We start from the raw sequence: 60,948 nt of genomic DNA, 5'->3' as shown, positions 1-60,948 counted from the left end.
AAAACAATAAAGCAATAAATGCATAATTCACACCATAGAAGGACATGACTCAAAAACCGAGAAAACATGCAAGAGTGGAATACGTGAATTATGTTAAACGTGGACTTAGGATCCAGTACTTATAGCCACACACTCCATAGGGAGGGCCCAGTTACCTGAATGGTGCACTTACCAATATATGGACGATGAAAGGAAGTACACCAAGCAACAAAGGTCAGTCCTCGTAGACAGGGTCCTGTAAAAGGACTTCTTCCACATCAGAGGACATTAACTCGTGGAAATGTTTTAACCGTTAGCCATTGACTTGAAAGGAACTGTTGTCCTTGGGATTTACCAAGGTAATTGCCCCGAAAGGGGTGACTTCAGTAACCAGAAAAGGACCAGACCAACGGGTTTTTAATTTCCCTGGAAAAATATGTAGACAGGAGTTGTAAAGCAAGACCTTTTGACCTACCACAAACTCTTTGTGCAAGATTTGCTTATCATGAACACGTTTCATATTAGCTTTATAGTCCTTCGTGAGATAATAAGAATCGCTACGAATTTCTTCAAGCTCATTCAATTGCAACTTGCGCTTGACACTCGCCTAATCAAAATTGAAGTTAAGGCTTTTTATAGCCCACATAGTATGGTGCTCCAATTCAACGGGCAAATGACAAGGTTTCCCAAATACAAGTCTAAAGGGAGACATACCTATAGGAGTTTTGAAAGTTGTCCTATACGCTCATAAGGCATCAGATAGACACTTCGACCATTCCTTCCTATCAGGATTTACAGTTGTTTCTAAGATCTTTTTGATTTCCCTATTAGAAACTTCTACTTGTCTGCTAGTTTGTGGATGATAAGGAGTTGCTACCTTATGTGTAACTCTATACTTTTTTACGAGAGACGCAACAACTCTGTTGCAAAAATGTATTCCACCATCACTAATGATGGATTTAGGAATGCCAAATTGACAGAAAATATACTCTTTAACAAAAAACACAACTATCTTATGGTCATTGCTACGGCATGCCATGGCCTCTATCCATTTAGAAACGTAGTCCACGACAACTAGAATATAAATGAAACCGTGGGAAACAGGAAAAGGACCCATGAAATCAATACCCCATATGTTAAAAATTTCTACCACCATGATTGGATTTAATGGCATCATATTACGCCAGTGATTAAGCCCAAGTTGTCAAGTAAACTAACACACGTCTTGCAATGCACTTGGGCATCTTTAAAAAGAGTAGGCCAATAAAACCCACATTGAAGAATTTTAGTAGCTGTTTTCATACCACTAAAATGGCCACCACACTCTTTGTTATGGCAGAATGAGAGAACGTCATTATATTTCCACTGGGGAATACAACGACGAATAATCTGATCCGCACAATACTTAAAAAGGTAGGGCTTATCCCAGTAGTATAACTTAACTCTAGCGAAGAACTTCATTTCGTTCATTTTTTGATCAATCATAAGGAATAATATCAGAAGCTAAATAATTCACAATGTCTGCATACCATGATGCAGAAAAAATAGCATACAGATGCTCATCAGGAAAAGAGTAAGGTATGGACTCAGAATCACTATCATTGTCATTTGTAAGTCTAGATAAGTGGTTGGCAACTACATTTTTGACTCCTCTTTTGTCATTTATTTCTAATGTGAACTCTTGTAGGAGAAGAATCCATCGGATTAATCTCTGCTTAGCATCCTTTTTTGCGAGAAGGTACCTAAGGGCTGCATGGTCCGTATAAACTAGAGTCTTAGAACCAACCAAATAAGGACGAAACTTATCTAAAGCATAAACGACAGCTAAGAATTCTTTTTCAGTAGTCGTATAATTCTTTTGAGCATCGTTTAAAGTTTTACTAGCATAATAAATAACAGTGGATTTATTATCTAGTTTACATCCCAAGACAAAGACCAACAAAGATAATCACTAGCATCACACATGAGTTCGAAAGGTTTAGACCAATCGGGAGGCTGTATAATGGGTGCAGATGTTAAGGTGGCTTTTAAAGTTTCAAAAGCCTACTTACAGATAAAAATAAAATCAAAGATGGCATCCTTTAAAAGCAGATTAGTTAAAGGCCTAGCTATTTTTGAAAAATCTTTGATAAAGCGCCTATAAAAATGTGCATGACCTAGAAAGGCTCTAATATCATGGACAGTTCATGGTATAGGTAGAGTTGCTATCTTATCTACTTCGATGCCATCACTAGATACAATGTGACCTAGCACGATTCCCATTTTCACCATGAAATGACATTTTTCCCAATTCAAAACCAGGCTCTTCTCTTCACACGGTGTTAAAACCTTAGACAGGTTAGACAAGCAGTCAATGAACGAGTCTCCATAGATAGAAAAGTCATCCATGAAAACTTCCATGAAGCGTTCTACCATGTCACTAAATATATGAAGCATACACCGCTGGAAGGTACCAGGAGCGTTACAAAGGCTAAAAGGCATTCGTTTATAGGCGTATGTTCCAAAAGGACATGTGAAGGTAGTTTTTTCTTGATCATCAATATCAATAATAATTTGAAAATAGCTAGAGTAGCCATCTAAAAAACAATAAAAGCGTGACTAGCTTGACGTTCAAGCATCTGATCTATAAAGGGTAAAGGAAAATGATCCTTTCGTGTCATGGCATTTAAACGTCTGTAATCGGTACAGATTGTTCATTTCATAGGACCATGCATGGCAACATATTCACCCTTGGCATTACATACCATGGTAATCCCTGATTTTTAGGAACCACATGAATGGGACTTACCTATTCGCTATTAGAGATTGGGTATATGATACCTGCATCGAGTAATCGTAAGACTTCTTCCCTGACCACCTCTTTCATGGCAGGGTTCAAGTGACGCTGAGGTTCGTTAGAAGTCTTTGCGTTATCCTCCAAATGGATACGATGAGTGCACATATTAGGGTCAATTCCCTTAATGTCGGCTAGGGACCAACCAATCGCAAAACGATGTTCCCTAATCACCCTGATCAAACGTGCCTCTTCCTCCTTAGATAATAGAGAAGATATAATTACCGAATGACTACCATCCGGATCAAGTTGAATATATTTTAACTCAGAAGGAAGAGGTTTAAGCACTGGGGTGGAAGGAATGTCGATAAATGCTTCTTTAGGGTCCTCATCTTGAGTAATGAATACTTGCTTAGGCAGCAGGTTTTCAAACTCAGTAGATGGAGCAACAGAAGGGTCTACGATAGGTATAGACTCAAAAATAGTGTTGACTTCCTCTAAGTTGGAGTCATCGACAAAATCTGAAGTTCCAAAAGAAAGGAATTTATACATTTGGTTTTTGGGAAACGTGTTGTTAAAATAATCTTGAGCTAAGCTCTCGATCATGCTAACCTCCCCATCTACAGATGAATCTGGTAACTATTTCATCATTTTAAAAACATTTACCTCAACAGAAAGATGGCCAAATGACAAGGACATCGAACCATTGCGGGCAATTTATAAGCGCGTTGGCAGTTGCCAAAAAGGGATGCCCTAAGATGACCGGAATAGAGTTGTTAATGACTTCCGTATCGAGGATAACAAAATCAGCAGGATAGTAGAAATCCTGAACCTTAACATGCACGTTTTCAACCATAACCTTAGGATACTTAATAGATCGATCTGCTAATTGCAATGTCATTTGAGTAGGTTGCATCTCTTGTAGACCTATTTGTTTGTATAAATAATACGGGAGTAAGTTAACACTTACCCCTAGGTATAATAAAGCGGGAATCTCGTAAGGTGCATTGTACAGTATGACAACTAGGGTCCTTGTACTTAACGATTCCATTATGTTCTGATAAAGTTGGAAACTGTTCAGTTAGGAAAGCGTCTTTAGGAATATTTATCTTACACCTAGTAGTGCACAACTTTTTAAGAAACTTAGTGTGGTGAGATAACTTTTTAATCGCTTCGAGAAAGGGTAGGTTTATCGTTAGATTTTTGAAAACTTTCCTAATCTCGTCAAAGTTTGTATCCTTGTTTAACATAGCTAATCTCTGGGGAAATGATGGGTTCTCTCTATATTTAGCGTATAGATCAACTGGGTGTCTAACCTTGGCTTTTTGTTTCTTAGGTTGTGGTTTAACTGGTACCTCTACAGGGGTAGGCTCTTCAATTTCTATTTCGGTATCTAGTTCAATATCCGGTATAGGGACTATTGGTGGGGTAACTATAGACATAGTTATGTTGTTATCAACCACTCTGTCAGAGCGGAGAGTGGTGATGACATTTAGCTCACCTACGTTTGCATTTTCCATACTAGTATTACCGTTCACCTCAAATGCTGTGATTGTTGTTTTAGTATTAGGTATCGCTTGACCTGGAAACACACCTTTGGGTTGTACTTTCTCTTATGCTAACTGCTGTAAGAAAAGTTGGATGGCTTGTAAAATCTATTGTTGAGATTGCATAAAGGTATCAAACCGATCCAGTTATGGAGGAGTATTTGTTACAGGTTGTGTGACAGGAACCATGTCACGTTGATTATTAATGGGTGGGTTATGATAGTTATTATTTACCGGAACGATACCTCTATTAGCATTATAATTATTATAATTACCCTGACCTTGTCCTTGTCGTGGTGGAGCTTGGTTATAATTGTTTGCTGGCCTAACATTTTGATTATTAAACCCTCGAGGTGTTACTTGTCGATTATTTCTCCAACTGAAGTTGGGATGTTGTCTCCAAGGAGCGTTAGGAATAGGATAACTATTAATTAAGCAAACGTTATCTTGTTGTGATGTTTGTTGTTCATAAGCTAGAGGACAATAGGAGTCGGGATGCTCAGGACTCAAACATAAATTACATGGATTGGAGTTGACATTCATGACAGGGATATGCTTTTGCTGAACAGAAATAGCCTCTACCTTTTTAGTGAGAGATTCGATTAAAGTTTTTAGCTCAGGATCGGGTTTCATCTCAAACATACCAGCGGCCTTAACTGTTGTAGAAGAACTAGCGGAACGGGAGATATCGTCACTACCCCCCAGTTATTATTACGCTTTGTTTGATATTCTAAAAATTTATAAGCCTCTGAGGCTCCTTTACTGAGGAAACTACCCCCATTCATTATGTTAAACACCTCTTTGTGGTGGTGTAACAGTCCCTTGAAAAAGGCACGAACTAACGTGTCTTTCACGAGGTTATGGTGTGGACACTCTATAAGAAGATCGGTGAAACGATTCCAAGTCTCTGAAAATGATTCATGGGGATTCTGTCGAAAGAAATGAATCTTGGAAAGCATTTCATCTGTCTTTAGTGGTGGGTAAAAATGTTCCATAAATAGTTGAACAAGTTTGGCCCATGAGTCCACAGAATTATGCGCTTGGGCAGTTAACCAAGACACTGCCTTATCGGCTAGGGTGAAATGAAATACCCTCAATTTAATTTGTTCAGCACCAACCGTAGGATGGTGGAATGTGGTAAGGACTTGTTCAATCCTACGCATGTGCTGATAAGGTTTTTCATGGTCTAACCCATGAAAAACGGGTAACAAATTAAATATATTTGGGGGGATTTGGAAATCCCCCACTGAGTCTGCAAGAACGATGCAAGATTTTGGGCTATCGTTCAAGGCTTTGTAAAAGTCAGAGAGAGGTGACTCTCTTTCTTCAGCCATTATATCAGGTGTAGTGTGTGGTATATTAGCTAGAGGTGTAGTGAGTGGTATACTAGAAAGGTGTGTTTGTTGACGTTGCCGGTTGATTACGTTAGGCATTTTTCTTTTGCCTGACCTTAATCTCATGCAAGGCTAAGACCAATCTTAACTAAACACGACAACACTCCAAACAATCCTAATATGCTAGTATAAACCTCTAACAGGAGATGTGAGGTGGAAGAAAGAAGTACCTGAATGCCTCCTTGCATTGCTTATAAATAGCGTCTTGTTTACGCGAGCTCAGTGTATTTAACAAGTTAGAAACACTGAATAACTTGAAGAAATGGAAGTTTGGACTAACCTGTGAAAATTGGGCAGTTCAGAAGAGGGCGCGGGGTGCGCTCTGGTTCAGCCTTGGGAGGGCGCAGCGGCTTCCAGTCAAACTTCGAGTTCAGCGCTTTTTAGGCGGCCTTCGAACTTTGCCTTTGGAGGGCCCGGGGCGCGCTCAAGTTCAATTCGAGTTCCAGGCGTTTCAGCGTGTGGGGCGCTCGAACTTTGCCTTGGTAGGGTGAAGGGTGCGCTCTAAATTTGCGTACCAAGGGAGCGGGTCGCGCTCCGTGTATTCCTGCGAGGAAAAATTCAATTCTAAAACCAACAACCACAGTTAGAGTCAAACAAGGGTGGGTGGGTTTAATGGGACTTTGGGAAGACTAACAATACTAACGAAAACAATTCTAAAGGGAGCTAAGATGGCAGCGACGCCATTTGATAAAAGTAAAATGAATAGTTTTACCTACAAATAAATGATGAAACTTAAACGCAAGTAAAACTAAAACTATTTTGTGCTTATGTTATCAAAGTTTTCAACACTCTCGATGTTATTGCACTAAGTGGAGTAGAGAATTTGTCCTAGTCCTAGTTCTTTAGAATTAGCGTTAACTAAGACTATCAGTCTACCTAGGTCAATGAGAGTAACACGGAAATTATACTAACAAGATATGATAATTCGACTACGGAATACTAAATTGATACTATGATAAGGAATTAGGGGGGATTAATTCCACTTAAATCTAACTTAATAAACTGGCATAGATTGTTGTAATCAAATTCTTACATTCTTACGATAAGAATTGGTTGTTCTAATCCCTAATCATTCATGACAATCTCTACCAACTAATGACTAGCATGTGAAGAAGTTCTACCCATTCTCATGGCGAATCAACTACCTTCTAGAGTGGAATAGAATGTTACAACTATTTCTACACTACACAATCAAGTTTTCATCAATGCTTCCTCAAACCCCTCAAACCCCTCTAATGGAGGTTTAGCCTTGATTCATAAAACTATCATTTCTATATGAATTTAAGCAAGACATGATATCAAGATACTAACTTTAATATATTGATCTAATCAAGAATTCGAATCTAAATTAACAACTAAGAAATGATTAACAACTAATAACTGAATTTAGATCTAAGTAATTTAATAAACTAAAATTGAAATTATGAATAACTAACTACTTTTATTAATCTAATGAAGAGTAAAACAATATTGATTCTAAAATAATAATCTACTTGTTCTAAAATCTAATTACTTGAATGTAAAACTAGATAGATCTAAAACTATTGGCTAAATGGCTACCTAAAAAACTACATGCTTAAGAGTTAAGTCTTCTGTTCTCAAATGGAGGAGACAAGATCCACATTTTCGTGCATGGGCTGAGGAGCTATGTTTTGGGCCGGAAAATCGAGCCCAATGCCCAATTTCTTCAGTCCACAGAGGTCTTTTCAGCTATATTTGACTTCAACAGACTTTTCGTCTACTTTTGCTCCTCTGATTTGGTCAAGTCTTGGACCATTGGAAAGCTCTTTCCAAGACGGTTGTTTTGACATAAGGTAGGCCCAATTTCAAGGTCTGAGTCCAAAGATACGGTCTTCGGAATTTCTGCTGACTTTTGTGCGTTGTTTCTGCCCGCGTTGACTTTGACTTTTTAGCTTTGACCGGGCTTTAAAAAGGCTTTTTCTCCTTGAATCATGGCCTTTAATCACAGAACTTCTTAGAAACCAACCCTTTCTCCTTTATCTCACAAAAGTGACACATTGTTGCACATAATTAACTCCAATACCTAAAATACATAAAAACACGTAATCAGCATTAACTCTTATTTATTACTAGCATAATTGGTCTAAAAGTATTATTGTTAAGGGGTTAAAACTACAATTTTGGGCTCTTATTAGATGCTGTGAGCATGGTTGAATAATGGTGTGTCTCCCATATTGGCATAAACGTATATAGCCAAACTTGGAGAATAAGTTTGGTCAGGTCGAAAAATAAGGGAAAACCACCCGATGTTAGCAATGTAATCACGGAAATGAAGGCCATAAGTATCGGAATCCATCATAGCCTGGAAATATTGTTCAAGAATGATTTTAAGTGCATCCATTCTTAATGAAGAATATTTAGTAGGAGTAGAGAAAGGGAAGACAGACTTTCAATCAGTGTGAGGAAATGTCCAATAAAGTCTGACTGGATGGATGAAAGAGTATGGAAGAAGATAGAATTATCCTGTAATCAAATTTAAAATAACAGGTTAAAATTTGATTATTGGCTATTAAGAACAACTTGAATTATGACAATCCTAGTAGGCATACTCGTTAAACATTGCTTCAATAGAAGACACAAAGATAACAACAAATTTTTGATTATTAGAGCACACGATGAAAAACTTAAGTAATAATTTATTTATTATTATTATTATTATAATTTTTTTTACCATTTTTTTTTAAGTGAGATCATGGACCAGGATGACGATGATGATGGATATGGGGACGTATATCATGCACCACACTGTTTAGTTCAGTAATTTGTTTCCCGAGTTGAAGTTGAATGGTTGGCAGAGAGCGTAGTTTGATTCTCTATTAGGAGAGCGAGATTTTCCAAGGACTAAGAGTGATTTTCCAAGATTTCCTCCTGTTTAATGTCGTGCATTGCTTGACATTCTTGAAATTCAAGAAGACTTTTGATGATGATTTCCTGGCGAGCGTGTAGTTCCCGCATGCCTTGGTGAAGAAAATGAATGCCTTCCATAGGATTAAAAATGTTATTCATGACATTTTCATCAAAGAAATGTTCAGAGTATGAGCTTTGGTCTTCTTGTTCATTTGTCAGAGTATCTAGAGTCTAAAAACCAGCGGCGCAGTCTGTGTGAATTATAGTAACGCCCACTTTTTGAAGAGGTATTTCTGGATAAATTGCTGGATAACCCAACGCAACATAATTTTTGTGACTAGAGTATGCAGAGGTGCTAACCATTTTTTAGGCCTGGTGATCGCGTTCCAAAGATATTGGATTATGCAAAAGTCATCCCTTTGATTCTGCATAATCCAAAGTAGACGGAGTTGAGGTTTTGTCACTTCAGAAGTTTGTGTTGTACTTGCCACATTATGTCCTAACCAATGGAGCACAACTCGTTGATTTAGTTTCAAAGAGCGTTGAAGAACAACGTGATGTCTGTTTCCGACTTCGCCATGAAATATAGTGGCCCATAGTAGTTGTTTGACAGTATCAAAGGGTGACTTTGGAATATGGAACTCCGGGTTATTCATTGGAATTTGAAGTATGTCGGAGATAATTTCTCTAGTCGATTCAAATCGTTGTCCATGGGCATGGAAACAGAATTTACCACGTTCAGGTCCGCTAAATTGGTAGAACATCAAAACCAATTCTCTAGAATAAGCAATTTTCGAATGATATAGAAGAGGCATCCATCCTTGACGTACAATTTCTGTGTCAAAATATGGAGAAAACAGGCTGTCAATAAAAAATTCAAATAATTTTTCTCTGGCACTATCTTTCTTGGTTGATCCATTTTAAAGTATAAGTGAGGGAAGGATAGTGAAGAATGAGTGAAATGAAGATGGATGAAAAGAAGAGATTTATAGCCATTATAAGAGCCTGTACGAATCAGGATGGCAAGTGTAGTTAGATCCAGAATTAATATGTGGAACATAAGTGAAACATGTGTCGTTGTTACAAAAATTATGTAACAGAAACTTATGGGTATCCATAGTAGGTCTTTTCATGTTAGATTCCTAGAACAATTACTGAGGGGTCCACAATGTTAGAAAATACGGAGGAAGGTTTCACATGGCAGTTAGACGAACACATATTTTCTATCATAAGTTGTCAAATAGGGTATTGAAAAAACGTCCCTAAGACTGTTACTGAGGTAAGCAAAGAGATAGAACGTACGGAGGTGCAGTAGCCACAGTATAGTTAGACCTACAGGTAATTTTTGAATTGATGTAGCAAACCTCAATAATGGAAGATGGATAGAATGATATAGTTGCATGCGCAACATTTGTTATGCCTACCGTGTAGCTTGCATGACCTTCAATGAACACAATGAGTCGAGATTGATTTATTTTTGTGAGTTCTTGATTTTGTTTAGTTTTTATGTTTTTTTATAATTTTTTTTATGTTTATGATAAGGTAAAAATACAACTAATACACACAAATATTAAATAGGGGACTTCTCCATTTAATACTTAAACCATACAAATGTTTGAGAATTATTTAACACACCACACTAATATACAAAGCGACAAAGGAAAAGAGAGATGTAGGTTACATAGATCTAGATATTCTGGAGGATGTTATGCATGATTAACAGTATCACAACAATAAATACTGTTATCAGGACGACTATGAATGCTCCATCATGTTGCTCATTTTTGAATTTCTCGATCGGATCCATTATGTTGAAGAAGATGGTGAAGATTAAGTTGTGGAGAGTGAGAGAATGGGATGAGTAAAGTTTGATGAGGAGTGTCGGATTTTATAGGTGAAAATCTGACCGTTTGTGGATATTTGACCGTTGGGGTATCGGGCCGTTGGGCCTACTGAATAAATCCGATGGAGCTACAATTTGAATAAGTCCGTTGGTCCTAAAGATTAGGCTCAATGCCAAAAGGAACAAACTAATATATTTATAGTAGGAAGACAACAATCTCATAACATAAATAATTTCTCATTTAATATGTCTGGAGATACAAAATTATGAGAAATTAATTGACATACCGTTTTACATCACTAGAAAAATAAAATGCAATACTTAAGGAAAACAAATGACCAAGTCATTATCAAACTGAAAGAAGGAAGATGCTATTGTGAATCTTTAGGGTTAGTTGAAGATGAACCAGGGTTCCGACGACGATGGGCACTGCGAACTCCTGAGTGAGATAACTAGTTCCGTATATTGCCTAAAGACTGAACCACTTGTTCCTGAAATTAATGCTGGTTAGCCATCAACATGCGCTAGAAACGGCTCTAATGATTATGCATCTCTTGCTGAAAATCACTCATGGAAGTTTGCATCTGTTGCTGAAAAGCAACTATGGAAGTTTCCATGCTCTCTTGGCGAGTAAACATGTTGCGCATGCTAGTGTTCATTATTCTCAAAGCTTCCATGGGATAACTGATTCTATGCATGGTATCCTCATTAAAACAATTAGGGGTGAAAAGAGGAGGAGGAGGCACATTATCACACTCAGCATTATCTCTTGCTATAGGTTCCCAGTGATCCAGGGCACAAGTCTTGAAAATCCCAAATTTTTTGAAAGACCTTGTTTGAATTAATGAAGTAGCAGATCGGAACCCTAAATTAATCATAATCTTTGTAAAAAGAACAGCAAGAGGGGCTGACCTGTCAGATGTAGTAGTAAAGACATGGCCAAGGAAATGGACCATACAAAATGTTTCCTTCTTCTCCTGGAGGATCCATAGCAAATGCAATAACGTCTTGTTGACGTTGGACGTCTTCGATGTACCAATCATATTGTAAGCCAGCCATTAAGTGACTACTAGTTGGTTCTATCGAGAGAGTGTTGGTACATGCATCTCGAGCCATTATTATATTCTCCCTCGAGTAGCGTGTTGAACATAAATTCTATAATGTTAGGATACTCCGATATCAGCAGGGTTGGACTATCGGAGTTGATCGGAATATTCGTTATAACTGACAACAACTCCAACGTGAGTTCACGTTCCATCCCATCGGTCGTAATCCAAAACTCATTTCCCCGAAAACCACCATTGTTATAGAACTTCAACACTAAATCTTCGGAGTAGTGTTCCGGAATTAGGTGCAATAGTGATAGGGTTATATACTAAAAGAATAACTTTTGCATTAACTCTAATTCTTTATATTTTGAATGAGAATCATATGGGCAAATATTATGCATATTATATATGTTATTAGTTATATGCATGCGACTAATACTTTATGTTGTAGATGATATGGTGTGTGGTGACACACAGAAGATCATATCATCAGTACCTTATAAAGTATAAGTAAACGTTCATAACCTAGATGGATTTGGACAAACCATTGGTATAGTTGTAGTATAATCTGGTATTAGTTTATCTTGACTATAAGATTACACTAGTACACTTTGTGTGTATTGAACAGGACCAAGTGAGGTTGTTTCTCTTTATACTGACTATATAAGAGAACAAACACCTCTGTTATTATGGATGCTTGTCCTCTTAATCCGAATATAATAATGGGCACTTACGTGCATTGTACATTTCTTTAAATCATCAATGAGTGAGATTCATTTGTGAATCAACAAACTCGATGGATTGGGTAATGACATTGTATGTAAGGTGTGCTATTGATTATAGAAGGAATCCGTGACCCGCAGAAAGTCGGGTTGATGATGTCCCCTTGAGGAGCTCATAAGGATTGTCATGTAAACCCTGCAGGTGGATTTAATCCGACATGACAATGAGGTTGAGTAGTACTACTCAAGGACATAAGAAGTTGATTAATGTAGTTGTCAGTAACTTGACTTAATCAACGGGGATTCGATATCTTAAACATAGGGAGATCAACAAGCATATAATATGGAGCCCATAAACGTAACACGTAAATTTCGGATTAGGGCGGTAGTGCAACAATGGCCTTTAGTGGAATAAGCCATTTGTTTGCGAACTTGGGTTATATGTTCTGGGCGAACATGGGAAGCCCAAGCCCGTTAGGAGACCTAACCCTGATTTCTCCAAATGGTCCCTGTTGTAGCCTATAAATAGAAACCCTTCTCTCCTGGCCGAAATACTCAGGTTTTGCTCAAGAAAAGTGAGTTCCAAATTCGGTTCCAACTTTGTGAGTAGGAGAGGCAAAGAGAGAAATAAAGGGCTGGTAGATCGTTGCCCACACAACGTCCATTCTAAGGATAGGAATACAACAGAAGATCAAGAGGTTGCTGATTCGTAGAGCTTGGATTCTCAGAGTTATAACAGCTGATCAAAGGTATGATTCTAAACTAAATCGTGAGAACCCTTTATTCCACTGCACATGGGTTTTCACAGTTTGTAGTAAATCATTCGATGCAACCATAATGGTTCCTACAAATAGATACTCCCACTCCCTACTTGCAATTTCCGCATGAAAAAATGGGTGAAACATGCCGGCATCATATAAATTTTTGAAATTTCATTCTACTGTGATTCGTTGATTTTTGGCCATAATGAGATCGAATCGGTTCTCTGAGGGTGTATATGGGGTGAACGAAGTGAGGAGAAGATGCTGTAGGAAAAGATTTTGCTTCGGTGAGGTTTCGATCACGTGACGCGAGTCAATTTAGAGTATTGGTATCGCGTGCGTAATTGTTTTAGTTGGGAACAAGATCAGTTTTTTTAGGGGGACAAAATGAGAGTGGCTGATGCGTGGTATGGATCGCGTGAAGGTTTTATTGGCTGGGCACGTGACTTGGGTCGGTTTTGAATTTTTGGCCCAAGCCTAAATGAAAACCGAAAAGTCCCATTATGTCCTGAAATGTCTGAAACTTCCAATTTGAAATCTCGATTCGTTTCAACTCCAAATGGAACGAATGAGGTGCCAAAATGATCGGCATTAAAAATGCCATCCAATGGAATATGGCAAGGGCACATTCAAACTTGTTTTTGAAATGATTGAAGAAGATTATATAATATGTTAAGGGGTTGAGTCCTGTACAAACAGAACTCAACCATTTTTTTTTTGTTTTGTTTTGTTTTTTTGTTTTGTTTTTTGTTTTATTTATTTATTTTTAATTTTTAATTTTTAATTTTTAATTTTAATTTTTATGTACAAATTTATAAGGGGAGATGAACGTGTTAACAACACTGGACGTCTAGAAGAATCACCACATATAGTAAAATCAGGCAACTGTCATGTCGGCTCTAGAGCGAACCCAATCCAGCCAGACTGTGGCTTAACCTTTATGTTTTGGGGGCCTAGGGTGCAGGACAGTACCATCCCTGACCGTTGTGTAATGGTCTAATAATAATATTACCCTTAGTACATATGGTATAGCCTCAAACTGCCTCGAAATGAAATCAAATAGCAAACAACGAGGGTTGGCTTGGTGAAATCCATTGCCAGCTCGAATTAGGGAACATCCGATGGTGCACATCACGAATCTCTTTGTGCATAATGCATAGTGCAAAGGGAAAAATAAAACACACGAGTATATACATGTTGAGTCTTTTAACGTTAGATCCTCAAGACATAAGTGAGTCTTTTAACGCCAGATCCTCAAGACAAAAGTGATTCTTTTAACGTCAGATCCTCAAGACGAATGTGAGTCTTTTAATGTTAGATCTTCAGGACGAATATGAATCTTTCAACGTCAGATCCTCAAGACAAATCCCAACCTTAGGGAGCAACCGGGTGGCGATGAAGTTTATCTTTCTCAGCTGGTGTCAGACAAAAATATACCTTATATCGGCAAATATCGGATAGTAATTTAAGACCCAAAAAGAAAGGTGTTTGACAATGCATACACCACCCCATCCTTCGCGCACGTCGCTTTTGAGCAAAAGTACTACGACCATTACCTATTCGAGATGGGTGAGATTTACACCATATGATTAGCTGAAGTTCATGAGGAAGAGAATAGAAAAGGGAAGAGAAGGAAGGAGGGGAAATTTTTGGTACCCATTGTTTACCAAAAGGCACATTTGCTTGATTATCAGAAGACATTTATACTCAGTTCTGAAATATAGTTTTTGTGGACTATGGTTCTGGCGCTTGTAACCACACACTCTAGGAGATTTGAGAGAAGAAAATAGAAGAGGGCCAGGCAACCCCAATGGTGTACCTCCCCTTTTTTAAACATATGGAAGGAAGTACACCAGTGAATCTAGTAGTTTCTGTACACTGGATCTTGGAGAAGGGTCTTTTCGACATCTAGAGAATGCAACTCATGATAATGTTTAAGGCGTTGGCCATTTACTTGAAATTCACTGTTATCATTTAAATTTTTCAAAGAGATGCCTCATAATGAGTGATAGCAGTGACAGTGAAAGGACCAGACCATCGAGTTTTTAGTTTTCCTAGAAAAATGTGTAATTTTGAGTTGTACAACAAAACTTTTTGACCAATTTTGAAATCTTTTCTCAATATATGCTTGTCATGCACTCTTTTCATGTTGGCTTTATAGGACTTCGAGAGATCATAGGCATCACTCCGAATATCCTCAAGCTCATTTAATTGCAATTTTTGCTTCTCGCCTGCCACATTGGTATTATAATTTAGGCTTTTGATGGCCCATAGAGCACGATGCTCAAGTTCAACCGGCATATGACAAGGTTTTCCAAAAATGAGGCGGTAAGGAGACATGCCTATAGGTGTCTTAAAAGCCATTCCATATGCCCACAATGCATCAGATAATTAGAGAGACCAATCTTTCCTAGATGGATTAACTGTTTTTTCTAAAATGGACTTAATCTCTCTATTAGAGACTTCTACTTGGTCACTGGTCTGAGGATGATACGGAGTTGCCACCTTGTGAGTGACTCCATATTTCTTTACTAACAACTCAAAATTTTTATTACAAAAATGTTTTCCCCCAACACTAATGATAGCTTTGGGAACACCAAAATGAGAGAAAATATTTTCTTTTACGACCAAAACGACAGTCTTATGATCATTCCCACGACATGCCATTGCCTCAATCCATTTTGACATGTAGTCAACATCTACCAGTATGTAGAGAAAGCCAAGAGAATTTGGAAAGGGACCCATGAAGTCGATGTCCCACACAAAAAAAATTTCCACAATTAAAATTGGATTTAAGGGCATCATATTGCGTTAAGTAATGCGTCCTAGCTGTTGGCAGCGGGTGCATGCTTTGCAATGCTCATGTGCATCTCTAAACAGTGTTGGCCAATAAAGCCCACATTGTAGAACCTTGGCCGTAGTTTTCTTACCACTGAAATGACCACCACAAGATTGTTCATGGCAGAAGGATAACACGTCATTGTGTTCCCAATCGGGAATGCAACGGCGGATCAGTTGGTCGGAACAATATTTGAAAAGGTAAGGATTATCCCAGAAATAAAATTTCACAGTGGATAAAAACTTTTTTTGGTCAATACGAGACCAGGATGAAGGGACTTCCTCGGTAACTAGATAGTTTACTATATCAGTGTACCAAGGAGGCGAAAAGACGGAATACAAGTGTTCATCAGGAAAGGAATCATAGATGGGTTCGGTATCATTATCGACATCATTGATGAGTCTTGATAAATGGTCTGCAACCACATTCTCGCAACCTTTTTTATCTCTAATTTCTAGAGTAAACTCTTGCAAAAGGAGGATCCATCGAATCAACCTCTGTTTTGCATTTTTTTTCGCTAATAGGTAACGAAGCGCCGCATGGTCAGTGTATACTATTGTGGAAGAACCAACTAGGTAAGGACGAAACTTATCCAAGGCATATATAATTGCGAGAAACTCTTTCTCAGTGGTGGTATAGTTACGTTGAGCTTCATTAAGAGTTTTACTAGCGTAGTAAATGACAATTGGCTTGCCATCTTGATGTTGCCCTAGGACAGCTCCAATAGCGTAGTCGCTCGCGTCACACATTAATTCAAAAGGTTTAGACTAATCAGGTGGTTGAATTATATGAGTGGTAGTCAGGGTAGATTTTAAGGTCTCAAAAGCTTGTTTGCAATTGATAGTGAAGTCAAATACGACATCTTTAAGCAGAATATTTGTTAAAGGTTGAGCAACCTTAGAGAAATCTTGAATAAATCTCCTATAGAACCCTGCATGTCCTAAAAATGCACGTATGTCACGAACTATTTTTGGTATAGGAAGGGAAACAATTTTTTCAATCTTAGCTTTATCGACTTCGTTTTTGTCCATCGAAACAATATGACCTAGAACTATTCCTTTTGTAACCATAAAATGACATTTTTCCCAATTAAGAATGAGATTTTTCTCTTCACAACGTGCAAAAACCTTTTCAAAATTTGATAGACATCTATCGAAAGAATTACCATATATTGAGAAATCGTCCATGAAGACTTCCATAAAACGTTCAACCATATTACTGAAAATGTGAAGCATTCAACATTGGAATGTACCAGGGGCATTGCAAAGGCCAAAAGGAATTCATTTATACGCAAATGTACCAAATGGACAGGTGAATGTTGTTTTTTCTTGATCAGCGGGATCTGTGACTATTTGAAAATATCCTGAATAACCATCAAGAAAACAATAATATGCATGACCCGCTAATTGTTCAAGCATCTGGTCGATGAAGGGAAGTGGGAAGTGATCCTTACGAGTGACCGCATTAAGTTTGCGATAGTCAATGCATATTCGCCACTTCACTGGAATACGAGTGGAGATGCATTCATCTTTATCATTTTGTACAACTGTAATGCCAGACTTCTTGGGAAAAATGTGTACTTGACTCACTCAAACACTATCAGAGATAGGGTAAATAATACCTGCATTGAGTAACCTTAAAACATCCTCCCGTACCATATCTTTCATGGTGGGATTTAGACGACGTTGCGGTTCACGCGACGTCTTTGCATTTTCTTCAAGATGTATGTGATGGGTGCACACACTAGGGTCAATGCTCTTAATGTCATCGAGAGACCATCCAATAGCAGAATGGTGTTTTTGAATGACATTAATTAAACAGGATTCCTGATCGTCAGTCAATTGTGATGATATGATAATTGGGTGACTACCATCTGGATCAAGATGTACGTATTTTAAATCCGAAGGAATAGGCTTTAAGTCAGGGGTGGGAGGAGTGGGTATTAAAGATTCTTGAGGAAAGCCATCTTCCATAGAGAAAACAGATTGATGTTAGTCTAAGTCGCTGGACAGCACGGTAGTAGGGTCAAATAGTGGTATTGACTCTAATAACGCATTTACTTCCTGTGTATAAGCATCAACATCAAATTCAGAAGCACCAAATGAAAGAAATTGGTGTACTTCATCATCAAGAAAAGAATTTGTTAAATATTCATATACAAGGCTGTCAACCAGGTTAACCTCACTATTATTGTCAGCCTCTGGAATTTGTTTCATCAACTTGAACACATTAACCTCGACTGAAAGATTTCCGATGGACATGGTCATGGAACCATCCCTACAGCTTATGAGAGCATTAGTAGTTGCTAGGAATGGACGCCCTAAGATGATAGGAATGGAGTCACATGCAATTTCTGTATCCAGAATGACAAAATCGACGGGATAGTAAGAGTCTTGGACTTTTACAAGGACGTTTTCAACAATGCCTTTTGGATACTTAATGGAAGGATCGAGTAATTGCAGAGTCATGGTGGTAGGTTTAAGCTCATGAAGACCTAGTTGTTTGAATAAGTAATATAGAAGTAAGTTTACATTAGCTCCTAGGTCTAGTAGTGCAGTAGTCGTATATTTGTCACCTAATGTGCATGAAACTGTTGGTCTACCAAGGTCCTTGTATTTAACTATACCATTGTATTCGGTGATGGACGGAAACTGTTCGGTGAGGAACGCTTGTTGAGGAACAGTAGTTCACCTTTTTGTGGTGCACATATCTTTAGAAACTTTGCATGTTTTGGGAATTGTTTGAGGGCATCGAGAAAAGGTAAGTTGATTATCAAATTCTTAAAAGTTTCTTGAATTTAGCATCGAGTAGTTATTGCATTCACCTTACCTTAGTTTGGAGCATTTGTACTAGGTGCATTGGTGAGTTCAAAGGCAGTGTTTGCTGGCTTAGGGTTCGGAACTGCTTGTCAAGGAAACACGCCTTTCTGACTCTTTTCTTGCGCTAATTGTTGAAGTGATTGTTGGATAAACGTTAGTATTTGAGATTGTTGGTCCATATAATCTAAGAAAGTCTCGCTTGTCTGATCAGTAGTGAGTGGCACATGTTGTGCAACATGGACTAGTTCACAATTATTACTGAAAAGCTGTTGATTATAGCCAGAACTGGGATTGGCTGGAACAAGGCTGCGGTTGGTTTGGTAGTTATCATTGGAATTACTTTGAAACTAATTTTGACTTTGTTGGTACTGCTGATTATTTCCTTGGCAGTATAGAATAAAGTTGGTGGATGGTCGAACAGATGGATTGGCAAAACCTGGAGGTGCCATCTGTTGAGTATTCGGGTGCCAAGCGAAATTCGGATGTTGTCTCCAAGGTGCATTAAGAATGTTGAATGCACACGCCTCTTCTGATGGTTGGGAAGGGGAGGAATATAACAAGGGATAATAAGTATCAGGATGGTCAGAACTGAGACAAAAAATACATGGGGAAGTGTCAACGTTCATGACCTATTTTGGGAGTTGATCGTTTACTTGATCTGTAAGGGCATCTACTTTTTTAGTCAGGGATTCTATCAAAAATTTTAATTCAGGATTGGGTTTTACCTCAAAAATAGATGTAACTTTTGTAACAGTGTCCTTATATGACCTAGAAAAATCAGTGTTACCCTTATGTGTACCTCTTGTTGCTTGTTTTTCAAGAAAATTATATGCTTCAGTAGCTCCTTTGTCTATGAAGCAACCGCCGTTCATTATATCAAGAGTTTCTTTTTGATGATCGAAAAGTCTATTAAAGAATGAACGAACAATGACAATGGTGTCGAGCTGATGATGAGGACATTCTAAAAAAAGATCAGTAAATCGAGTCCATGCTTCCGTAAAGGATTCATGAGAATTTTGATGAAAGAATTGGATTTTTTGAAGCATTTTAGTAGTTTTCTTCTGAGTGTAAAACTGTAACATGAAAGCTTGAACAATTTTATTTCATGTTTTAATAGATTGTGGCTGTTGTCCTGCTAGCTAAACTGAAGCTTTATCAGCTAAAGTGAAAGGAAACAACCTAAGCAAGACTTGTTCAGTAGAGACGGATGGATGGTGAAATGTTGTGGCTACTTGCTGAATCCTACAGAGGTGATTGTACGGTTTTGCATGATCTAGACCATGATAAACAGGTAACAATCCAAAAATGTTAGGCGGGATTCGAAAATCGCCGGCTATATCCTCGAGTTTAATACAGGAAGAAGGTCCTTCCTGTAATGCAGTATAGAAGTCCGAAGGGGGCTTCTCAGGTGGTGGAGTTTCGTTAGCCATAATGAATAAAGTTAATGGCAGCAAGGGATCTTGATGATTTTTATTAACAGATGAAGAACTATGTTTAGGTGAGAACTTACGCAATTGCTTATCGTATTTTCTCCTACAATAAGTATGTTTAACTTCTTTATTATTACCAGACCTTAATCTCATGCAATCATAAAATTAGATCTGATGCACAAAAGGAACTTATTAGTACTTGAATTTTATTATGTTTTGAAGCATTAGAAGGGAACAATGTAGGCCTAAGCTGCTGCTAATGTAGCAGTGAAGCTAGGAATACGTGTGCATAAACCAACAGCCAGGTCACACAAAAAAATAGAGGGAGATTTTCGGTGCAAGCATGGTTCTAATTAAGTAACCTCAAACTTTTAAGTTTCCTAGACACCGTTGGAATATGTTTAAGATATATGTTTAAAAAAAAAATTATGCATATAAAGTACAATCATGCAATCATGCAAATACAACCTACTTATACATTACTAGATACAGTAGCATGTGAAGATACTCTACTCATATGTATAGAAATACTAATAGGCAAAGTTGTATCATCAATAAATACTTCGATACATACAGGCAAATACACATAAGTAATACGTATATGTAGGCTAAGAGGCAAAAATATATTATGTATACGTATATCTATGCTAACAGGCAAATTGTAACTACTCATACGTATCTAGATACTAAACATGCAACAACAGCCACTTATACGTATATATAGATATAACCATGCAAAATAGTACCACGGGCATGTATATATACATTAATATGTAATTCATAATCACTTAACTGCATATATATATTAATAGGCGTATTCACATGGTTCATACATATTTCTAACCTAATATGCAAATAATTGTTCATTACCTACGACATAATAGATAACACATGTGAATCATACAATATTATATTAATATTAGAACCTGTTAGCGCCCCATAAGTCCACCAAAGAAAAATAGAAAGACCGCTCGTGCAACCCGTGTTTATACGAAATTCAAAAGGAATGTGAAGTAGTTGTTGCAAGAAAATTCAAAAACGAAGAAAAAATGCAAGAAAATGAAATCAAGAAAAGGTAGGAGATTAGGGGGTTTCCCCTTGGAGCAATTCCAGCTTGGAAGGGAAGATCCATTTGTCCTTAGGACGGCAGCGGTGCCATTTGGTGCTAGCACTTTTGCGGGGTAAAGATTTGAAGTTTCTTTATCCATTTTGGTACTAACTCAAGTTCCTTACTCACGGGTCATCGTTTGTCTAGTTCGAGTAGGGATTCGTTCCAACCTAAGTTCTAGGATACATTACCAAGCTTTAGTTTGCACTTTAAGGAAACTAATTAGTAAGGCTTATGCAAAGTTTTGATTTGTTTTACTTCTTAACGGACACTTATCATGCAAGACATGAAAACGGATCAAAGTTGATATTTGACAAGATAAATAAAGAGAGAAAGGGTAGAGGCTTATGCTACTCATGCAAGGTCTCACTATATTCCTTTCTAGAATCAGATTACTACAATCTTTAATCCATTTTGGGTTCATTAACAAACCCTAAACGGATTAAGAATCGATCCCTAGTGATATGAGCTCATCTCTAAGTCCATCTTACTAGCTAGCATGAGGAGTTGAACTGATATTTCATCTCTGAAATACCATCTCAACTCCTGGACTCAGAAAACATACTCCTATAAAATCAAAGAATATGAGGTCAAATAGAACTCGCTCGCGCGACTAGTCCAAGCGTAAAAAGGGTGGTGCACATGAGTCATTCTCAACTTCCAGGCCTAAAGTTTGGCCGGACACTACCATTTTGGGGAGGGTGCTAAATGGATCCTAAGTTCTAAGCAATTAATCCTACTTCTAAAAGACATATAAGGATCCTCACATGAGCATCATTAACCCTCCACCTTAGAGGGTTGATAAGAGCCCAAAACTATAGTTTTAACCCCTTAACAATCGTACTTTTTGACCAATTATGTGAATAATAAGTAAGAGTTAATACTGATTACGTGTTTTTATGTATTTCAGGCTTCAAAGTCCATTATGTGCAGAAATGTGCCACCTTAGCGAGTTAAAGGAGCAAAGGTCATTTACTAAGGAGTTCTGTGATTAAAGGCCAATTTTCAAGAAGACAAAGCCTCTGTAAAGCCCGGTCAAAAGATGAAAAGTCAAAGTCCACGTAGGCAGAAACAGTGCACAAAGTCAGTATAACTTCTGAAGACCATATCTTTGGACTCAGACCTCGGAATTGGGCCTACCTTACGTCAAACCGACCAGCTCGGAAAGAGAATTCCAATGGTCTAAGCCCTGACCCAATCAGAGAACTAAAAGTGGACGAAACGTTTGTCAAAGGCAACTCCAGCTGAAGAGGCCTTTTTGGACTGAAAGAATTGGGTTTTGGGCCTGATTCTCTGGCTCAAAACATGGATCCAAGCCCATGCACGATTTTGGGTCTGAAGCATATAAAAACAAAAGCTTAGCTCTTTATTAATGGTAGATAGTTAAACCTAGATTAGAAATTTGATTAGTTAGCCTCCATTAATTAGTTTTAGAACTTAGTTTTAGAATTTCAATTAGTTAATTAATTATTTTTTCATATCTTGTTTTAGATCTAGTTTCATGTTTAATTAATTACTTTAGAACAAAGTAGATTATTAATTTAGTATTTGAATCATTGTTTTATTATTCATTAGATTAATAAAATAGTGTTCTTGGTAATCTAGTTTCATTTTCTATTTACTTATTTAGTTCAATTCTTAGATTCAATTATTTGTCTTTATTAGATTGAATAGATTTTTGCATGAGTAGTTTCCATTTGTGTTTAAATAAGCAAAGTTTCAATCTTTTTATCATGACTTGTTTAATTTTAATTGGAAATGATAGTGTTATGATTCTCAGCTAAACTTCCATTAGCGGGGGTTGAAACACCTTGATGAAACTTGAATTCGATTAGCATAGAGTAGTCGTAATTTCCTTTCCACTCTAGAAACGATTAGTTCACTATGAGAATAGGTTTGATCGTTCACATGCTAGTTATGAATTGGTAGAAATGTCATGTGTAATTAGGGATTAGGAAGAACCAATTGTTCCGCGGAAGTAGTTCAATTCGGATTACGACGATTAGTCATTAGTAAATTAAGTCGAGTTAAGGTGGAATCAATTCCCCCTAATTCCTTATCATTGAATCAACGTAGTATTTCTGTAGTTGAATTATTGTATCTTGTTAGTATAAATTGAATCCGTAGTATAATCATAGAATAGATATTTCATATAACACATTACTCTCACCATTGTTCTTTGTGTTTGATTAATTGGGTTTGTTTAAGTCTTGAGAGTTAAGAGTGGAATGATTCCGTACTCTATATATTGCATGAATATACATATGAGAGTAGGAAATAAAACATTGATACCGTAAGAATAAGGTTAGAGTAATCTAATTGAGTTTTTATGGGTTATCAAATGGCGCCGCTGGCATTTTAATCTCGTTCAAGACAAGAATTCAATTGATTGAATCCAAGGGGTAATCCCCCATTCTTTACCCACCTACCCTTTTAAATTTTCATTCCTATTTCTTGAATTTTCGGAACTGTTCACTGTTTTAGTCGTAGGGGCTGCGGATTCACAGACGAAAACACTGCAGTAAAGGTATTTGTAAATTTTTAAAAACTCTAAAAACTTACAGGTGTAATCCTTAATGTGTTATTGATTTACTGTAATTTTGTTAGAAATTTCCTAATTGTTTTACCTTGTGAACAAATACGATCTTTACTGTGCTACATTTTCAAACCGTGTGTTCTTGGAAAAACTGTCGAGTAAGGTTACTTAGGTAGTTCTAAAAAATTTATAATTTTTACAGGTGTATCTATCCTACGTCAGGAGCTTGTAGTAAAAATTTGACGAGTTTTTGAATTGTTTTGACCTCCTAAATAGTAGAGTGTTTCCAGTGTGTTTCTGCAGTTTTGCAAACACCTAATTTATGGAACACCAGCTCATAATGAGAGTTTGTAGAACTCCAATTGCTCTAAAATTTTTACAAGAACAAGTACGATCTGTCAGGAGTCTCCAATAAAATTTTGGCAATTTTTGGCTTTGTTTTGATGGGTTAACTGTTCGGTTGTTTGTATTATGTCCGAAAACTGTTTCACAAAGTTTGAAGGGAAGTAGAGGGACTTTCATAGCTCCGATTGATCTGAAATTTTACAGACTTCTTGATAGACATCTTAGAAAACAACTGTAAAAATTTTAAATTATTTGGAGCATGTTAACCTTACTGGAATTAGAGCCAAGCCACGAGCACACCTGCGCCCAAATGCTCGAACTCGGCACTCAAGGCCAAACAAAAGCGGAGGCCCTAAACTGCTGAATTTGCCCGATTTCCTCAAGTTTGTTCCAAATTTTCATTTCTTCAAGTCATTCAGTGTTTCTAACATCATACAAACACTAAGATCGCGTATACAAGACGCTATTAGAAAGCGAAGCAAGGAGGCATTCAGTACTCCTTCTTTCCTCCTTGTTTCTTCACGAGGAGTTTTAATTCTAGTATAATCAGGCTTGTTTTCTTAAAATGAAATACCACACGCCTATCTAGAAATGTATGCTTAGAGTTGTGGTTGCATATTAATTGCCCTATAATATATTTGAAAAACCAATATGGCATATCAATATGTAGACCAACAATCATATGATAATTATGCAAACCCTTCACCATGTTCATTTTGTGGTAGTCCTGACCATTGGGCTTCTCAATACCCATCATATCAAGAGCAATCTTGTAATTATTATGGGAACCCTTCACCATGTTCATGTTGTGGTAGTCCTAATCATTGGGCTTCTCAATGCCCATTATATCAAGAGCAATCTTGTAATTATTATGGGAACCCTTCACCATGTTCATGTTGTGGTAGTCCTGATCATTGGGCTTCTCAATGCCCATCATATCAAGAGCAATCTTGTAATTATTATGGGAACCCTTCACCATGTTCATGTTGTGGTAGTCCTAACCATTGGACTTCTCAATGCCCATCATATCAAGAGTCTGAGCCTACTATAGGATATAATAATAATTATGAGCCTCAATTTTCAAATTTTTATAGTGACTCATACAATCAAGAGTTTTCTAGTCATCCAAACTATTCATGTAATTCCACCAATAACAATCAACCAGCCATTCAGCCTCAACCTAACCCATCACAGTACGACATCAACTAGAGTCACTCAAAAGCCAATAACTATGACTATCAAACACCATACCAACCAGACCCACACCACCAAGCTTCCCCTCAGCTAACAACATTCGATGAAATAATGGCCCAAAACAAAATAATACTTCAGAAAATAAACCGGAACCTAAAGATACTAGGTTCACATACGCTAGACATTTCTACCATGCCAGAGATCGACACTATACCCATAACTAACCCAGTCAACCTAGTTCACACCTACCCTACATTTCATGAACTATTACCTTCCGAAGACCCTCCCATTAACCATGATATTAACTCCACACCCTTTGGATGAGGAAATTCTTGTAGACGACTCTTTAGGACTAGTTTCGGATGACCACTCAAACTTGAGCGATGTCTCCGAGGAACTTCCCATTGATCCACCTGACGATGAATATAATGATGACACTTTAGAAGATATTTATAAAGGTGTGACGAAGGAAGAATTTGATAACTATTGGCATTCTCGTAATATGGACCCTCCTATTGAACATGTCCAGGCCTTTGAGTTTGCTAACCGCACTCGGCTGGATGATGTCTCGACACATTCGAATGAGGCCATTGAGGATACTTGTAGTGTTTTAGAGGAAGAGGGTGATGACATGGAGATTAACAATTCAAATCTAAGGCATGAACAAGTTAATGTGCAAGAAAACGAGGAAGTTACATCTTTAGAGCAATGTGAATCTCAATTCAGTTTGGTAGCTGAGGAAATAACAAGGAAAGAAATAGAGGAAAATCTTAAAGATAAAGCCACGAACCACAACCTTGTGGATTCAGCTAAGCCAGATGTAGAGTTCTTAAGAGCATGTGAGGATCTACCACCCGATGAACCACCAACCAACCACCATCCACCTGAGTTACCACCTCCTATAATCCAACCATCTACCACAACTAAGCCATCTATTCACCCACCATTTAAAAGGAACCTCGATTTTGCACTTGAGCCAATTACCTCAGAGACCATCTATAATTTTTTCAACCCTCACAGTGAAGAGTGTTTGCCTAGCACACAATCCCATGAGTACACCATTCCGGTAATTGAGAGACAAGCTCTGACCGAGTGTAGTAAGAAACCTAGTTTGTCTTATTTTTCCTCATCTGAGCTTCATGAAAGACATCAGGATTCACACTTCATTCCCTTCTCACCTAAAGTATCACTAATTCATCTTTTTGGTCATTCCAACTATTTAAAATAATTACAACATGATGGTTTGCATATGTTCTTTGATAGGATGCATAAGTTTTCATTCCTTCGCTTACATGTTTGCTTCCAATTATACAACATTATTCTGTTTGGGGGTGCATTTAGTATCATGTTTTTATGGCTAGACCCCCAACTCTTCCGACTATTTGTTTATAGTTAACCACGCATCATCCACTTTATGCCACCCCAGTTTCATGCTTGTTTGGGGGTGTGCACAGTCTAGGGGAATTTGACGTAAAATGACCCCACATTAAGTCTCGGGAATCTGACTTTACAAGACCCACGTTTTAAAATAAATTTTTACAAACCTGTTTTCAAAAATTTGTTTGGGGGTGGGGTGTTTGGTTTTTCCATTCTTGATCACTCAAATTCCTATTCTTACCCCCACCTCGCTCCCTTGAAGAGTAGCTAGATTTCTTCTTGTTTGTTGTTATAGGATGTTACGTTGTTAAATTCCGTAGTTAACTTTGAATTTGGTAGTTAAATGTTGTTTGAATTTCTATTTTAATATAATGTGATTCTTTTCAAATTATGCACTGTTTTTATCTTTAATCCCACATTCCCAAATTGTTTGGCGGTGGTATTATTTATTCTAGCATGATTTGTTGTAGGATCCTCCATTTTAGAGTTTGTTTTGGAGTAAAGGTTGAGAATATTGCCGATATGGGCATATCTATAATTAGATGTGGCGGTAGGATGAAATCTAAGATGAGTTAGGCAGTTTCTATCCTAAATTCACCCTAAAAGATATTAGGATTGTTTTAGAATCAAGAATATGAGTTGTTTCCGTTTTCGGGTTCGGAAATTTTATTGTTTCCGAAAATTGCCTTAAAGCTTTTTGGCTACTTCCCAATTCGTTTTAACAATTCAAAACCTATAAAAACTTCATTCATTCTACACTCACAACCCACACTACATCTCACATTCATCACTCACCTTTCACTCCCACGTTTCCCATTTTTCTTCACCATTTTTAGCACCAAAGAACTCTTTCGGCGCCAAACTGCCTTCGTAGCGCACTGCGCTCTAAGCCTTCGTCGAGAATTCTAGTCGAGCGACTCAGGCTTAAAGTAAAAGCACCTGTGCTTAGAGTAATCAGAACTTCGAAAATCATCGAGGCGCACTGTGCCCAAGTGAAGCGTACCTGCGCCCTAACCTCCGTAGACACAAAAATTTCTAGTTTTTCTGCTGGTCGTTCCCGGATCATTTGCAGCTATTCCAGAGGGTCGTTTTGAGATGACATCTCCTACAATAATATCGGAACAGTCTTTCGAAGATTTGTTCCAAAGCACTACTTATGATGCTTGGTTTCGCGAGGTGATCACATACGTAGGCTGGGAACCGCTTATGGTTCTTACTAGCATTTGTTCTTGGACTTGCTATGCCCGCTGAAATACAAGACCCATGGTGCTATTGGGTAGATAATATGTATGTCTACACTTATGAGTTTTTGCATGAGTCGTATGGGGCAGGCATTTTCCATATCGAGGACCAAGGGGAATATAATGTTGCCTTTGGTAGCCTGTCCATGAACATAGGAACTGTTATGTTTTGGATCATGCTAAACATTTTAGGGGAATGGCGTTTTTCTTCTGTGAATGACGCCACTTGCAGCGTTTTCCTTGCTTTAGCCATGGGACGTATGTTCTATGACCTTCCCAGAACCTTGATGTCTAGTTTAGCACGAGCCCATAGCATGAGGCATAAGTACCTTCTTAGGCCTGTTCTAATTTCCCGTATTATGCTATGTTTCTTTCTTGTTTTTTGTACACGTTTCACGGATTGGATTACGGTCGACATTGTGAGACCCACCAATTCTATTATTCGATCTTTCCGTGCAATGACTTGGCAAGGGTGGAGGATACAACCTCATCAGGTTGCACCTTACACCCCATCCGACCAAGTGGCGTTTAACAGGTTAGCATCCGTAGATGATAAATGGTGGCAAGCTTGGCAAATTATAATGGCATGGCAGGATGCGAAGGAACCTCACTTCTTTATAGAAGAGGAGGATGACAGTAAACGCAGCTGGAGTGGAGGTAAGTTTTAGTTTCAGTTAGTGTAATGCTTATGTCCCAAGCAATTTAATTTCGTTAACCCCATAATGGGTGGAACTCTTATAGAGTTCGTCGCTTTTTTATTTCCTATATTAGTATGTTCTAACCTTGTTTTGAAGATGTTCCGAATTTCACGCGTTTTCCATGGTATTTTTCTACCCTTTTATTTAAATGCTTTGAGGACAAATCATGCTTCTTTTTTTTTGGGGGTGGGGGCATAGAAACACGTGTAATTAAGGCATCTGTTAGGATATAGATATGTATAATATGCATTTGTTTTAAGTTAAAAATTTCAAAAATATAAATAAATAAGTTTATGGTATACACTTAGGAATATTGGTATTGTTTCTTTTCTATACTCTTAACAATCTAGAAGTCTCAATGTAGCTTTTTGCATCGAGAATAATTGTTAGAAACTTAGGTTAATATGTAGGTAATAATCTTTGCATCTATCTATAAATATATTACATGAGTATCTATGATTGTTAGCAATGAAGTTTTTGAAATCTAGGCTAGAGTACTTATTCTATAAATCGTGTGAGAATATAGCCTAAAGCCTTATATGAGCTTAAACATTTGAGAAATGACACAAGGAGAAGTAAAATCGGATAGAGATATCACACGTCCACTTGCTTGATCACTATGACATATCCTAAGTGAGAATTTAGGCCCTCTTTGGATCGATATAGCAGAAATTCAAACCTATGAATTATTTTCCGCTAGTAAGCCCCTCGAGCCTTTCTTTAGCCTTCCATAAACCACAATTCCTTTACCCTATTACAAAAACAAAACAAAATAAAAAATTGAACTTACCCAATCTAGAATAAGTCTGAGAATAGAATGAGTGAAGAAAGAAGAAGAGAAAAACCTGTGTAAACAAAAATTAGTTAGTTGCTTCAGAAAAAGAAAAGAAGTTTCCATCCAAGGAAAAAAAAATAGAAATAAATAAAAACTCCAAAAATAGAATAAAAGGGAGTCAAAAGCCAAAGAAAAGAAAAAGAAAAATATGGCTAAGGATGGAAACAAAGTATAGAAGCAAAAGAAAATAACAAGGTTTTCTCTAAGTTACATAATATGAAGACTCTATTATCTCAGACTTGTCCTTTTGAATATCCATTTCCTTCCTTCTTAAACCATCTCCTAATCCCTGTAACACCTAATAAAGACCTCTAGCTCAATTAGGAATATGTTAATGTGATAGTAAGTGGCAGATGTGTTTGATCGACTCCGGCTTCCTTGTTTGTCATTGAGATTGTAATGTAAAGTGTGCCCACTACACACTAGAGTTGGGAAACTTGAGCGGAAAAATCAGAGTGGTTTTTGTCTTGACATTTATGTGAGGACTTACTTAAGGACGCTATTCCGAGTTTTCAGAAATGAACCTGCTAGGCATTTCATAGTATTACTCATAGTATATATATATGTATCATAGATGATTGATTATTATGCATATATTAACTTAGGTTTTTGACTTGGTTATTCTTATTCATTTGCTAGTGAGATGTATAGATAGTTGAGACATGAATGAGGAAACAATAGTTTTATTTCTTAGTCATTGTAGTATAGATGAAGTTTGTGAGTACCTTCACTGGAAAACTCTCACGAGGCTATAACTTGTCCACTAGGGAATTCTTAGTGGTTTAAGGCCTTATTGCATATGGTAAATGCAATCGCACTCAGCGAAACGAGAGTAGTTAGAACTCCATTTTTGGTCACTTATTCTAATTTCTCATATTTGTTTGAGGACAAGCAAAATACTGTTCTGGGGTGGCTTGATAAGAGCCCAAAACTATAGTTTTAACCCCTTAACAATCGTACTTTTAGACCAATTATGTGAATAATAAGTAAGAGTTAATACTGATTATGTGTTTTTATGCATTTCAGGCTTCAAAGTCCATTATGTGCGTAGGCAGAAACAATGTACAAAGTCAGCAGAACTTCCGAAGACAATATCTTTAGACTTAGACCTCAGAATTGGGCCTACCTTACGTCAAAACGACCGGCTCGGAAAGAGCTTTCCAATGGTCTAAAACAAGACCCAATCAGAGGAGTAGAAGTGGACGAAAAGTTTGTCAAAGCCAACTCCAGTTGAAGAGGCCTTTTTGGACTGAAATAATTGGGTTTTGGGCCTGATTCTCTGGCCCAAAACATGGCTCCAAGCCCATGCACGATTTTGGATCTGAAGCATATAAAAACAAAAGCTTAGCTCTTTATTAATGGTAGATAGTTAGACCTAGATTAGAAATTTGATTAGTTAGCCTCCATTAATTAGTTTTAGAACTTAATTTTAGAATTTCAATTAGTTAATTAATTAGTTTTTCATATCTTGTTTTAGATCTAGTTTCATGTTTAATTAATTACTTTAGAACAAAGTAGATTTTTAATTTAGTATTTGAATCATTATTTTATTATTCATTAGATTAATAAAATAGTGTTCTTGGTAATCTAGTTTTATTTTCCATTTACTTATTTAGTTCAATTCTTAGATTCAATTATTTGTCTTTATTAGATTGAATAGATTTTTGCATGAGTAGTTTCCATTTGAGTTTAAATAAGCAAAGTTTCAATCTTTTTATCATGACTTGCTTAATTTCAATTGGAAATGATAGTGTTATGATTCTCGGCTAAACTTCCATTAGCGGGGGTTGAAACACCTTGATGAAACTTGAATTCGATTAGCGTAGAGTAGTCGTAATTTACTTTCCACTCTAGAAACGATTAGTTCACCATGAGAATGGGTTTGATCCTTCACATGCTAGTTATGAATTGGTAGAAATGCCATGTGTAATTAGGAATTAGGAAGAACCAATTGTTCTGCGGAAGCAGTTCAATTCGGATTACGACGATTCGTCATTAGTAAATTAAGTCGAGTTAAGGTGGAATCAATTCCCCCTAATTCCTTATCATTGAATCAACGTAGTATTTCTGTAGTTGAATTATTGTATCTTGTTAGTATAAATTGAATCCGTAGTATAATTATAGAATAGATATTTCATATAACACATTACTCTCACCATTGTTCTTTGTGTTTGATTAATTGGGTTTGTTTAAGTCTTGAGAGTTAAGAGTGGAATGATTCCGTACTCTGTATATTGCATGAATATACATGTGAGAGTAGGAAATAAAATATTGATACCGTAAGAATAAGGTTAGAGTAATCTAATTGAGTTTTTACGGGTTATCAAGGGTTTTAGCTCATGATCATGAGATTAATGGAATACTACGAGTTATCTATACTGATGTAAGAGGGGAAGAAGAAGAATAATAATACACACACTGATTTACCTAAGGAAATGTTGAAATTTTATTCAAGAACTAAGAGTGTTCCACCATTAAAACTATTACACTTAAGAACTTTCATAGAAAAAAAGGAAAATTACCAAAAAAACAACATGGAATGAATGCTTTCCTTTTTCATTTACTACATATGAAAGCATTCCTTTCTCCATCCCACATGAAACCACCTCCCATATTAACTTCCATCATATCTAAAAAACCAAAGAAAATTGACACCTTGCTTTTTTTTTCACTATTAGCACCTAAATCCATCTAACTCCATTAATGTCATGCAAGGTATCCACTTTGTGCCAATTACTTGCATATTTTGTCTTGACTTGCGTGATGACTCATCAAATCTTGTAGGCCTACAAATGGGTTCATGTGTTGTGTCCAGTGGCGAGCCGTTCTTTTGGCATTTTTACAACTTCCCGCCTTTGCATAGAGTTTGTCGCACTGATCGTCTGAGCAGCTCACTTTCCAAATTCAGAGTCCTGATTCAAGAGGTATGAGATCTGGAAGGTTGATGCTTTTGTGCACGTAATCCTATTTCTAACTTGATTTTGTCCTGTTTGAGTCATTGGGCTTTAGTCCGACTTCGTTAGGCTTCACATGGGCTTAATTGGAAAGCTTTACGTATACTCACTATTCCGTGCTTAAATACTGGCTTTATCATCATTTTTACGTTGGTTGCGCAAACCTGGAAAAGCACGAAAATACGATTATTTCATGATTATTAAGCACATAATTAACAGAAATGTTACATCTCTACGGGGTTTTATAATACATTTTTCGGTGCTTATCAGTACCATCTTTGACCGTGCGAGGGGTGCAATAGCCTAATAATATAACCCTTATTACATATGGTATAGCCTCAAACTGCCCCAAAACAAAATCAAATAGCAAACCGCTAAAGGTTAGCCTGGTGGAATCCATTGCCCATGTCCCAAGTAGGCAACATCCGAGGTTGAACACGAATCTCTTTGTGCACACTGGTAGTGCAAAGGGGAAATATAAAATACACGAGTATATACATGTTGAGTCTTTTAACGTCAGATCCTCAAGACAATTGTAAGTCTTTTAACATCAGATCCTCACGATGATTGTGAGTCTTTTAACTTCAGATCCTTAAGACGATTCCCAAGCCATGGGAGCAACGGCGTGGCGACGAAGTTTATCTTTCTTAGCTGGTGTCAGACAAACGTATACCTTATACCGACAAGTATTGAATAGGAAGTGAAGACCTAGACAGAAAGGTGTTTGACATTACATATACCACCCCATCCTTCGCGCATGTCGTTTATGGGTAAAAGTACTATGACCATTACCTATTTGTGATAAGTGAGACTTACACCAAATGATTAGCTGAAGTTCGTGAGGCAGAGAGTAGAAAAGGGAAGAGAAGGAATGAGGGGAAATTTTTGGTACCCATCGTTTACCAGACGACACGTTTGATCGATTATCAGAAGACATTTATACTCTGTTATGAAATGGAGTTGTTATGGACTACAGTTCCGATGCTTGCAACCACACACTCCAGTTGATATGAAAGAAGAAAAGAAAAGAGGGCCCGGCTACCAAAATGGTGTGCTCCCTTTTTAAAACACATGAAATGAAGTACACAAAACAAATCTATCAGTCTGTGTAGATTGGATCTTGTAAAAGAGTTTTTTCGACATCTGGAGACCGTAACTTGTGGTAATGTTTGAGACGTTGACCATTTACTTTAAATTTGTTGTTATTGTTGAAATTTTTCAAAGAGACAGCCCCATACGGGATTACAGTAGAGACAATGAAAGGACCAGACTATCGTGTTTTCAATTTTCCTAGAAAAATCTGTAATCTTGAGTTGTAAAGCAAAACTTTTTGATCAATTTTGAAATTTTTCCGCAAAATGTGCTTGTCGTGCACTCTTTTCAAGTTGGCTTTATAGGATTTCAAGAGATCATATGCATCACTCCGAATTTCCTTAAGCTTATTGATTTACAATTTTTTCTTTTCACCTGCCGCATTGATATTATAATTGAGGCTTTTGATGGCCCATAGAGCATGATGATCAAGTTCAACCGGCAGATGACAAGGCTTTCCAATAACAAGGCGGTAAGGAGACATCCCTATAGGTGTTTTAAAGGTCGTTCTATATGCCCACAAGGCATCGGATAATCAGAGAGACCAGTCTTTCCTAGATGGATTAATTATTTTCTCCAGAATTGACTTTATCTCTCTATTAGATACTTCCACTTGACCACTGGTATGAGGATGATACGGAGTTGCCACATTGTGGGTAACTCCATATTTCTTAACTAATGACTCAAAAATTGTATTACAAAAATGTTTTCCCCCATCACTGATGATAGCTCTAGGGATACCAAAATGAGAGAAAATATTTTCTTTGACAAAAAATATGACAGTCTTATGGTCATTAGCACGACATGTTTTTGCCTCAATCCACTTTGACACGTAGTCAATAGCCACCAGGATGTAGAGAAAGCCATGAGAATTTGGGAAAAGACCCATGAATTCGATGCCCCAGACATAAAAAAATTTCCACAGTTAGAATTGGATTTAAGGGCATCATATTGCATTAAGTAATGCGGCCTAGCTGCTGGCAGAGAACGCATGCTTTGCAATGCTTATGTGCATCTCTAAAAAGTGTGGGCCAATAAAATCCACATTATAGAACCTTTGTCGTAGTTTTCTTACCACTGAAATGACCACCACAAGATTATTTATAGCAGAAGGATAGCACATCATTGTGTTCCTAGTCGGGAATGCAATAGCGTATGAGTTGGTCTGAATAATACTTGAAGAGGTAGGGGTCATCCCAGAAATAATATTTCACAGTGGAAATGAACTTTTTTCGGTCAGCACGAGACCAAGAGGAAGGGACTTCCTCGGTAACAAAGTAGTTTACTATATCAGCGTACCAAAGAGATGAAAAGATTGAGTACAAGTGCTCATCAGGGAAGGAATCGCAGATGGGGTCTGAATCGTTATCAACATCACTGACGAGCCTTGATAAATGATTGGCAACAACATTTTTGCAACCCTTTTTATCTCTAATTTCCAAAGTAACTGCTTGCAAGAGAAGGATGCATCGGATCAATCTCTGTTTCGCTTCCTTTTTTGCGAATAGGTAACAAAGTGCTGCATGGTCAGTGTAGACAATTGTCTATGATCCAACTAGGTATGGACGAAACTTATCCAATGCATATACCACAGCTAGGAACTCCTTCTTAGTGGTGGTATAGTTACGTTGAGCTTCATTAAGAGTTTTACTAGCATAGTAAATGACAATGGGTTTGTCATTTCGGCGTTGACCTAGGACAGCTCCAATAGCGTTGTCGCTAGCGTCACACATGAGTTCAAACGGTTTAGACCAATCTGGTGGTTAGATGATAGGAGCAATAGTCAGGGCGGTTTTCAGAGTCTCAAAAGCTTGTTTGCAATTGAAATTGAAATTGAAATTGAATATGTCATCCTTAATTAAGAGATTAGTTAAAGGTCTAGCAACCTTTGAGAAATCTTGAATGAATCTCTTGTAGAATCCAATGTGGCCTAAGAAGGCACGGATGTCATGAATTGTTCGTGGGATAGGAAGAGACGAAATCTTATCAATCTTTGCTTGACCAACCTCTATTCCATCTTTTGAAGCAATATGTCCTAGAACGATTCCTTTGGTAACCATAAAATGACATTTTTCCCAGTTAAGGACTAGATTTTTCTCTTCACAACGAGCAAAAACATGTGAAATATTTGATAGGCATCTATCGAATGAGTTACCATATATGGAGAAATCGTCCATGAAAACTTCCATAAAAGGTTCAACCATATCACTGAAAATGTAGAGTATACATCGTTGGAATGTACCAGGAGCATTACATAGCCCGAAAGGCATTCATTTATATGCAAAAGTGCTAAAGGGACAAGTGAACGTTATTTTTTCTTGATCAGCAGGATCGATGACAATTTGAAAATATCCTGAATATCCATCAAGAAAACAGTAATATGCATGACCCGCTAAACATTCAAACATCTGGTCAACGAAGGAAAGAGGAAAGTTATCTTTACGTGTCATCATATTAAGTTTGCGATAGTCAATACAAATTCTCCATTTCACTGGAATACGAGTGGAGATGCATTCATCTTTTTCATTTTGCACAACTGTAATGGTAGCCTTTTTGGGGACAATGCGAATTGGACTCACCCATACACTATCAGAGATAGGGTCAAGTAATCTTAAAACTTCCTCTCGCACCACATCCTTCATGGCAGGGTTTAGATGACATTGCGGTTCACACAACATCTTTACTCTTTCTTCAAGATGTATGGGATGGGTGTACACACTAGGGTCAATGCCTTTGATGTCATCTAAAGACCATCCAAGCGCAGAACGGTGTTCTTGAATGACATCAATTAAACGGCATTCTTGATCGTCAGTCAACTTGGATGAAATGATAATTAGGTGACTGCCATCTGGATCCAGATGTACGTACTTCAAATCCAAAGGAAGAGGCTTTAAATCAGGAGTGGGAATCAAATATTCTTGTGGAAAGTTTTCTTCAATAGAGAAGATGGATTGAGGTTCTTCAAAATCATCAGACAATGCTATAGTAGGGTCAAATAGTGGTATTGACTCTAATAACTTGGTGACATCCTTAGTGTATGAGTCAACATCAAATTCTGAAACACCAAAAGAAAGAAATTGGTGCACTTCATCGTTAGGAAAAGATTTTGTTAAATAGCCTTGTGCGAGACTATCAACCATGCTAATCTCACCATCAATGTTAGCATATGGAATTTGTTTCATTAACTTAAAAATATTTACCTCAACAGAAAGATTTTCGAAGGACATGGTCATGGAACCATCCCAATAGTTGATGAGGGCATTTGCAGTTGCAAGGAAAGGACGTCCTAAGATGATAGGAATAGAGTCACAGGCAACTTCTGTATCCAGAATAACAAAATTGACAGGATAGTAAAAGTCTTTGACTTTTACAATAATGTTTTCCACAATGCCTTCGGGATACTTGATGGAGCGATCGGCTAACTGTAATATCATGGTGGTAGGTTTTAGCTAATGTAGACCTAGTTGTTTGAACATATAATATTGAAGTAAGTTCACACTTGCGCCTAGGTCTAATAATGTAATAGCAGTATATTTGTCTCCCAATGTGCATGGAATGGTAGGTCTGCCTAGGTCTTTGTATTTTATAATGCCATTAGTTTCAGTGATGGAAGGGAACTGTTCTGTGAGGAACGCTTGTTGAGGAATATTGGTTCTCCTTTTGGTGGTGCACATATCTTTCAGAAACTTTGCATGATTTGGCAATTATTTGAGGTCCTCAAGAAATGGTAAGTTGATGGTCAAATTCTTGAACGTTTCTCGAATCTTATCAAAATTTTCATCAAGTTTATTCTTTGCGAAATGTGCAGGAAATGGTGCATTTGGTTGGAATTTTGCATACGAATCAGATTGCCCGTTTCCCGGTGTGGTGGATGATGACTTGGTTGGAAGTGGTGCTTCCCGTATAGGTTCAACATCAGAAATAGGTACATTAGGAGAGTCAGCTGTATTTGGGTGATCAGCTGGCAGATGTATTTGATTATCTACGGTTTTGCCAGAACGAAGAGTAGTGACTGCATTCACCTCACCTTGGTTTGGATTACTTGTACCTGGTGCATTGTTGAGTTCAAAGGCAGTGTTTGCTAGTTTAGGATTTTGAATTGCTTATCCAGGAAACACGCCCTTTTGACTCTTATCCTACGCTAAAAGTTAAAGAGATTGCTGGATAGACATCAAGATTTGAGACTATTGATTCATGTATGTCAAGAAAGTCTCAGTCGTCTTATTAGAAGAAGGTTGCGCCGGAAGAGCAATAGGAACTAGTTCACGGTTATTGTTGGTGGGCTGAAGATGATATCCCTAATTTTGATTCACTAGAACAAGGCTGCGGTTGTTTTGGTAGGTAGAATTTGAATTGCTCGGAACTTGATTTTGACCTTGTTGGTGCTGCTGATTATTCCCTTGATGGTATGGAATATAGTTGGTGGATGGTAGAACATGCGGATAGGTGAAACCTGGAGGAGCCATCTGCTGTGTATTTGGTCCCCAAGCGAGATTCAGATGTTGTCTCCGTGGTGCATTTGGGATGTTGAATGTACAAGCTTCTTCAGATGTTTGGGCAATGGAGTCATATAACAATGGATAATATGTATCAAGATGGTCAGGATGTAGGTAAAGAAAATATGGGGAAGTGTTAACATTCATTACCTGTTTGGGTTTTTGATTGTTTACTTGAACTGCAAGAGCATCTACCTTCTTGGTTAGGAACTGAAGCTTTAATATTGTAGTGAGTATACTTCAAAAGAGTTAAGATTAAGAGTTGAGGTTCATCCTAAATTGTTTAGAGTTTGAGTGGGGGAGATATGAAGAAGAAAGGTAGACTCCTTGTAGGATTATTAGAATGGTTCTAAGCTAATGAACTTGAAAGCTTTGATTGTTTGATTTAAATGACTTGAAAACATGAAAGGAAGATTGATTAAAACAAGGAAATGAAAGCAACAAACAAGATTGAAGATTAAAACAAAGAACAAAAAACAAGTTTGATTGAAATAAAGAAAATGTAATAACAAGTTGATTGAAATAAAATAAAACAACAAGAAATTAAAAACATGAATTTAAAAATAAGACAAGAAAATAAACAAACCAAATGGTTTGGATCCTAAAACAATGGATGAGTTCTCTCTCCCTTGCATTTTGCTGATATAACTTATGCCATTTATAGATTTGCCCTTCCCCATTACAAACTAGACACCTCAACCCTTTCACTTTTGCTTTTACTTTTGCTTTTGCATTTGCTTTTTGGTGCCTTCTTGACCAAGGTAGGCTTAGGGATAAGTCTTCATAATTTGAAATAAGGGCCTCCATCATTGGTCTTCTGATTTGAGGTCTTTAACTGTTGACTTTGATCGTTGACTTTGACTGGTTGACTTGATTTTTTAGCACTTTTCCATAGCAGCTACTGGTCTTCATAATAAGCGTGATTAATGCTCCTTTTGGTGCTAAGACGCAGTTTTTATGATAAGTGGTCTGAAATACTCATTAACCTAAAAAAGGCAGTAAAAGCTATGCACTGTCTTTTCATTAAGTGTAAAAGGGACTATAATGCAGCAATATACGGGTAATAAAACACACATTTGGGAGCTGATAATGATAAAAAAATTGAATAGTTTTACCTACGGAATAAAGCAATGAAACTCTAAACGTAAGTAAAACTAAAACTATTTTACACTGCTAGATTGCTTATCAAAGATTGTTATACTCTCAAATCTATCGAAATAGAGTGGAGTAAAAGATTCGTTCCACTACTAGTTCTTTAACATTCAAGTTTTCTATAATCGCTAGTCTATCCAAAGTCTAATGAGAGAACTGATAGGATTTATACTACGATGCAATTTCAAATAACAAGATACTAACTATAATGATTCACTACGAAATGCTACGGATTACTAAGGTTTGAATCCAGATAAAGAATTAGGGGGAATTGAATCCACCTTAACTCGACTTAATCAACTAACAAAGATTCGTCGTGATCCAAGTTTCAATGCTTCGCATATCAAAATGGTAATTCTAATCCCTAATTATACATGACATCTTTACTAATTAATAACTAGCATGTGAGGAAGTCCACCCATTCTCATGGCGAATCAACGACCTTCTAGAGTGGAATAGACTCTCACGACGATTTCTAAGTTAACAAAGATCAAGCTTTATCAAGGCTTCTTCAACCCCCTCTAATAGAGGTTTAGCCTAGAATTATTAAACTATCATTTCCCATTGAATTAAAATTAGACATCATATAAAGATTCTAACTTTATTAAATTCAACTACACAATAATTGAAATCTAAATTAACACATAAGAAATCATTAAATAACAAGAATTAAAATTAGATCTAAACAAATGTAAATAACAAAATCAAAATTATCAAGAACTACTATTTTATTTATCTAATGAATGAAGAACAATGATTCAAATAACTAATCTAAAACAAGGAATGAAACTAATTAATTAACTAATTGAAATTCAAAAACTAGATCTAGAAGCTATTCTAATGGCTACTTTTCGATCCTAAGCTATCTAACTATATTTCTTAAGAGCTAAGTCTTGTCTTTTCTAAAGGAGGAGACCAGACTCACAATTTCGTGCATGGGCTGAGGAGCCATGTTTTGGGTCGGAAAATCGAGCCCAAAGCCCAATTTCTTCAGTCCACAGAGCCTATTTCAGCTGTCTTTGACTTCAGCAAACTTTTCATCCACTTTTGCTCTTCTGATTGGGTCAAGGCTTAGACCATTGGAAAGCTCTTTACGAGTCGGTCGTTTTGACATAAGATAGGCCCAATTCTGAGGCCTGAGTCCAAAGATATGGTCTTCGGAAGTTTTGTTCACTTGTGCATTATTTCTGCCCATGTTGACTTTTTAGCTTTTGACCGGGTCTTAACAAAGGCTTTGTCTCCTTGAATCTTGGCCTTTAATCATAGAACTTCTTAGCAACCAACCCTTGCTCCTTTATCTCGCCAAAGTGGCACATTTCTGCACATAATTGACTTCAATGCCTGGAATATATAAAAACACGTAATCAGCATTAACTCTTATTTATTACTCGCATAATTGGTCTAAAAGTATGGTTGTTAAGGGGTTAAAACTACAATTTTGGGCTCTTATCAAACCACCCCCAAACAGCATTTTGCTTGTCCTCAAGCAAATATAAGAAATTAGAATAAGTGACCAAAAATGGAGTTCTAACTACTCTCATTTCGCTGAGTGCGATTGCATTGACCATATGCAACAAGGCCTTAAACCACAAGGAATTCCCTAGTGGACAAATTATAGCCTCGTGAGAGTGTTCCAGTGAAGGTACTCACAAACTTCGTCTATACTACAATGACTAAGAAATAAAACTATTGTTTCCTTATTCATGCTCCAAATTATCTATACATCTCACTAGCAATGAATACAGAATAATCAAGTCGAAACCTAAGCTAATATATGCATAATAATCAATCATCTACAATAAACATATATACAATGAGTAATACTATGAAATGCACTAGAAGGTCTGTTTCTGAAAACTCGGAATAGTGTCCTTAAGTAGGTCCTCACATAAATGTCAAGACAAAAACCACTCTGATTTTTCCACTCAAGTTTTGCTACTCTAGTGTGCAGTGGGCACACTTTACCTTACAATCTCAATGACACACAAGGAAGTTATAGTCGATCAAACACATCTGCCACTTATTATCACACTAACCTATTCCTAATTGAGCTAGAGGTCTTTATTAGGTGTTGCGGGGATTAGGAGATGGTTTAAGAAGAAAGAAAATAGATATTCAAATAGGACAAGTCTGAGATAATAGAGTCTTCATTTTATGTAACTAGAGAAAACCTTGTTCCTTACTTTTGCTTCTACACTTTGTTTCCATCCTTAGCCATATTTTTCTTTTTGTTTGGCTTTTGACTCATTTGATTCTATTTTTGGAGTTCTAACTCTTTATTTTCTTTTATTTTTTATTTTTTTTTTTTATTTTTTTTTATTTGGATGGAAACTTTCTTTTCTTATTTGAAGCGACTAACAAATTCTTGATTTCAAAGGTCTTTCTCTTTTCTATTCTTCATCTCTATTCTCAGACTTATTCAAAGAATGGGTAGGCTGATTTTTTTATTTTTATTTGTTTTGTAACAGGTTAAAGGATTTGCGGTTTATGAAAGGCTAAGGAAATGCTCAGAGGGGCGACTAGCGGAAAATAATTTCATAAGGGTTGAATTTCTGGCTATATCGATCCAAAGAGGGCCTAAATTCTCGCTTAGGATATGGTATAGTGATCAAGCAAGTGGACGTGTGATTTCTCTGTCCGGATTTTACTTCTCCTTTGTGTCATTTCACTAATATTTCACTTATATAAGGCTTTAGGCTATATTCTCACAGGATTTGTAGAATAAGTACTCTAGCCTAGGTTTCAGAAACTTACTACCAAACAATCATAGATACTCATGTAATATATTTATAGCTAGATGCAAAGATTATAACCTACATATTAACCTAAGTTTCTAAAAACTATTCTAATGCAAAAGCTACGTGAGACTTCTAGATTATTAAGAGCATAGAGAAAGAAAACAATACAAATATTTCTAAGTGTATAGCATAAACTTTTTATTTTATTTTTTGAATTTTTGAAATTTTTGAATTTTTAACTAGAAAATAAGTGCTATTATACATATCTATATCCTAACAGATGCCTTAATTATACGTGTTTCTATCCCCGCCAAACAAGAAGTATGTTTTGTCCTCAAAGTATTTTAAATAAAGAGGGTAGGAAAATACCATTTGAAACGCGTGAAATTCTGGAACATCTGCAAAACAAGGTTATAACATACTAATATAAAAAATAAAAACTGACACAACTCTATAGGAGTTCCACCCATTATGAAGTAGTAAGAAATTAAATTGCTTGGGACATAAGCAGACACTAACTGAAACTAAAAACTTACCTGTACTCCCGCTTAATCTTCCTCTTCCTCATCATCCGCTGTAAAGAGATGAGGTTCCTTCGCGTCCTGCCACGCCATGATAACTTGCCAAGCCCGTCGACGTGTGCCATCTACTTGTGCTAACCTGTCGAGTGTTTCTATGTCTGATGGGGTGTAAGGAGAAACCAAGTGAGGTTGCACCTGCCATCCCGGCCAAGTCATGACTCGAAAAGAGCGAACCACCTAATTGGTGGGTCTTATGACTTCAACCCTTTTCCAATCCGTGAATTGGGTACAGAATTTAGGTAGGCAACTAAGCATGATGCGGCAAACTAGAACAGGTATAAGAAAATACTTATGCCTCATGCTTTGGGCTCTCTTAAGACTAGCCACTAAAACTTGGGGAATGTCATATCGGTGACGTCCCTCAGCTAAAGCAAGGAGAACGTCACCAACGGTACTATTTGCAGAGGAAAACTTCCAATCCCCTAAAATATTCATCAGGATGAATAACATGGTGGTGCCTACATTTAGGGACAGGTTACCAAGGGCTATCTTTGTAATGCCCACGGGTCCATTATCTGAAATACCCTCCCCATAATACTCATGGAAATATGTATAGTCATAGAGGTATACATTATCGGTCATATATCCCCACGTGTGAATAGGATCAGGTATTGGTATTCCCGAAACTAACGCTGCGACATATTTATTGAATTCTAGTGGCGTGTCATCTATCGTGACGGAGAATTCTTGTTCTCCGTCCTGGTTACAATAGAACTTAACATTATTGTAAAAAAATTCAGTAAGCTTAGGTGAATACGAGTCGGCATCACTTACTAGTAGATGCCTCCAGCCTAACTGCAAGATGATTTCACGAAACCAATGTCCATAAGTCTCGCTTCCCAACAAGTGTTCGAAAGACTGCTCCGGTATCACTATAGGAGAAGTCATCACAAAACTACTCTCTAGAACAGCTGCAACTATCCTGGAACAACCCACAAAAAATTAGATTTTTTCGTGCCCACAGGGGTCAAGGCGCAGGGTGCACTCAAGCTATGCCTGGGATGGGCGTAGGGTGCGCTCTGGTGAATTTTGAGTTCCAGGCACTTTTAGCTTGGGATGGGCGCGGGTTGCGCTCCGGATGAAAACTGGAATTCCAATGTTTTGGGTGCAGGTAAGCCTTCGAGGTTTTGAAATTTGGAGGGCGCAGTCGCTTCGGGGTAGAATTTTTTCGTGGCGGTGTAGGGTGTAGGTGGTAGGCTCGTAAAAGCAGGCGCTCGGGGAGCTAGTACGCCGAAGTGCGAAGGAAAAATAAGGTAAATTGTGAGTGAAACGTGAGAGATGAATGTGAGATGTAGTTGGGGTTGTGAGTGTAGAATGAATGAAGTTTTTATAGGTTTTAAATTGCTAAAACAAATCGGGAAGTTGCCAAAAAGCTTTAAGGCAATTGCCGAAAATAATAAAATTTTCGAAACCGAAAACGGAAACAACTCATATTCTTGATTCCAAAACAACCCTAATATCTTTTAGGTTGAATTTAGGATAGAAACGGCCCAACTCATCGAGATTTCATCCTACCACAATATCTATTCATAACGATGCCCATATCGACAATATTCTCAACCCTCACTCCAAAACAACTTCTTAAAATAGATGATCATATAACGAATTATGCTTGGCTAAATAATACCACCCCCAAACAATTCGGGAAGGTGTGATTAATGATAAAAACAACGCACAATTTGAAAATACCCAAATTATATTAAAATTTTATTAAAACAAAATAAAACAACCAAATTCAAATTTAATTACTAAACTAATAATCTAACATCCAAACTAACTAAAATAAAGACAAGTACAATAAAACAAATCAACTCATAAGATCCCTAAACCACTCGCTGCTAGTAGTGGAATGCGCTCGAGAAGGAGATGGCTCTTGGGCTTCCGATGGGCCAGATCCATCAGTCTTGCGGCGACGACACTCGTGCCTCACAGATTGCTCCTCCGAAGAAGAACCCCCTTGGGGTGGGAAGCATGCAAGCATGTCTTATCGGAACTCGCGTTGTGCATCCATCTCTGTCTTCAGCTGTTCCCAACACTCATCCTCGCGCCGGGCACGAGTCTCGAAGTTATGATGCATGGTAGCCTGCCGAGTCCGGAGGTCTTCGCAAATGGTATTTAGAGAACGCATGCCACGATGAATCACAATCATGTGTTCTGCATCCGACCTACACCGCTCCAAGGCATCGACATCAAAACAAGCCGTGTCCGCCTCATCCTCCGAGTCAGTCTCTTCAAGTACCCTCTCTTCAGGCAACATTCAAACTCGTTGGATATACTCCGTATAAATATGAGGATTTCGGTGCTCTTTCAGGCAAATCCTATCAGACCTCGGAGTCGCTCTCAAGGTCATCATGATCTTCGTTATCCAAACAGGGAGAGGTGCAATACTCTTTCCAACTGCCCTAATCTTGTTACGCAAAAACTCCAAAATACAGAACTCATACTTCTGCTCTTGTAGTATCCATAGAACGTGAAGGTAGTTCAGACCGATGTCGCTGACTTTCTCCTTCCCTATGACATTCCTACCAATCTACTGAGCTACAGCCAGCTGGTTGGTTCTGAGAGACGACTGGTGAACACAATGCGAGCTTGCATTGTAGTTCCTTTCCGAAACAGTCGCGTTCATCAAAGGCTCTACCGTAGTAATTTAGGAATCCTGTAATATGGCATCGAGATGGCGCCTAGGTGGAATGTCTAAAATCTCAGCCAACAACCCAGTAGATACTTCTCTCCTCCTCCCAGCCACCTTAACAAAAATTCAATTCCCATCCAACTCCCTCGTCCTATTAAACTCTCGGACCAAATCTTCGTGGTAAAAATCGTCTGTCGAGTACCACAACCTACTCCAATCTCTCCTAACCATCTCGTCATCATAAAACAGTGCGAATTGGTCGGTAGTAAACGCATGCTCTGGCAATATCTGACGTCTTTGAGCCATTGAGAGTTTGGAATGTAGTGGGGGTTTAAATGGGATGTGGGGTTGGAATTTGAGTCAACCCAACGAAACAAACAATGGTGGAGGCATGGTGGTGGCGCGACAATTCACAATTTTTGAATTTTTGGTGGTTTTTGTTTGTTTAAATTGGTGGAGGTGGTGGTGGGTGTAGTTAGGAGAAGATTTGGGGTAGATTTAATTGATTGGCATGGGTGTAATAGGTTTCTTTTTTTCTTTTATATATATATATATATATATATATATATATATATATATATATATATATATATATATTTTAGGTTAGGTTTTGAAGCTTTGTTGTTTGTAAATGGCGGTTTGTAGAATAGAAACACGACTATTGGTTGAAGAAAGAGATGCACGTGCGTTGCACGCACGCGAGATTGGGCCCAAGCCCAATTTGATTTTTTGGATTTTCTTCGATTATTTGCAACTTTAAACTAAAATTGCCGATTCGTTACCGGTCCGATTTTTGCAAATGAGATATGGAAATGATCAGGAGACAATTTCCAATCTAATGATCTATAAAACACTCTATTCCAACCGTTAGTGACATATAAGAAGATGGAAAATGCCTCAAAGTGTGTGCATGATGTAAGTTATGCGAACAAATGAATCTAAATTCATAGATAATGTCAACCCAAATCAGAATACGATTAAACGACCTAAACAACACAATTGTAAAGTTGAACAATCAACTACAGAAAACGGACACCCCACCCCCAAACAAATTTTAGACAACAGAGTTTAGAAAATTTGTTTTTAAAAGTGGGTCTTTTAAAGTCAGATTCCCGAGACTTCTTAACTTACTATGTTTGTGATTTTAACAATTTTTTTATTTTTTTTATTTTTATGAATAAAATTTAATATAAGAAAAACAAGAAAGCATTAAATGCATAATTCACACGAAAGAGGAACATGACTAAAAACTGAGAAAACATGCAAGAGTGGAAAACGTGAATTATGTTAAACGTGGACTTAGGATCCGGTACTTACAGCCACACACTCTATAGGGAGGGCCCGGTTACCTTAATGGTGCACTTACTAATATATGAAAATGAAAGGAAGTACACCAATGAAAAAGGTCAGTCCTCATAGACAGGGTCCTGTAAAAGGACTTCCTCTACATCAAGAGACAATAGCTCGTGAAAATGTTTCAACCGCTGGCCATTAACTTGAAAGGTACTGTTGTCCTTGGGATTTACCAAGGTGATTGCCCCGAAAGGGGTGACTTTTGTAACCAGAAAAGGACCAGAGCAACGGGTTTTTAATTTCTCTGGAAAAATATGTAGACGGGAATTGTAAAGTAAGACCTTTTGCACAAGATTTGCTTATCATGAACATGTTTCATGTTAGATTTATAATCCTTTGCGAGATCATAAGAATCACTACGAATTTCTTCAAGCTTATTCAATTGCAGCTTGCGCTTGACACCCGCCTCATCAAAATTGAAGTTAAGGCTTTTTATAGCCCACATAGCTCGGTGTTCCAATTCAATGGGCAAATGACAAGGTTTCCCAAATACAAGTCTAAAGGGAGACATACCTATAGGAGTTTTGAAAGCAGTCCTATATGCCCATAAGGCATCAGATTGACACTTCGACCAGTCTTTCCTATCAGGATTTACAGTTGTTTCTAAGATCTTTTTGATTTCCCTATTAGAAATTTTTACTTGTCCGCTAGTTTGTGGATGATACGGAGTCGCTACCTTATGTGTAACTCCATACTTCTTCACTAGAGATGCAATAACTCTGTTGCAAAAATGTGTTCCACCATCACTAATGATGGCTTTGGGAATGCCAAATCGACAAAAAATATCCTCTTTTACAAAAAACACAACTGTCTTATGGTCATTGCTAAGGCAAGCCATGGCCTCTACCCATTTAGACACGTAGTCCACGACAACTAGAATATAAATGAAACCGTGGGAAATTGGAAAAGGACCCATGAAATCAAAGGCCCATACGTCAAAAATTTCTACCACCATGATTGGATTTAATGGCATCATATTACGCTTCGTGATTCGCTCAAGTTGTTGGCAACGAATGCACATCTTGCAATGCACTTAGGCATCTTTAAAAAGAGTAGGTCAATAAAATCCACATTGTATAATTTTAGTAGCTATTTTCATACCACTAAAATGGCCACCACACTCTTTGTCATGGCAGAATGAGAGAACCTCATTATATTCCCACTGGGGAATACAACGACGAATAATCTGATTCGCACAATACTTAAAAAGGGAGGGCTCATCCCAGTAGTATAGGTTAACTCTGGCCAAGAACTTCTTACGTTGATTTCTTGACCAATCATAAGGAATAACACCAGACGCTAAATAATTCACGATGTCAGCATACCATGGTGTAGAAAAAATAGCATACAAATACTCATCAGGAAAAGAGTCAGGTATGGACTCAGAGTCACTATCATCATCGTTTGTCAGTCTAGATAAGTGGTCGGCAACTACGTTTTCGACCCCTCTTTTGTCCTTTATTTCTAATGTGAACTCTTGCATGAGGAGAATCCATCGGATTAATCTCTGCTTAGCATCCTTCTTTGCGAGAAGGTACCTAAGGGCTGCATGGTCCGTGTAAACTAGGGTCTTAGAACCAACCAAATAAGGATGAAACTTATCTAAAGCATAAACAATAGCTAAGAATTCTTTTTTAGTAGTTGAATAATTCCTTTAAACATCGTTTAGAGTTTTACTAGAATAATAAATAACAGTGGATTTATTTTCTAGTTTCTGTCCCAAGACAGCACCAACTGCATAATCACTAGCATCACACATGAGTTCGAAAGGTTTAGACCAATCGGGAGGCTGTATAATGGGTGCAAAAGTTAAGGCGGCTTTTAAAGTTTCAAAAGCATGTTTATAGTTAAAATTAAAATCAAAGATGGCATCCTTTAAAAGTAGATTAGTTAACGGCCTAGCTATTTTCGAAAAATCTTTGATAAAGCGCCTAGAAAAACCTGCATGGCCTAGAAAGGCTCTAATATCACCGATTGTCCATGGTATAGGTAGAGTCGCTATCTTATCTAGTTTGGCCTTATCAACTTGTATGACATCACTAGATACAATGTGACCTAGTACTATACCCTTTTTTACCATGAAGTGACATTTTTTCCAATTTAAAACCAGACTCTTCTCTTCACACCGTGTCAAAACCTTAGATAGGTTAGACAGGTAGTCAGTGAAAGAGTCTTCATAGATAGAAAAATCATCCATGAATACTTCTATAAAACGCTCGACCATGTCACTAAATATATGAAGCATACACCGCTGGAAGGTACCAGGAGCATTACAAAGGCCAAAAGGCATTCGTTTATAGGTGTATGTTCCAAAAGGACATATAAAGGTAGTCTTTTCTTGGTCATCAATATCAATAATAATTTGGAAATAGCCAGAGTAGCCATCCAAAAAACAGTAAAAAGCATGACCAGTTAGACATTCTAGCATTTGATCTATAAAGGGTAAGGGAAAATGATCCTTTCGTGGCATGGCATTTAAACGTCTGTAATCAATATAGATCCTCCATTTCATAGGACCATGTGTGGCAACATATTCACCCTTGGCATTACGTACCTTGGTAATCCCTGATTTCTTTGGTACTACATGAATGGGACTGACCCATTCGCTATCAGAGATTGGGTATATGATACCCGCATCGAGTAATCGTAAGACTTCTTCCCTGATCACTTTTTTCATGGTAGGGTTCAAGCGACGCTGAGGTTCACGAGAAGTCTTTGCGTTATCCTCCAAATGGATACGGTGAGTGCACACATTAGGGTCGATTCCCTTAATTTCGGCTAGGGACAAACCAATCGTAGAATGATGTTCCCTAATCACCCTGATTAAATGTGTCTCTTCCTCCTTAGATGACAGAGAAGATATAATTACCGGATGACTACCATCCGGATCAAGTTGAATATATTTTAACTCTGGAGGAAATTTTTTACGTACCGGGGTGGTTGGTATGTCGATAAAAGCTTCTGGAGGGTCCTCATCTTGAGTAATGAATACTTGCTTAGACAGCAGGTCTTCAAACTTTATATATGGAGCAACCGAAGGGTCTACGATTTGTGTAGACTCGAAGATGGTGTTGACTTCTTCTACGTAGGAGTCATCGACAAAATCTGAACTTCCAAAAGAAAGGAATTTATGCATATGGTTTTCTGAAAATGTATTTTTAAAGTAATCTTGAGCTAAGCTCTCGATCATGCTAACCTCTCCATCTATAGACGAATCTGGTAACTATTTCATCATTTTAAAAACATTTACCTCAACCAAAAGACAAGGACATCGAATCATCGTGGCAGTTTATAAGCGCGTTGGCAGTTGCCAAGAATGGATGCCCTAAGATGATCGGAATAGAGTCATTAATGACTTCTGTATCGAGGATAACAAAATCAGTTGGATAGTAGAAATCCTGGACCTTAACTAGCACGTTTTCAACCACACCCTTAGGATACTTAATAGACTTATCTGCTAATTGCAACGACATTTGAGTAGGTTGCATCTCTTGTAGACCTATTTGTTTGTATACATAATACAGGAGTAAGTTGACACTTGCCCCCAGGTCTAATAAAGCGGTGGTCCTGTGAGAATCTCCTAAGGTGCATTGTATAGTAAGACGACCAGGGTCCTTGTACTTAACTATTCCATTATGTTCTGATAAAGTTGGAAATTATTCAGTTAGAAATGCGTCTTTAGGAATATTTGTCCTATGCCTAGTAGTGCACAACTCCTTAAGAAACTTAGCGTCGTGAGGTAATTTTTTAATTGCTTCGAGAAAGGGTAGGTTAATCGTTAGATTCTTGAATACTTCCCTAATCTCATCAAAGTTTGTATCTCTGTTTAATATAGCTAATTTCTGGAGAAATGGTGGTTTCTCTCAATACTTAGTGTATGGTTCAACTGGATGTCTAACCTTTGCTTTTTGTTTCTTAGGTTGTGGTTTAACTGGTACCTCTATAGGAGTAGGCTCTTCAGTTTCCATTTCGGTATCTAGTTCAATCTATGGGGTAGGGACTATTTGTGGGGTAACTATAGGCATAGTTACATTGTTATCAACCACTCTGCCAGAACGGAGAGTGGTGATGACATTTAGCTCACCTACATTTGCATTTTCTGTACTTGTATTACCGTGCACCTCAAAGGCTGTGTTTGTTATTTTAGGATTAGGTATTGCTTGTCTTGGAAACACACCTTTGGGTTGTACTTTCTTTTGAGCTAACTGCTATAAGGAAAGTTAGATGGCTTGTAAAATCTATTGTTGAGATTGCATAAAGGTATCAAAACGATCCGGTTGTGGAAGAGTGTTAGCTATAGGTTGTGTGACAGGAACTATGTCACGTTGATTATTAATGGGTGGATTTTGTTAGTGATTATTTACCGGAACGATACCTCTATTAGTATTATAATTATTATTGTTATAATTATTATAATTACCCTGACCTTGTCCTTGTCGTGGTTGAACTTGGTTGTTATAATTATAATTACCCTGACCTTGTCATTACCTTGGTGGACCTTGGTTGTAATTGGTTGTTGGCCTAACATTTGGGTTATTAAACCCTGGAGGTGTTACTTGTTGATTATTTCTCCAACTGAAATTGGGGTGTTGTCTCCAAGGGGCGTTTGGAATAGGATAACTATTAATTGAGCAAACGTTATATTGTTGTAATGTTTGTTGTTCGTAAACGCGCGAGAGGACAATAGGAGTCGGGGTGCTCTGGGCTCAAACAGAAATTACATGGATTAGAGTTGACATTCATGACGGGGATAGGCGTTTTTTGAACAGAAATAGGCTCTACCTTTTTAGTTAAAGATTCGATTAAATTTTTAAGTTCCGGATCGTGTTTCATCTTGAACATACCGGCGGCTTTCATTGTTGTAGAAGAACTAGCGGAACGGGAGATATCATCACTACCCCCGGTTATTATTATGCTTAGTTTGATCTTCTATAAATTTATACGCCTCTGAGGCTCCATTACTTAGGAAACTACCCCCATTCATTATGTCAAGCACCTCCTTATGGTAGTGTAATAGTCCCTTGAAAAAGGCATGAACTAGCATGTCTTTCGCGAGGTTATGGTGTGGACACTCTATAAGTAGATCGGTGAAACAGTTCCAAGCCTCTAAAAATGATTCATGAGGATTCTGTCGAAAGAAATGAATCTTGGAAAGCATTTCATCGGTCTTCAGTGGTGGGTAAAAATGTTCCATAAATAGTTGAACAAGTTTAGCCCCTGAGTCCACAGAATTAGGCTCTTGGGCAGTTAACCAAGGCGCCGCCTTGTCGGATAAAGTGAAGGGAAATACCCTCAGTTTAATTTGTTCAGCACCAAACGTATGATGGTGGAATGTAGTAAGGACTTGGTCAATCCTACGCATGTGCTGATAAGGTTTTTCATGGTCTAACCCATGGAAAATGGGTAATAAATTAAATATATTTCGGGGGATTCCGAAATCCCCCACTGGGTTTGATAGAACGATACAAGATTTAGGGCTATCGTTCAAGGCTTTATAAAAGTCTGAGAGAGGAGACTTTCTTTCTTCAGCCATTATCTCAGGTGTGGTGTGTGATGTGCTAGCTAGAGGTGTAGTGAGTGGTATACTAGAAATGAGTGTTTGTTGATATTGTCGGTTAATTACGTTAGGTGTTTTTCTTTAGCCTGACCTTAATCTCATGCAAGACTAAGACCAATCTTAATGAAACACACACTCCAAACAATCCTGATATGCTAGTATGAACCTCTAACAGAAGATGCGAGGTGTGGAAGAAAAGAGTACCTGAAAGCCTCCTTGCTTCGTTTATGAATAGCGTCTTGTTTACGCGTGCTCAGTATATATAACATGTTAGAACACTGAAAACCTTGAAAGAAATGGAAGTTTGAACAAACCTGTGGAAATCGGGCAGTTTCAGCAGAGGGTGCAGTCGCATTCAGAATAGGCTTAGGTAGGGCACAGGTCGTGCTCAGGTCAAACTGGAGTTCCAGGCGTGTTGGCGCGGGGTGTGCTCGTGTTTAGCCTTGGTAGGGCGTAGTTCGCGCTCAGCCAAAAAGTGGAATTCTAAGGTGTGGGGCGAGGGCGCTTTGTGTTTTGCCTTTGGGGGGCGCAGTCGCTTTTAGCCAAAGCGGTGGAGTTCAAGCATTTGAAGCGGTGGCGCTCAATTTGGCTTAGCTGTATGTGGTCGGCTCCTAGTAATTTTTCGAGGAAAATTGCAGTGCTGAAATGGACAACCACAGTGAGAATCAAACAAGGGTGGGTGGGTTATGGGACTTCAAAAACAATCAATTCTAACGAAAATAATACTAAAGGGAACTAAGATGGCAGCGGCGCCATTTGATAATGATAAAAAATTGAATAGTTTTACCTACGGAATAAAGCGGTGAAACTCTAAACGCAAGTAAAACTAAAACTATTTTACACTGCTAGATTGCTTATCAAAGATTGTTATACTCTCAAATCTATCGAAATAGAGTGGAGTAAAAGATTCGTTCCACTCCTAGTTCTTTAGCATTCAAGTTTTCTATAATCGCTAGTCTATCCAAAGTCTAATGAGAGTACTGATGGGATTTATACTACGATGCAATTTCAAATAACAAGATACTAACTATAATGATTCACTACGAAATGCTACGGATTACTAAGGTTTGAATCTAGATAAAGAATTAGAGGGAATTAAATCCACCTTAACTCGACTTAATCAACTAACAAAGATTCATCGTGATCCAAGTTTCAATGCTTCGTATATCAAAATGGTAATTATAATCCCTAATTAGACATGGCATCTTTACCAATTAATTACTAGCATGTGAGGAAGTCCACCCATTCTCATGGCGAATCAACGACCTTCTAGAGTGGAATAGACTCTCACGACGATTTCTAAGTTAACAAAGATCAAGCTTCATCAAGGCTTCTTCAACCCCCTCTAATGGAGGTTTAGCCTAGAACCATTAAACTATCATTTCCCATTGAAATAAAACTAGACATCATATAAAGATTCTAACTTTATTAAATTCAACTAAACAATAATTGAAATCTAAATTAACACATAAGAAATTATTAAATAACAAGAATTGAAATTAGATCTAAACAAATTTAAATAACAAAATTAAAATTATCAAGAACTACTATTTTATTTATCTAATGAATGAAGAACAATGATTCAAATAACTAATCTAAAACAAGGAATGAAACTAATTAATTAACTAATTGAAATTCAAAAACTAGATCTAGAAGCTATTATAATGGCTACTTTTCTATCCTAAGCTATCTAACTATATTTCTTAAGAGCTAATTAAGTTTTGTCTTTTGTAAAGGAGGAGACCAGATCCACAATTTCGTGCATGGGCTGAGGAGCCATGTTTTGTGCCGGAAAATCGAGCCCAAAGCCTAATTTCTTCAGTCCACAGAGCCCATTTCAGCTAGCTTTGACTTCAGTAGACTTTTTGTCCAGTTTTGCTCTTCTGATTGGGTTAAGGCTTGGACCATTGGAAAGCTCTTTCCGAGCCGGTCATTTTGACATAAGGTAGGCCCAATTTCGAGGCCTGAGTCCAAAGATATGGTGTTTGGAAGTTCTGCTAACTTGTGCACTGTTTCTGCCCACATTGACTTTTTAGCTTTTGACCGGGTCTTAACAAAGGCTTTGTCTCCTTGAATCTTGGCCTTTAATCATAGAACTTCTTGGCAACCAAACCTTGTTCATTTATCTCGCCAAAGTGGCACATTTCTGCACATAGTTGACTTTAATGCCTGGAATACATAAAAACACGTAATCAGCATTAACTCTTATTTATTACTCGCATAATTGGTCTAAAACTATGATTGTTAAGGGGTTAAAACTATAGTTTTGGGCTCTTATCAGGAGCTGATCACCAACCCCAAATAGCATCTTGCTTGTCTCCAAGCAAGGGTGAGATAAAAAACTAAGATCACAAATGAGTGATTTATTATCAGTTATACTAATCTCGTTTCACAGAGTGCGATTGGATTGACTATATACAACAAGGCCTTAAACCACTAGGAATTCCCTAGTGGACGAGCTTTAAGTCTTGTGAGAGTTTTCCAGTGAAGATACTCACAAACTTCTTCTATTTAGTACAAAGGGTCTTGTTTCCTTATTTATTCTCAAAAATTCATACATCTCATTAGCGGTGAATAAGGACAAGCTCCTTTGAACTTAGAATAACATATGTATAGTAATTTAAGCATCTAAAGATAAGTGTACAAAACATGAGCAATGAAATACAAAAGCAGAGTTGTTTCCGAGGCTTTTGGAGAGTGTCCTTAATGTGGGTTCTCACAAGGGTGTGTTGCAATCACAACTCTCTGATAGCTTCACTCAAGGTTCGTTATCTCAAGTGCAGCAGGCACTTATATTCCTCGCATACTTAAATGATGTCCAAAGAAACTGGGGTCGATTGATCACGCTTGCCACTTACTATCACACCATCCTATTCCTAATCAAGTTAGAGGTACTTTTATTAGGAGTTACGGGCCTAGGGTGGTGGTTTAGAAAGAAAAAGAAAGGGAAAAACAAAATCTGATAAGTCGAGAAACTGGGTCTTCAAGATACTTGTAAATAGAGAAGAACCTCATTTTGTTCTTTTGTTTCCAAATTGTAATACATTCTTTTAGCCCTTTGGCTTTGTGACTCCATATATGATTTTGAATTTTGGCAGTTCTAACTTTTCTTTTGATTCTTTTCCTTTCTGATATCGTCTCCTTTTGATTTTGAACTTATAGGAGATTCGATTTGTTTGACTCGTTTGGATTTTTGGAGTTTTGGTTTTGGATAGGTCTTTCTTTTCTTTTTCTTTTTAAAGCAAATAACTGTTCTGTTTTTATACAAGGTCTTCTCTTCTCTTTTAATGATAACCATCCAGTTCTCAACTCATCAGCTGGGTAAGCTTTTTATTGTGTGTTGTAACGGGTTAGGAATTATTGGTGAAAGATAAAAAGGCTTTTAGAAAGGGTGAAGGCTTAAGATGGGTAACTAGAGAAAAACTAACTTTTGGGGTTTTTAACATTTATTTGGCTATATCGATCTAAAAAAGGCCTAAATTCCCTCATAGGATATGGCGTGGTGATCAAGCAAGTGGACGTGTAGTCTTTCTATCCAGACATCATTTGTGTCATCACTGAATAATCATTTAGATGAGGCTTTTGGCTAGATTCTCATAGGATATGGAACTTAACTGTTCTAACCTTGGCTTTGGAAAGTCACTGCTATATACAAACAAATGCTGATGCATGCCATTCATGAAAAGATGCAGAAACTATTGTACGTATATTAGTGTAAGTACGAAGAACAAGTTCTTACTCTATTGCTATAATGACACTTCTAAACTTTTTATTCATCATAGAAAAATGAAACAAGACTTTTTAATACTAAATGGAAAAATATTTTTGGTCTTTTTCTAAAAAATTTGGAAAGGAAAAAATATACTATTATATCTATTATATACAGAAAACCTAGTTTTTGCAGAATGTTACTGTGTGTGCATATTTTAGCAAATAGATATGTAACATGTGACAGCATCTTCTTAAGGCTCAGATATGGTCTTGGTGTGGGTAGAAAGTACCATAACACACTTCAAGTCCAAATCCTCTCACTTCCTAGGTTCGGAAGTGAGACAAGAAGACGAGGTTCGTGGGCTTTGGAACTAGTTGGAGTAGTAGGTTCGCATAACCAACTCCTAACTATGAACTCCAAATCTATAACTCAACTACTAGGTTCGGAGCAGGTTCATAGGCTTCGGAACTAGTTGGAGTAGTAGGTTCGTATAACCAACTCCTAACTATGAACTCCAAATCCGGAACTCAACTACTAGGCTCGGAGCTCTAACTACTACTCTGAACCTAGACATGTTTTTATGTTGTTTAAGTCAATAAAGGAGACTTATTTGACTTGGGAAACATGGGGTTTCTAGAAGAGTCATGATGAGACTTAACAAGAGACGGCCTCCTAGTTAAACACTAATTGGGAAACCTCATCTATTCTTATAAATAGAATAATTGAACTACGCTTGGAGTTTGATTCCTATTCACAAGATACGTAGGTAGCCATTAAAGAACGTGGTTCAAATCTTCTACATCTCTTCTTCTTCTTGATCTAATACTTCTCATTGTTCTTTGATCATCAACAAAATATTTGTGTCTCTAGATTAGGAAAAATCAGCACACAATTGGCGCCGTCTGTGGGAAAACCATATAGAATTTATTTGATTTCTTGGTCGAAATTTTTTCGGTTCTAGGTTCTCCTACCCACCAATTTTTCTTGGGTTTGTTGTTCTTTAAAAAAATAATAATTATTATTTTCTTCAATCTGATTCAAAATCATGGTTACTACAAGAGCTAATGTGAATCAAAGTAATGAGGGGAATAACGAGATCAATAACCCACATGTTACTTCTCAAAGACAATCTGAACGTAGGGGAGATCGTCGTTTTGGACAGAGGCATGAAGAAGATGAGCCTCACAATGATACTCCCCAATTTGCCATAACTAACCAAGCCATCATGGATGCTGTGATGGTCGAACGTGGTCGACAAGAGGCTCGTTTGCATTTGTGGTCGTTCACCTCCAAGAGTGTTCCCTACTGATGGAAACTCGAGGGGGCAGTTTTGGCCACCAAGTCTCGACCATGGTGAGGGTTACGTCCCTACGCCTTATATCCCTTACTTCGTTGGGTATCATAGCGACCAACCAGATTCGGATTATAATATGGAATTGGATCCAACCCGACACTCGAGTTCACATGGAACTAACTTCTCTTGATATTCAAGTTCTTGAGGTACGAGGGATGGATGTCCGAATGTGTTTGCCCGGAATCCACAACTATCAAGGTCACCCTCGGTACGAAAAAGACTTTCAGTTCCAAGGGAACCTTCATTGCCTCGCTCAAAATCCCTTAGTTCCCCGATCCAGTTTTGCAAACTCCTCCACTCGATCTTGGGAACCGGAACCACGTTATCATCGAGATGAGACCTATAAGAGTCCAAGTCCAAGGTACAACAATGAGAGAACTCCAATTCAAGAAATGATTACTCTTGCACAGCTCAAGGAGCAAATACTGGAGGAACTGCGAGGTTCTAAACTAACCAAGATTGATGAGTTAGTTGTTCAGTTTGCAATCGAGGGAGACATTGGAACTCCTTCTTCATGACATGTTATGGGTGGATACATCCCCCATGATTATAAACCACCGAAGTTCTCTAAATTTAATGGCAAAGGAGATCCAGTCTCTCATGTGCTCGGTTATCATCAAGCAATGGTGGGTTTCTCTAAGAAAGATCATAATTTGTGCTGGTATTTTGCTTCAAGTTTGATAGACTCGGCACTCATCTGGTACAGGAAGCTACCCAGGGGCGGCATTCACGAGTTTAAGGTGTTATCCATCAATTTCATTGTGAAATTCAGTTGCAATCGACCCTACATTAAAACCGTTGATGCACTATTTGACATGAAAATCTGAAAGGACGAGCGTATCAGGGATTTCACCAAAAGATTTAACGAGGTTCAATTGCACGTTGACAACGTCTATGAGACCCTTGCCATTGTCACCTTTAGAAAGGGGTTAGATCCCACTTGTGGTCTATACATGTCCTTGAAGAAAGAGAAGCCTACGAACATGACAGAGTTGCCGGTTTGGATCGATAAGTATGTGGAACTGGAAGAAGACCAATTGGATAGGGAATCTTCTCATAAAACAGTGATAACCAGTGTCACCTCCGCTCCTATTGGTAGGAGCTCTGCTAGTCATTATAATGATAGGAAGTCCAAGGAACCACAGTCGGAGCACAAGTTAGTCGACAGGAATTCCTATCAAGATAAGTCCAAGAGACAGAAGGCTGGTGACACGTTCGGAAGTAATAGATTACCCCCACAGGATAGGGACTTTACCACTTTAACTTATCCTTATGAGGACATCATTGAAGTTAACCAGGAACAAGATGTTCATGAAAGATCCTCTAGTGGTGAATCTCAATGCTAACATGTATTGTTTCCAAGTAATGTTAAACTACTCTTAGCTTCTAAGTGACAAAATTTTCACAAATTTGGATCTGCTTCCACTATACTGGGGGCATGATTTATGCCAATCAATTCTCAATAAAAGTTATATTTCTATTTTCAGAGTATTGTGTCTTTTATAATTTTCTGCTGGGATACTTTTTGGATATTGGGTGGGAGATCCCATATGTTGGCCAAAGTTGTATCAGAACCTTTAGAAAGCTTTCTCGGGATGATGAGTGAAAGATCTCATGTGTTGTTCCCCATGTGATGGAGAAAGTTTAACTTAGCTTGGATTTTATCCTCCTAAGAGCAGTTCTAATGCCTTATGCTTATAAGTGTCGGTTTATACATTAGATATCAGATTATTTAAGGACTTTATAGGAAATAATATAGGGGCATACCCTACATTCCTACAAAGTCTTATTTCTTAACAAAACTAAAGGTATTTATAGGAATTGACACAGGGGCAAACCCTATTTTCCTACAAAACCTTGTTTTCTAAGATTTGGAATACGAATTTGTATAAAATATAATTCGACACTTTTGTCATTTTTCTTCAACGGTCGAATGTGCAACCATCATCTAAGAGAAAAGTGGGGCATCTGTGTATACATATTTATGCAAATAAGGAGAAAAGAACTCCACTTCCTAGCTAGTTAGGAACTCCACATTTGGAACTCTACTTCCTAGCTAGTATGGAACTCCACGTTCGGAACTTGTCCAAGTTCGAAACTCCACTTCCTAGCTAGTCTGGAACTCAACGTTCGGAACTTGTCCAAGTTTAGAATTTCACTTCCTAGCTAGTCAGGAACTCCACGTTCGGAACTTGTCCAAGTCAGGAACTCCACTTCCTAGCTAGTCAGGAACTCCATGTTTGGAATTTGTCTAAGTTCGGAACTCCACTTCCTAGCTAGTTAGGAACTCCACGTTCGGAACTCCACTTCCTAGATAGTCTGGAACTCCACGTTTGGAACTTGTCCAAGTTCGGAACACCACTTCCTAGCTTGACTGGAACTCCACATTTGGAACTTGTCTAAGTTCGGAACTCCACTTCCTAGCTAATAAGGAACACAGAAAGTCCAAGTTCGATACTGTTCTCTCGAGTAACAAACCCGAAACTGTTTTGTGGACTGAAGAATTCGGAACTGCATTACCCAGTACTGAATTCGGAACTGCCTTACAAATTAAAGAACTCGACACTAATTGATGAGACATCGGAATTGGAAATACATAGTCAATTTAGTTACTTGCTTGATCCGAAAGTGGTGATTCAATTAGTGAACTCGGAATAGACCGAAACCGGTTTTGACAACCTGATGCAAAGAGAAAATAGTCGATTTGTAAACATAAAATTGGTTTTCACTACCCTTGGTCTCAAACTCTCAATCAGTAAGAGAATACATGGTAATTGTAGTGGATTGTAGTGGATTACTACTTTAGCTTGAAGTATATGCGACGACAAAGAGCTTCGATAACCTGTTCATGGCGGTCTAAAGAGAAGACAAATTGATTTTTTAATGTGCTGTTGGAACAAAATAGATTCGCGTTCAATACTTTTGTCTAAGAAATCAGTGGCAATTGAATGCGAAAATATTGATCCAAACTTCAAACGGTATCAAAAGCTTAAAGAGTTATTGGCGGTAGCAACTTAAAAGTTTGGAGGAATTGACAAAGTTCACTTTTTGATATGACAAACTTTACTTTCTAATATAAAAAGAGAACAAGCTCCACCGTTTGCTAAAAGGACTAATTGGTGAAGGAAACTATACTAATAGTAAGGACGAAGGCTAAGCAAGCAACGAAACCTCTTTTTCTCATCCAACTAGTGGGACATGGGTTTATGGGATGTGCTGCTATACCCCAAGTTCGGATAAATTATTAAGACATGTCTTGATTTTGTGGACGTGATGCCATGTGCTGATTTCATAGGTCCAGATCATTATAAATCATGACAGGTTTGGCTTATTATAACACAAGTCCGGGTTATTGTTGGATTATCATTATAAGGCATGAGCTGATTTGCTCAGGTCCGGATGTCCAAGTCCGGATATTACAAGGCTTGGCAAAGTTGGCAGGTCCAGATTTGCTAGTTCGGTTCCTTGCACTTGACAAAGTACAAATCCGGGAGTAATGCAAAATTTTGCCGATACATTCCATAGAGAAAATCGAGGCATAAGACGTCGGGTACATTTTTACCCGGCCTTTTTCCTTAATGGTTTGATTCACAACCCATGAATAAAAAAGGGGGGCATCTCTGTGTGTGCATATTTTAGCAAATAGATATGTAACAAGTGGCAACATCTTCTTAAGGCTCGGATATGGTTTTTGTGTGGGTACAAAGTACCAGAACACACTTCAAGTCCAAATCCTCTCACTTCCTAGGTTTGGAACTGAGACAAGAAGAGGAGGTTCATGGGCTTTGGAACTAGTTGGGGTAGTAGGTTCGTATAACCAACTCCTAACTATGAACTCCAAATCCATAACTCAACTACTAGGTTCGGAGCAGGTTCGTGGGCTTTGGAACTAGTTGGAGTAGTAGGTTCGTATAACCAAATCCTAACTATGAACTCTAAATTCAGAACTCAACTACTAGGCTCGGAGAT

At 37.7% G+C, this 60,948-nt stretch overlaps 1 pseudogene; it reads right to left on the bottom strand.

Moving 5' to 3' along the window:
* Window positions 1-1,491: 1,491 nt before the first annotated feature.
* LOC147474796 (uncharacterized) lies at window positions 1,492-36,544 on the bottom strand (annotated as a pseudogene).
* Window positions 36,545-60,948: the final 24,404 nt, after the last annotated feature.

This window comes from Coptis chinensis, chromosome 9 (assembly GCF_015680905.1).
Source record: "Coptis chinensis isolate HL-2020 chromosome 9, ASM1568090v1, whole genome shotgun sequence".
Taxonomy (NCBI): Eukaryota; Viridiplantae; Streptophyta; class Magnoliopsida; order Ranunculales; family Ranunculaceae; genus Coptis; species Coptis chinensis.
This window is presented reverse-complemented; position numbering and strand designations above follow the sequence as displayed.